We start from the raw sequence: 72089 nt of genomic DNA, 5'->3' as shown, positions 1-72089 counted from the left end.
AGTATTGGGAAATTTCTCCTTGTACAAATTCTTTGATTTTACGTTTATTTATGACATAATTTTGTTGCAATCCTGGTTCTGGTTCTTCAAAAATTTTCAACGGGAGTTATGTGAGAAAAATAAACTTTCGCTCATTATAACCTCTCAAACGTTCTTTCCAAACAGAAATTTTATGTCGTGTAATTACATTATAGAAAAAATATGCGTGATTGTATGTAAATGAATGCAAATAAATGTTGAAAAACTTCGGTCAAGTAAAAGTGTCTAATTCAATGTATTGTTGTCATATTTTCTTTCATTTCGTTTGGCTGTGTTCACCGGGCCCTTTTTCCCACCTCCTTAGCTTACAGTGTATCTATACCAATTTCTATTCATTCTCTAGACAATTCGAGTGACATTCGTATTTCTATTTCCTCATATTGATGTCAATAAATTGGAAAATTCATAACAAAACGTTTTCATGATTGCTTGTTTACAAACACGGGTTTTAAAAAATCTTTGGGCCATGTAAATACATAGATATTCACTTGAATTGTTGCATGATGAATTTGGAAATTCATTTCAATAAGTCATTGGTTGCTTATTTTTCGTGATATCAAAATGTATCTTCCAAATGCAATGAACACATCTTAAGTTTGACAACATGACGAAGCGACACGTATATTGAGTATTTCCAGACCATGTTTACGATTAGCATTATGGATTAAAAAATTCATGTATGTGAGTCTACGCCTGATCATTTCTGGATGTGATCAAATATTTTGTCTGTGTATAACCATGGAGACATACTAAATTACACTATTTGATTTACTTCAACATGCAGCGTATCTGTCACTTTTTACACTATTTGATTTAGTTCAACATGCAGCGTATCTGTCACTTTATTCATTGAATATGCCATAATAAGTTTCAAAAATGTGGTTCGGGTAATTTTAAAGTTTTTTGCCCCATAGCACCAAAGTTTGTATTACTGGTACGCAGCGAATACCTATGAACTTTGATATTCCTGCGAAGCGGTAGGTGTGCCAATCTTTTCACTTTTTGGTTCCAACTGTAATATATGAATGAGATACATGAAACAATTATGCGTTCTGTTCACTTTCAAGTGCGCTGTCTTTTTTCCTTTTAGTTTTGGCATAATAAATTTTATGAATCGGTGGTAATTTTTTCTGTCTGTACCAAAATTTAGATGAATAAATCGCAGCCAATACTTGCAAATTTGGAAAATTCTGTGTATTGACATGCATGCCAGGTATTAGTACTTCTTTTTTTTGATTATGGAATATGGATATCTACAAATAATAAAAATTATACATGAATTATAGGATTTGGAAATGGATTATAAATAATCATCAATAATAAAAAATAATGATGAATGATACAAAAAGTCAGCGATGGCCCGTTTATGAATGGCATAAGAAATTATGTTTTCAAAATGCAATGCTCATATTAAAAAGTAAGCAATTCTGTTGGTCTTGACGCACTTCATACTTTTTCTTTTGTCCGGTTGAACCTTGATGGCTACATGCAAAGCTTGAAAATTTTGTGCATCGATGTGGGTGCGTCAACTTTCTATCTCTGGGAATGATAATACGAATGGAAAAGATTGCTTCAAAAAGTCCTTGGAAGCACGTTTTTTAAATAAATAAAAATAACTAGCATTAGAATTCAATAAACATATGTGAAAATTGCGAATTCTGGTGGACTTGGTGAACATTATATATATATTTTTCTTTCTCCTTCTGTCAAATTTTAAGGAAAATCAATCCAAAAATTCGTTTCATTGAAAAATCGTCATGTTTTCTTTATTCACAATGATTTCATCAAAACAGATGAAAACAAAATTTATAAATGAAGGGGGAATATTCCACAATGATACAAAATATTGAAAAACCTTATGGAAAATGATTTTAATTCCACAAAATTATAGACACGTTCGAAATGGTTGAAAAATTGAGGATATCACTTCAAACATTCGAAGAATATCAAACTGTTATAAATTGTACAAAACTTAAAGAAAATCGTTGGAGAAAGGAGAATTATTTTTAAATATCACAATAGAAACATTGGAGAACTTGAGAAAATCTTATTTAAGAATATTTTTTGTGGTTTAGAACTACCACAGAAAAAAGATTTGATATCAAGCCGTAAAAATCCTCTCTCGGTGAAAAAAAATTTGGACAATTACATTGATGATCGCCCGTTTTCGCATTATACCACAAAAAATGTAAACAAAACTTCTTAAATCACACAACGAAAATGATTTCGAACCGTAAGGAAATATCAAATATATTACAATCCTACAGCATTTGTGTATAATATTCTTCACTAGGATACTGATTGTGCGGTATCAGTCTTTTTTCGACGAATCAGATGTTACAAAGTCAAAATCATATCTCGGCCTGCAACCCGCTTTCCACCATGCTCTTGGGTTCCCAATTGACAAAACATATTAGAGTACAAGGAAAAAAATCGCCAAAGTCCAAGGACAGACCTGTGACGAAATATTTCCAGTACAATTTTGACGAAAAATCGGTCTTTTTTCGTGAAAACCAACGTTATAAGCCGAAAATTATATCTCGGCCTCCAACCCGCTTTCCATCATGCTCTTTGGTTCTCAATTGACAAAACATATTAGAATACAAGGAAAAAAATCGCCAAAGTCCGAGGACAGACTTGTGACGAAATATTTCTAGCACAATTTTGACGAAAAATAGGTCGTTTTTCGTAGAAACCAACGTTATAAGCAGTAAATCGTAAATAATTCATAGCAATTTAAATTAAAATTATATATTCATCAAAACATAAATAAGGAATTTTCGAGAAAAAAGACGTGATATCAAACCATAATCTTCCCCTAGGGAAAAAAGGTTGGGACAAGTACATTGATGGTATCGTGTTTGCTGATAATTCCATCCATAAAAAAAAACTTGGCAACCGATGCCTCATTCTTCTTATTTGATTCGAACAGCTAAATCAATTGAAAAAAATTCCATCTAATTTACGTGCAGCATTAAAATTTATTATATCAATTCGAGGCCAAGTATTTTCTATTGAATTGAAAAAAGTTACCACTTGAGTTACGTGCAGCACTAAAATTTATGATATCAATCAGTGGACAAGTATTTTATTAGTAACTCCAAATTTTGACATTATTAAATTGTTCTAAGAAGCTTTTAAATCCAAAAAAAAATCACATGAAAGCTAGTCATTCGTTACTCTATGGTGGCAAAGACTTATAAGAAAATCGATTTTTCTCAGACTTTCAGGATCCTTTGGTATTATTCACAAAATTCAACGTCGATTGGATCGATACAAATTATGTTTAAATAAGTGTTAAAAGTACTTGTCCGGTCCATCACTTTCCGTTTAAATTGTTTATCCAAATAAAAATCAGGGCTTGTGTAGAACTGATGGTTCACAAGTATTCATGCAGAGGGAATTGAGAGAATTATCTTCAAGTAATTTTTACTTAGTTGCACTAATTTAATAAATAACGGAAACAAATTATTCCGCAATATACATGGGATTTTATTCTGCATCGATAAATGAAACAAATTGTACATAATATATATGTTCAAGCTTCCAAAATAACTCTCCAGTTTATATTCAATGATGTCAATTTTTACTTCGTACTTATTCTTCCAGCGAACGAATTCCATACGGAATAAGAACTAACCTATACTATTATTAAAAGCATTAAACTAATAATGAATCGCATTTCAACAAATTTTTAACCAGATTCTGCCGTACAATTTCGTTTTTTTATGATTGATTATTTATTGAATGAATAGTGATGGACCGGACAAGTACTTTTAACACTTATTTAAACATAATTTGTATCGATCCAATCGACGTTGAATGTTGTGAATAATACCAAAGGATCCTGAAAGTCTGAGAAAAATCGATTTTCTTATAAGTCTTTGCCACCATAGAGTAACGAATGACTAGCTTTCATGTGATTTTTTTTTGGATTTAAAAGCTTCTTAGAACAATTTAATAATGTCAAAATTTGGAGTTACTAATAAAATACTTGTCCACTGATTGATATCATAAATTTTAGTGCTGCACGTAACTCAAGTGGTAACTTTTTTCAATTCAATAGAAAATACTTGGCCTCGAATTGATATAATAAATTTTAATGCTACACGTAAATTAGATGGAATTTTTTTCAATTGATTTAGCTGTTCGAATCAAATAAGAAGATTTGTATTTTCCTCGAGGTTTTAGACCCAGACTCTTTAGAAACCGATAATTTTCGCGTGTTAGCTCCTTGCGAGATGTTCGACGACTGTTCCACTTTGGGCATGTCGTATTAATTTTATAACTTCCTTTCGACTCAAAAACAATACCCATTTTCAAGATTTCACGTGTAGTCTGATCGTCATCGTTTCACCCTGAAAATTCACTAATTTTCCGTCTTGATCAACAATTTTCAATTGTAGATTATCTATTGCCTGTACGGTGATAGGGAGGTAAGTGATGTGCGATGGCACTTCAACGATCTTATATCCTGGCGGAACAACAGGAAAAAATTCGTGAATTGTATGCACTTGTTGACCGTTTATGTAAGCTCCTGCTGTTATGTTACACTCCACTCGTAGTGAATTGATTTTTAGAATGGCAACTGGTAGGTCAGATTTATGAACAATATTGGCTCGAAGGATGCGCGGTGTGAAACCCAACAATCGACCAATAGAATCGCTTGGCTCAAAATTGATATCGCGATTACACTTGAGTTCACTACACAGAGTATTATTATTAGGCTTAAGATTGATGACAATGTTATGATCAGAGAGCGCGATCTGCAAATAATTTTCCAGATCTTCAATTTCGTAGCTACCAGTTGGTATAGTTATAATTTCCTTGTCTACATAAAATTTGTTATTTCCCACATAAATATTAGGAATGGAGTTGAAGGTCAACAATTCTACGAGGCCTAAAGTATAATTTTTGAACGGTAACAATTCAATCGGAGGAAAAAAGTTAGCCTCGAGAATTGATGATGTGCCTGATAGTGTCAGCGTGAAAGAATCGCCCATCGCTTCCGTTGTTCAACTGATATTAGCAATGATATGACAGCTCATTTTATAGTTCTCCGTTCAGAAATTTGAGACACAAATGACCGCATATCACAGTGTCATAGTCCTGATATTTTTCATAGTTGTAATTTATGGTGCTACCAACACCGAGATATTTCATCAAGTCTGGAGGCGGTTGAAGATTACCAAAGCTGTCAAAATAAAAGACTTTATCGTTTTTCTTCTTATATGCAACCCAATGTGTACCAGGACCTTCTTTATCATCAAGGTTCACTATAGATGATTCATACTTTAGAGGTCCACTCTTGGGCAATGCATTTCTCATGAAAACACCACGAAAATTTGGAATTTGCATCTTTTTAGCGAACTTTGACAAATCGTAATCGGTGAGTGCTCGATGTGGTAGCCTTACACGTTTTTTAGCCTCAGACCCATACCACTCTTATAGGGTTTGAGATATAGTCCTTTGCCTAAAGCAATCGTCTCCATTGCATTATTATGTCGTTTACTTTCTTCAAGAGCACGTTTTGCAGCCTTTGCATCATTCACGGCTTTAGCAATACCTGCTGCACCACCAGCGAGAGCTCCAGTGGCACTCAATCCAGCAAAAATAGTTATGAGAAATGGCAAGAATCCACCAATTTTAGCTGGTACTGGGAGAATCCGTGGTGATTGAATATTTCTTTTACCGCCAGCTTTTCTTACAGCTATACGAGCAGCAGCTAGAGCAGATTTTACGGCATTATCGCCCGGTAACATTGAAGCTTTTGCGGCTGGAATAATACGCTTCAATGACACTTTTTTCTTCTTCACGCCCATTCCAAGTTTTGTTTTAGCTTTCATTGTATTTGTAATGGCCCAAGCCGCTGCTTTTTCACCAACGCTTGCGTCTTTTGCCCAAACACGTTCCCAAGCCTTCTCCGCGAGGACTCTGTCTGCTGCGTGTCGAGCAGAGAGATTATCTCGATTCTTTGAGTATGCGATATCGTGCTCTTTGCACGCAGCGTCGAGTGGATTTCTTCCTGGATCACCTCGTGCAAGTCTCTTTGCTAATTTCGTACCTGGACCACAGTATTGGTATCCAGGGACGTGTAATTCTACAGGAAGTTTATTGATGAGATCGTTCACAAATCCTTTACCATACACTTTCATAACAGACATTTGTGACTAAAGTTGTTTAAGATTTCTTTTTATCGCCTATGTTCCCGTATCGTCCAGGATCAACTTTTCCTGAAAATGCTTGACTTCCCGTGATCTTTTCTACTTTCGAATCGGAGAAAGCTGGCTGTCTATCCACCTTTTCAGCAAACTTTTTCAAACTCTCAGCGATGGGATTTGACGAATTTCCCGAATTACTCATACTCGATCCTGTTGGTAGAAAGTATAGAATGATACTGAGCTCAATTTAACATGCATGTCTTTATAAAGGCTCTGTCAATGCGTTCGATGTCAGTCATTCTCAAGATGAGGTTCAACGATCAGTCAACAAAATTACCAATGAAGAATTTTGATGAGCTTGTACAACAGAATGTGCGAGAGAGACGTCATGGAGACTTATTGCCAAACAGTGTACGAGCAGTATTTTGTGGTCCTTCCAATTGTGGAAAGACTAATGCTCTTCTCACTCTCATAACAGACCCCAACGGTTTGAGATTTGAGAATGTATACGTTTACGCAAAATCGTTGAATCAACCGAAATACATATTTCTTAAGCGTCTGCTTAAAACTGTGAAAGGAGTGGGATACTTTCCTTTTACGGAACATGAGCAAGTGATTAAACCTGAGGATGCTAAGCCGAACTCCATCATGATTTTCGACGATGTAGCTTGTGAGAAGCAAGACAACATGAAAGCTTTTTTTTGCATGGGACGACACAGAAATGTTGACTGCTTTTATCTCTGTCAAACGTATGCACGCATTCCGAAACATCTCGTACGTGACAATACTAATCTGCTGGTGCTGTTTCGTCAGGATGAAATGAATTTGAAGCACGTTTATGATGACCATGTCAATACTGATATGACATTCACACAGTTTAAGGAACTGTGCTCAAAGTGCTGGAACGAAAGTAGATATGGATTTGTTGTGATAGACAAGGACAGAGAGTTGAATGAGGGTCGTTATAGAAAGGGGTTTGACTGTTTTATAAATTTGCAATCTCGTAAGACATGAGCGCAGTTGTAATCTAATCTCACCGGTGTCAATATGCAAAGCGCAAATTTCATTAACGAGAAAAAGGTGTTGCGTCAAATAGCAAACGCTAGCAATGCAATTCGACGGAAGTACCGAATGATGAAATTGGGGAAAATCACAGCCGAAAAGGAGCTGAGCGAAGTTTTCAAACCGGTGGTGACCCCATTGCAAAAGCTAATTGATCAGAAGCAGAATAAAATAGATATAAAAAAGCTGAAACGAGAAGAGGAGGGAGAAGTAGAGAATCCGATTCCGAAGGAAGAGGCCGAGGATTTCAATGATACGTTCAGAACTGCACATGAAGATGATGAAGATCAAGAGCCAATAGAATCATTTTCCGATAAGAATTCATCAGATTCATTATCTGAAAAACATTCAGCACGACCTGAGAAGGAGTTACCAATATTGCAAGAAACATCTCCTATGCTTTTGCAGCAGTACCTACAAATGTTCGACACCAGCGAACAAAAAGAGCTTGATGAATCATATGGAGTTCGAAAAATGCGGGGAGGCGTCTTGATGATTGGCGATTCACCAGTAACTTTTGACAATGGTCATTTGTCAGTTAAGAACAAGACTTACGAACTATCCCCCGGTTTGCTTGAATTGATATTCAAAAAATCGCCAAATAGAGAGATCACAACTGCTGCAGATTTGGACAATTATTGTGCAATTGTTACTAGCACGTATGCACATCGGAAGTACTATAAACCGAACCAACCCATTCGCATGAAAGGTATTAAATACAAAGATGTTATAGCGAACATGCTTTTATCGCCAAGAGGAAAAATCGGTAAAGCTTTACCACGCCACATGATTGTGCAAAGACACACAACAAAGGATTATGTATATTGGGATGATCCTAATGAATTAGTGGATCGATTGCGGTTACTTCTTGCCTCCCAATCAGCCGGAAATTCTAGTCATTCCAACGAAATTATATCAATCATTGAAGAGTTGCGTGAAGCTGAAATCATTTATTAGGCAAGTCTGCACTCCGTGGATTCATTTGAATCATGAGTGTTGACGTGTTTGGTCGTCAATTGTCTAGGATCAAGAGTATTACCAGCGGTGGTCGAGGTCCTCCCGGTGAAGGATTCAAAATTACCGCCAATGGTCAATATGACATGGATAATAGAAGACTGTGCAATGTAGCTGCTGCTATCGAGCAACAGGATGCTGTATCTGTTGAAGTGATGAGAAGTGCTATACAGGAACAAGTTAGACTTTTATACACCATTACATCATCCCTGCGTGAAAACATTGATGATCATGAGATAATGTTTCACGGTCTGGAAACACAATTTCAAGAAAATATCAAACGTCAACGTATTGAAAGTGAAACAGTACAAGAACTCGTTACACGCAACTCTCAGCTCATTATTCATTTGGAGGAGAAGCTGAGAACATTCGAAAAAGTCATCGATGATGAACAAATGATTCGGAGCCTTTATTCTCGTGTTGAAGAACGCATAAAAAATCTCGAGACGGCTATCAAAACTCAAGAACAATTGCCAATCCGTAATTCTGAAATAATATCTCAACTGGATGATCGACTCGTAGCGTTAGAGCATGGAGAAAGCAGCAATAGCCGAAGAGCTTCATAGACCTGCTCGAAAAAATTATCCGCGCCGCCATGTAGTCATGCGCGGATTAGACGAGACCTGGCAAGCAGATCTCGTTGATATGTCCGCATACACTCAGTTCAATAAAGGTTACAAGTATCTTCTAACAATCATAGATATCTTTTCAAAGTACGCTTGGGTTGTTCCAACGAAAACAAAAAGTGCCAAAGATGTGACTAATGCTATGAGCTCCGTACTTGCGAACGGTCGCGTACCGAAGAAATTGCACGTTGATCGTGGTAAAGAGTTTTATAATAATGAATTTCGAGCTCTTCTTCAACGCTATGGAATCACTATGTACTCAACATTCAGTAACATGAAGGCATCGATATGTGAACGCTTTAACCGTACACTCAAGGGCAAGATGTGGAAGCAGTTTACTCTGCGAGGATCGTACAAGTGGATCGATATTGTGGATGGATTGGTGTTGACCTATAATAATACTAAACATCGTACGATTGGAATGAAGCCGACTGATGTCACTCTTCAGAATGAAAAATCTCTCCTGCGCGTCTACAGGCAATTGCGTGCTAATCGTACGCGAAAAATAAAATTTAAAATTGGTGATAAAGTGCGAATCAGCAAGTACAAGCATGTTTTTGAGAAAGGCTATACCCCAAACTGGACAACAGAAATATTTACTATAAATCAAATCGTGAATACTGATCCCATGACGTATAAGCTGAAGGATTATCAAAACCAACCGATTGAGGGTGGTTTCTATCAAGAGGAACTCACAAGCGTCAAATATCCAGATATATATCTCGTAGAAAAAATTGTGCAGGATCGTGGAAATAAGTTACTTGTAAAATGGTTGGGTTTCGATAATTCTCACAACAGCTGGATTAATAAATCTGATTTATAATTTTTTTGCTAATAATAAATCTAAAACTACAACGTGTTCTTTATTTTCGATTACTGATGCTGTTGATCATCAACCATCTCTCTTTCTCTGTCTTTCTTTTCTATTCGTAAACAAGCTTCGAGTAGGTCACATATCGGTTGTCAACACAAGTTGAACCTAGGTCAGTGACTGATGAAAGGTCTTTGGAATGAATGAGTCATACTTGAAAATTGTGTATTTATTCACACCTCGGTACATGTTTGATATCCCCATGGGAGTGTGTCCGTTGTATCAGGAAATATGATCCTCTTGGTATCTCGCCAGCTCAACGCTATTTTTTCTGCTCCACCGTGTAAACCTGGTGTTTCTTACTCAGAATTAAGTTTTGACTTTTCACAAGATCTTTATGTTGCAAAGCACAGTTTACATAGTCATTGAAAGTGATGGTTTTTAGAGTAGATCTTTTGACTCCTTTAGCGCGTTTTTTGTCTCGATCATCACCTTGAACTTTGAATGAATACAACTTTGCTCGCATACCTATGAATTCAGTCATAATTTTTCCATTATTTTCATCTTTCATCAAGCCTATAACTTTTTTATTCACTCGTGGCATTCCGTAAACATTCTCAGGTGAATAGTCTGATGTATCAAATCTATCTAGATCTTTCTTCATAGCATCATAAATGTCATCGACGGTAAAGTGGTAAAGAAGGCTGTCTGTATCGGTATACATTAACTTTGCACGTTCTCCAAATCGATCTTTTATGTAATTATAATGAAAATCATAAATATAAGTTTTGGCAAGGTCCAAAATAGAAAATCCTACGTATATGGGCTTGTTAAATTTAATCTTAGTACGACGTAATTCAACTATCACCATGTCTTCATCGAAAATGGTGCAGCTATGAAAGTTTGGTTTCGCAATGAGGGCTTTTGCTCCATATCGTCCTTCCCATTTCGTAATCAATCGAACGTCTCTGTGTTTCCTCACATTTTCCAAAGCTTTTCCAAAAACTGCGTTGTTCATGAGTTTATAAAAGTTTTTATCAAAATCATTGGTCGATTTTTTTCTCAGATCGGTGTTCAAATTTATGTACTTTTGGAGCCATGGTGCTTGATTGAATTTTAATATTCTATGAATTTTTGTCAACTTCATTCCCAAGCTGAGATACTGCTTCAAAACTTTATAATGAATTACGTATTTTTGTTTCGGCAATAAAGTAGTCATCAGTTTAGACATTTTACAACCTGGTGGTGTGTAATGCTCTGGGCATAATGGCAAGTCTTTGTGAGTGGTCTGCAGTTCCTGTGGATATTCCAAATCTACTTCAAGTATATAGCCAATAGGTGAATCATCAGGAACGTTGAGTATATCTATATGTGTTATCCATTCGAAACCAGCATAGGGTAGAAACAGACTCATAGCTGCACCGTACAAGTTATTCACATCAAAATACATAAGATAAGATGTTTCCTGACTGGGATCGTATGATTCTCCCATATACTTATTATTGGCTTTAGCGTATCTGTTTGAACACTGAGCTACACCGCCTCGAATACCTCTTTCCAAGAACAATAACATATCGATGTCAACAAGTAGTTCCAGCGTCATACCAGTACACTTCAGCATGGCATCAAACGCAAGGCCCGGTGCTGTATAGTAGTGTAACGGGTCCAAACCGTACGTATCCAAGTAACTATGTCGAAAATTCTCGAAAATATCTGCTAGAAGAAGCACATCGGTCTGTAAATACAGATCTGAGTATTGACCTAAGGTTTCAATGTTGAACCGTTGCCATATATTACACGCATGTGCATAATCTTCCTCCGAAATGTTCTCATCATTTAATTTTGAATAAAACTCTTCTCTCGAAGGTAGCTTCTTTTCTTCCAGTTTTTCCCAACTATCAACATAGTCATACGGAAATACACCCTTTCTGGTTAATAATGAAAATTCCTCATCACAATTACTATGTTTGCGTGTAATTAATTTTTGATCATTCTTCAGATATGAGGCCAACATTTCTATACTGCTTGACATAAATCTAAACGAATCGATAAATCGAAAATTGATTTTCGTCTCCGACACATTTTTTGTGAATGATATGTATTTCTCCTTATTTATCGGTAAAAGTTTAATCGAACCCTCGAAAGATGTTGCCAAAGTTCTAATCAAAAAATGAGAATCATATCCTGATAAGTTGTGAAATATAACGGGAATGAATTGAGCGTCTTTGTAGTTTAAATTGCAGCCTCGATGTGCTGCACCACGAAATTTCCCTGTGAAGTGACAATGGTCACGGTGCTTTTGATCTTCAGGAGTAAATGGACGCTCACAAATATGACAAATCTCTGCGGAATCAAATGATTCTTTCTGATCGTTGCTCAACAATTCCATCGGTACAACAGACTCTAAATAAGGAGTTAAATCTTTAGCCAATTGGTGCAATTCGTTAGTAAACCATTCGATACAGTCTTTTCCCCGATAACTTCTCAATTTACAAATAGACTCATCAAAGGTACATTTCAAATAATATGCAATACTATGAGGAATGTGTTTCTGATACAACGTGCTCGATTTGGAAGTGTCACTCACAGGCTGCAAAAGACATTCAAGATCAGCGTAGAGGCAAAATGGAACACGTTCTTTACGCTTGAAATTTTGAAAGGATAAAAACTTTTCTTCTTCGTTGGGCATGATCACTTTGCACGTATTTAATTTTGCACAATCAATTCCATGTTTTGTCAAGCTATGCTTCGTTTGGAAATGGTTCAAGCATCTTTCACATATCCAGATACAACCATTATGCAGTGAAATTTGTGAACTTAACAATCTTGACAAACTACGAATCCATGCAAAATGATAGATTGAATTTTCATCAGAGTAAGTTTCTAACATGAGTAGATGAATGGTAGGCTTATCAGATTTATGATTGCTCAAATAAAGGGGAACAATATTGTGACCACGCTTATCATTTTTACAATCAATTCCATAAACGTTGATTGACAAGTTATTCATTTTCTCAAATTTCCAAATTTCATCGAGAGTCATGGGAAAACTTAATCCTTCAAACTTCAAAACGGTACTGAAATGTGGATAAGAACTCGTCTTGAAAGCGTTATTACTTACTGGAAATAACGCTGCTGTTACAGACCAAAGAAAACAGTATGAATCATTGTTTCGAATATTTACGACAGCCTTTTTATCTACGATATATTTTGGTAACTGGATGAAAGTTGAAGAGCCACCTTCGAGTGGTGTATACTGATTCACATTGACAAACAGATTTATGATTTCAATCAACGCCCAACCCGAATCTCTTTCTTGGAAGTCTTCGATCTTCACAGCCAATCGATCTTTCACGTGCTTTGCAAACCACTCACTCAGATTCGTTGCTGGTAGAATTGCTTCATTTCGCGTGTTAAAAAACTTTACCTCCTCAATTGTTTCTCCGTTTTTCAAGCAATTGAATTTACAAGACATTACCACGTTCACTTTCACATTTCCCTCTTTCTGCAAAATATTTTTCAATCGCTTGATGATAAGTTCTTTCGAATCGTTAAGAAAATGTTCCAAATCTTTATGCTTTAAATTCACGATGACTCCTGTTCTTATTCGCCCCTTGAAAGCTGATTCCATTTCTTCCCACACTACTCTATCGCTGCGTCGTTGTCGTCGCACACCTTCTCCCCTCTTTCTAAACTGTTCGAACCGAGCTCTCAATGATTTCAAGATCCCCACAGTCGTTGAAATTCTCATTTTTTCTCCAACGGACGACGCTGTTTTTAATAATTTATTCAAAAGTCTGATATTTCTAGTTCCAAGTCTTTTCCACTTTTCAACATCTGTACTCGAAATTCCTTTTTTGATAATCAGTTTATAAGCACCCTCCATAATGCTGATGAGCATGAAACACTTTTTCGAATCCATACTAGCAGTGATGATACTGGAAGTCTGAATTAAACTGGTGCCCTAATGTTGATTGTGCATCGATTTATAAGCAGAGCTGAGGAAACATTTCCAGAACTTTTTGAAAAGTAGCTAGTTTTGAAAATTACTTCTGAGAACTAAACCGAGATGGAAAATTTATGAACGTTCAATCGAATATTCGTGAAGCAGCAATGACATCTACTCATATTACTCTTCTACGCATAGGCTAGACGATGGGGCGAATTATAAACACTTCAAAGAAGAGAATCTGCGTTCGGTCCAAGGTGTTGATCAAATATAAATAAAAGAACCATATAAAGAGTCAGACCACGCTGTGCAGTCATCATTTCGTTTCTGGAGATTCACATAAGTGTATCAAACCTCTTGTATACGTATTACAAGTACCCAAATTATATGTTTAATCCACAACAATTGAAAAAAATTTGTGAAGTTTTGTGTTGAGTGAATTGTGTGCTTCCGAATTGCGAGGACAAAAGTTATCTACGCTGCTATTGTTCAACGCAATACTCTACATCGCAATACTCCACATCGCAAACTCCACATCGCAAACTCCACATCGCAAACTCCACATCGCAAACTCCACATCGTAAACTTCACATCGCAGTACTTCATTGGGCAATACTCATTTTTCTCAAACGTTGAAGTAAGTAACAAGAAATATTGCTAATTAGTCTATCTTTCTGAAACGATTTCTCTAAACTTTTTTTCTATAGTAAATTTTTTTTTGGAAAATTCTCATCTAGATTAAAACTAAGATCTAAATTTGAGATATTATTATGACAGTTGAGTTTACTTTTTTCTTTTGAGTATTCAACTTAATTTACTGTAACAGGGTGTCGTGAATCTCTAAAGACCTGAGTTAGAACACGTAATTTACAATGAAAAATGTGATAAAATACCTGAACACTTTTTTGATATTTTGAAGGCACGTCATGGAGATTGCAAAAAAAATTTTAACATTTACGAAAAAATGGTTCAAGTCTCCAACGATCCACGATACCCTAATAGGGTTAGTATTTTCGAATTATTCTAATTACATTCGAATTTTTCAGGAAAAATGGAATCAACGAGGACAATATCCGTTGCCCTCTTACCCGAATGGGTGGAGGGTTGTCCCGACCTAGACGCCTTGATGGATGCTGTGACTATCACCATCTACGTGGCTGAGATGACTGGCTCCTGTATAACGAACAACGTCATAATCTTCAACAATGTGGTTGGAAAACTCATGAAAAACGAAGGAGGATATTATTTTGAAAAATTAGATGTGTGACATGTCTCCACATCAAATTCTTTTTCAATTGTTGAAAGCTTTCACTTCACACAAAAATGTAGTTTTATATGAAGAATAAATACATTTATTCTAAAAATTAACGTTCTATTGACATTGCTTCACATATAATTGTGGTTATTATTTCAAAATACATCGAGAAAATTTCAATCGATTATTCATATTTGAATTCAACGTGATTGTATTCCCCTCCGAGATAACGCATCAGAAGTCGGTTCTGATCAGCTGCCGTTTTCATATCCTTCAGAATGTTTTCTTCTTCGGTCAGAAATTTTGCGAACCTTGGCGGCAAAAATACTGTGAAATCATCTTCAACTTCCAGAATTATCCTGAGGCCGTATTTGGTTGTAACTTTACGCAGGTTGGTGATTTTATAACTCTTCTGAATTTCCAAATCCTTGAGTTTTTTCACTGGTAAAAATGCAGCAAGACAACCAACTTTATTGATTTTTGAGAAATCCATAGTTTTCAAGTTTTTCGTATGAAATTATGAAAAAAATTAGTTTCACCAGTCGTTCGAGTCTCAGAACGAAATATTCTTCAACTTTTTTGTAAGATAATTCAAATTCGATTTTGTTTCAATTAAACCTTTAACTTCTTCAATGTTTTTCAATAGTAGCAAAATTCGTAATCGAAGATCACGTTGTTTTAAATCGGTGCGACTCATTTGACAACTAAGTGCAAAATAAAATTTGGCCTGCTTAATTCCAGTCTTATATATCCTGCTACATCTCTTTAGGAATGTTCTAGAAGCTTTGTCATCGAATGTTAACTCAAATACGCATCTGTTGCAACAGGAGAAATCTGCTCGTCGCACGATTCTTGGAAATATTTTTTTCGAGCGCACCCTTCGAATGTTTGAAGGTCATCGAAGTTCACGCTGTTACCGGAGAAGTCTGCATTGAAAATTCCTGTCGTCACACGATTCTTTTTTTTTTAATTCTGTCATCTCAATAATCACCGCATTTTTCAAGCTAATTATTCTCGGAATCCCTACTACCCCCTCGTCGAACCTGTGCGCCTTCATGACACCACATTTTTCAACGTCTGATTTCACCGCACGATTCTTGGAAATATTTTTGTCGAACCGATTCTGTCACCACTACACGCAACCCAGAATCCTTCATCATCACCCCCCTTTTATAGCCAAAAGGCCGATGATCTTCCGAAAATGTCGAGAACATTTTGACCCCCCCCCCCCCCCCCCGGGGGGGAACGAGTGACCCCGCAATATCTCCTTGTAGACCCCCCTCATTGCAAATGGTCGAACCTTCGAGAATGTGACTTCAGAGAACATTCTGACCTGCGGGAACGAGTAACCCGCATTACCCCCTTACTTATTTTATGACGTCATACTTCGAGAACGTTCTATGACGTCATCCTTCGAGAACATTCTGACCCCCGGAGAGCGAGTGACCCTGGATCCCCCTGTCATCCTTCGAGAACGTTCTATGACGTCATGATTACGTCAGAGAACATTCTATGACGTCATCCTTCGAGAACATTCTGACCCCCGGGGAGCGAGTGACCCTCATTACCCCCTGTCATCCTTCGAGAACGTTCTATGACGTCATGATGACGTCAGAGAACATAATACGTCATCCTTCGAGAACATTCTGACCCGCATTACCCCCGGGGAGCGAGTGACCCGCATTACCCCCTGGATCCAGAACTCTCCTTGCTTATCTACTGCTCAGTTTTGGATGCGATCAAATATGATGCCTACCAACATCCCCAGAAACTTACAGAATTGCTGAATGCAATGTGCGCTATATCATTTTAATGTAACACCATGACTTTTGACAACTTTTCATTATAATGCTGTAGATTCGGATCATTAAAATACTGCATTTTGACTCTAACTGTAACATCTATATGAAGTAAAAAATTTATTATAAAAGTCTTCAGCTGCTCATTTATGGATAGATTTGAAATTGCTGTCTTCGAAGCTCATTGCGCAGATACATTGAACCGCAGCAGATACCTGCGAACTCTGAAATTTCTGTGGATAAATATATATGCGACGGATCACCCCTTATCTTTGATTATGGTAATATGTTGTAACAAGTACTGGCGCTCTGGTCTAGTGGTTAGCGTGCTTGCCTCTAAACTAGAGCGCCGGGAAGGTCCTGGGTTCGATTCCCGGTCTCGTAGCCTTTTCGCGGAAATTGAAATATGAGCGTGACGTAGCTCCAGGCGTATGTATGGGTCACACTCAGGTACTTGTACCTGTGCGACACATGCATATGACTGTAGTTCATGTTTACATTCCCGTGAAAAGGCGCGACGTAGCTCCGATACCGTGAGGCGAGCTCAGGGCCGGGCTGTAGTGGCACAGGTTTTCCGCAATTTCCCTGTGCCCATGGAATCGAGTGCCATGGCAAATGCGCTACAGAGGGGGAAGTCGGGTGCGGCCGCATGGGGGACTGGTTACTGATCCGGACCAGACCCCCAGGGGGGACTGGCTACTGACCCGGGCCGACCCTGCAATAGGCGAAAGCCTCTACGCGGGGGGACAATACGAATTAAAAAAAAAAAAAAAAAAAAAATGTAACAAAATTATTTTAATTTCGTTGTTCGTCGTGTACGGGAAGACCAAATTCTCACCACGTTTATTCTGATATTTAAGATAAACGAAAGAGCGAATTCTTTATTTTCGCAAAATGAAAACGCAAATACACGAATCAATTCTTGCAACAACAATTTGGCGAATCAAAATATTTGATTTGATATATAGATAGAGTACATTACACGAGATCCAACTTTTGCCGGTATATTAAGGTTTAATCAGTTACATCACACAAGGAATAGAATGCCGAATTAAATTAGATTTCCATTTCAAAAATACGCATATATAACATCAGAGTAACACGCCTAAATTCGATAGATAAACATTCAAATTTTCACAAATATTTTCCAATCCTCGGTTTCAGCCTTTTTTGATATACATACAAGAAAATAAACAGTCACTTATCGCATTGAGTCGAAGAGTGGTTTTATGAGGTTGCCGATGATTTTGCTGCCTTCGACCGTCGATTCGATAGACGAGAAACCACAGGATTCGTTCTCTCACTCTCGTGCCGATGATTTTGATGCCCAGTGAAGCAAATATTCCCTTTTTCTGTGCTTTCTTTCCGACCTCGTTCCCGAAATGGCAAAACGAAGGCGGCGACGATAATTGTTGAGATGATCACAGGGTTCAAGAGATATACCAGATAATATACATGTACTCATATATATCTATTGGACCAAACGATGAGTTGATTGACGTTGTTTTATACAAGGCGAGGTATTTTTATAAATAGGCAATATAACGTGAGGTACATTGGATGACAGAGATATAGAATTGTCGAGTATCGTATAACAGTATGAACTGGGGTTCAGAGAGTGACTGACTTTCGACACGAGAATCTTCTCCTCCCGAATATTTTTCACGCTTCGCCAAACAGTTCAATGGAGAGGGAATTCGAAGATTCTTATTATAATACTCACACATTGACACTGTATGAAAACGGCCCCTACGGACCTTACAAGGTTCACGCACCCATACACACGTATATTACTACACCTTACATTCATCCCCCTTATTTAGCACAGAATACATCAATCAGACAGATAGGCAAATTATGTGCTAAATAACAAACGAGTACATAATAGATTGATTAAACGGTCGTATCGTACGACGAGAAGGTTGATTGCTGATTTTGATCATATAACTACATACCACATACATCCGTCCATACCCTTAGAGCCAGTATAGGTGCGTTAAATAGGGCTTGTATATTTCTTCAGATTGCAGCGATTATATACATTTTTGACTTTAGTCGAATCCTCAGGATCAGCCAACAAGAAAGCATTTTGGCCGACCATCTTTACGATTCGGTAGGGTCCTTGGAACAGGTGGAAAAATTTTCTCGTAACCCTTTCGTGGGCATTCGATTGATACGGAACGCGTACGAGAACAAGATCTCCTACACCCAACGGGATACTCGAAACTCCTTTCTGGTATTTCTTTCGATATTCAAACTGCAGTCTCATGCGGGATTTTGCTAGTGAGATTTTTTCGGCGTGTGAAAATTCGATTCCAACCGGGAACGAAATAAGCTCATTGATCCTCTCTGTCGGGCACTTGCCGAAATGGAGCTCATAAGGAGTGAATCCGGTACTAGAGTGAGTGGTGAAGTTTATGAACTTTTCGATAACCGATGTGTACTGCGCCCATTTCGTATGAGATTCCGAGCAAAGAGTACGGAAAAAACGACCGAGTTCTTTCATGACGCGTTCGGTCGGATTACTTTGGGGGTGGCGGATGGATGAAAAAATTGTTTTAATCCCTTCCTGTTGTAAACGCGTTTTCCATAGAGGGGAAGTGAACTGAGTTCCGTTATCGCTTAAGATCGTTTTAGGCTTTCCTAGATCGGGGATATAAACGTCTATGATTTTACGGAGAGCCGTCTTAGTATTAGCTTTTTTTATCGGATACACTTTAACATATTTGGATAGTGCATCGAGAACGACCAGAATATATTCGACGCCTCCTATTGATTTAGGAAGGGGTCCATAGAAATCGACGGTGACCAGTTCATTCGGTGCATTCGCGGCAATCATATTAAATTCGCCCTGCATCGAATAGTTTAAAAATTTGACTCGTTGGCACAAATCACAGCTTAGTACATACCGCTTTATTTCTTTAACCATACCGCTCCAATAAAAGTGACCGCGGATATATGAAATCGTCTTGGAGACTCCGGCATGTCCTAATTTTTCATGTGTAAATCGCGTCAGTTCCGGGGTTAATGACGTCGGGGTGACGACTTGCCAATTCCTTTCGGACGGAGACGTTCGGAATAAGATACCGTTATGGATCTGGAGATAGGGAATTATTTCTCCGTTCTCGAGCGCTTCAAACATTGTATTTATCGTCGAATCTTCTCGTTGCAATTGACCAAGATTTTTTATCCCCCATTGAAGATTCTTAGGAATATTATCGAATGACTTGACGAGTTTGTGAGTCACTCCCGCTTGATTCTTTTTCAAGTTGAAAATTAAATTATTTGTCAATTCAGCGATTTTATATTCATTTTTATTGACTGTCTGTTCAAATTTACCGGATGGGTTCCGACTAAAAAAATCAGCGACCACATTGTCTTTCCCCGCACAATGGACGACCTGGAACGTATATTGTTGTAAATACAAACTCCACCGAATTAAATGAGAATTGTGATAATTTGTTGTATTTAAGAATTTAAGCGCTTCATGATCCGTAATGATATCAAAATTATTGCCCATGAGATACATTCGACATTTGCTGATTGCATAGACAATTGCTAATAATTCCTTCTCGGTTGTATTGTAGTTAAATTCCGCGGCGTTTAAACAGCGACTTACTAGAGAGATTATATTAATTTCTCCATTTTGATCATACTGATAAAGAATTCCGCTTATGCCCCTATCCGAGGCGTCTGTTTGAATTTTGAACCGAGTATCCGGAATGACGTGACGGAGCCATTTTTTAAATGTTGGAAAGCGACCGAGTGTTTGGGCGTCCATTGCCATTTATTGTTACTTTTGAGTAGGTCGCGAAACGGATCGATCAGATCAGCGTGTCGCACGCTAAATTGGCGGTAGTAAGTGCAAACTCCTATGATCTGTTGCAGTTCTTTACGATTCATAGGTTCTGCAAAATTGCGTATTATTTCGAGTTTATCGTGAGCGGGGCGCACTCCGTCCGTAGAAAGAATAAAGCCCAGAAATTTGACTTGTTGTTGCAAGAATATGGACTTATCGAGCCTTAACGTGAAGTTACACCTTTGCAGTTTATCAAAAATCATCTCAATGTGTTTAAGATGATCATTGAATGTTTTTGAGTAGATCAGGATATCATCAACATAGAAAGTGACAAAAGAATCAAATTCATTTCCTATGGCTAAATTTAGTGCGCGAATAAACCCGCTTCCAGCCGTTTTGAGCCCGAACGGTATTCGACAGAATTGATACAACTGCGAACCATACAAAAAAGCGGTATATGGTCGCGACTCACGAGCCAACGGAATTTGCCAGTATCCGTAGGCAAGATCAGTGGTAGATAAGAATTTAGAGCCGTGATATTTTTGTATTAATTCATTGATCAAAGGCGGAGATTCGTTATCAGCTTCGATAATCTCATTAATGAATCGCGCATCTAAACAGATTCTAATGCTTCCGTTTTTCTTTTTTACAATTCGCAATGGATTGCAATATTGACTTTCAGATCTCTCGATGATTCCGGCTGTCATCATTTCTTTAATTTCCTTCGATACTGACTCCCTCAGCGCTAACGGGACGGGATATGACCGCTTGACGATTACCTTTGGATTTTTTAAACGAATCTTATGTTCATAGTTTCCCGCGCCGCTGGTTTTATACGAGAATAATTTTTTGTATTTGTTCAGTGACCGTTGAAAAGCCAGCTTCTCAGTTTCGGTGGCCTCCAAAGAGTCCGTAAGCGATTTTACATCGGCAAAGAAATTCTGATCTTCGCCTTCTTTATACAAACTTGACATTGAAAACAGAATTTCGTTTTCGAAATTAGTTATCATTTGATCATACAGAGTCGGAGTTACGACTTTCGCGAGCTGCTTAAAATTGACGTTTGACTCATATATTCTTTGTGTTTTGTTATCGAACAAAACGAGTGTATCAGTCGATAACCCCTTCGGATTTTTACGAGAGTACAAATTTCTGTTATTTGAACTTTTCGGTGAGTAATTATCAGATTCGTTGCACGTAGCTATACCACAACACCCCAAAATATGCTTTTCTTTGGGACTCGTTGATTCCTTTATTTGGAAATTATGACTAGTTGGTTCCAGAATATGATGACGACGTTCATTATGGCTATCATGACGAGATTCTTTACAAGTATCCCCCAATATCGAATTACTGTTTATTGGCGATTCAGTATGTAGTTTTGTTATTTCTTTTACAATGACTTCAACCGTATCGGGTTGACTCTCATCTCCGTTAGCTACACTATCTTCAGAAGATTTGTCCGTGATTCTTTTGGAAAAATCGAGCTGCGCTGTGTCACTGGTTCGCCGTTCTGACTCTAAATCAATAGTGTTGTGATCATTTATTTCTATAGTCGGCGCTGAGCGTATGTTATTTTCGCATATTTGAGATTCATAGGGGTCTTTTTCTTTTTTCGGACCATTTTTTAAAATTTGAATATACGTGATGTCGCTATCTTCCGAAACACTCAACTTCTCGACAGATGTTCGACCAAAAGAAACTAATTCCCGTGGTATTTTGATTCCATTTACCGTAATTAATCGATTTTGGAAATCTACTACTGTTCCTGTCCTCAGCATCCAATCGCTGCCTATAATCATGTGGCTGGTTAAATGGGGAACGACGAGAAAGACTGTATCAATTGTGATTTCACCTATGTTGATTTCAAAACGGACTTGCCTCTTAACCGTAGTCGGTTTTTTCCCGATGGCCGACAAAACGATGATATTCGATACCGATAATTCTAATAACGGATGAATATTTTTTAGATAGGCGTAGAAATTTTCAGAGATACACGTGATTTGACTTCCGGTATCGATAAGCGAACGGACCGGAAATTTATATTGAAAAACCAGAACATGTGGACAAGTCGACGTCGGTATCTCCGATTTTTTATCACCTCCGTTTGCTTCTTGCGTAATTGTGGAAGTGAGATCCTCAAAAAGGTCATATGGACCACGACGTGAATGCGAATCTCTCCTCATCACGTCGTTTTTTGGTTTAAAGGATCTTCTTCGTGTTCCGGCATCGTAATATGTGCGACATCTAAACTATGAGCGTCAAGAGGAGGCGGTGGAACTGAAAAATCGGGCACAGGGGGCCACGGTTGATAATTTGCATCCATCCCCCGAGTTCTATATTGAGCAGATTGTGGGTAATTCGTATGAGAGTGATTTATGGAGGGATTATCCCGCGACTGGCTGCCATTTTTGTTATTATTCAAAGAAATATTTGGACTCGAGTGATTATTGATAGCAGACCTGCGTGTCTCACGACCGCGATTTTCTTCACACGATATATCAGTTGTGCCAAAGCTCTTGCGACTTTATTAATATCGGCGTAATCTATTGTTACCAACGCATCGCGAGCTCTCATCGGTAATTGTTGGACAACACTATAATTAATTTCATATTGATCCATTTTTGGGGTGAAATACTGAGCAGCGCTAGCTTGCTGATGAAAATATGATTGCATTGAACCATCTGCGGGGTTGTAACGACGCGACGACCACTGAGCCTTTAATCGAACCTGCGTCGGAATCGAGTAAAATTCTTCGAGAAACGCGGCTTTAAATAGACTGTACGTCATCAAGCTGGTTTGCTGCGCACGGTACCAGTCTCGAGCACGACCATCCAGTAGAGTTTCGAGTACCAGTACTTGACAATCACCAGGGACTTTTTTGATTTTAAAATATTTTTCTACATTTTCCACGAATTCGTGAGGATTGATTTTCAGATCGCTACCGAAACGCGGAGCTCGAATATTCAAATTCATTGAATGAATACCGCGAACAAGCCCATCTAACATACCTGGTCTGGTTTCACGTCCTTCCTCACTCGCCATCGATGAATTTCTCAATCGTTCGTTCTCCGCACGCAACGCTCTCGCTTGCTCGTTCATTTGGATCATATCGTCCTGCATTGCTTCCAATTCTCGCACCAGTTTAAGCCTCACATTCTCCCATTCTAAACGCTGACGGTTAATCCGTTCTCGATCCAACAACATTTGCTCCACTTGAGGATCATTATTTCCAGTAGCACCTATTGAGGTATTTTCGTTCGGATTATTATTCGGCATACTTATAAACAGAGGATTAACGCTCTCGCTTCGATCCTCGGTGACCCGCTTGTTTGTTCTCGAACGAGTATTCATTTACTCGTCAATACTATGGTTTCACAATTTGATTATTCAAAATAAGAACGAGAATAATTTCGACGTAAGGATTTTCTGCGTTGTATCGCTTGAACGAATTTAAAAGAAAAGAAATCAACAGACTTTTAATTCGTCCCTGTTCGGGCGCCAATTGTAACAAAATTATTTTAATTTCGTTGTTCGTCGTGTACGGGAAGACCAAATTCTCACCACGTTTATTCTGATATTTAAGATAAACGAAAGAGCGAATTCTTTATTTTCGCAAAATGAAAACGCAAATACACGAATCAATTCTTGCAACAACAATTTGGCGAATCAAAATATTTGATTTGATATATAGATAGAGTACATTACACGAGATCCAACTTTTGCCGGTATATTAAGGTTTAATCAGTTACATCACACAAGGAATAGAATGCCGAATTAAATTAGATTTCCATTTCAAAAATACGCATATATAACATCAGAGTAACACGCCTAAATTCGATAGATAAACATTCAAATTTTCACAAATATTTTCCAATCCTCGGTTTCAGCCTTTTTTGATATACATACAAGAAAATAAACAGTCACTTATCGCATTGAGTCGAAGAGTGGTTTTATGAGGTTGCCGATGATTTTGCTGCCTTCGACCGTCGATTCGATAGACGAGAAACCACAGGATTCGTTCTCTCACTCTCGTGCCGATGATTTTGATGCCCAGTGAAGCAAATATTCCCTTTTTCTGTGCTTTCTTTCCGACCTCGTTCCCGAAATGGCAAAACGAAGGCGGCGACGATAATTGTTGAGATGATCACAGGGTTCAAGAGATATACCAGATAATATACATGTACTCATATATATCTATTGGACCAAACGATGAGTTGATTGACGTTGTTTTATACAAGGCGAGGTATTTTTATAAATAGGCAATATAACGTGAGGTACATTGGATGACAGAGATATAGAATTGTCGAGTATCGTATAACAGTATGAACTGGGGTTCAGAGAGTGACTGACTGTCGACACGAGAATCTTCTCCTCCCGAATATTTTTCACGCTTCGCCAAACAGTTCAATGGAGAGGGAATTCGAAGATTCTTATTATAATACTCACACATTGACACTGTATGAAAACGGCCCCTACGGACCTTACAAGGTTCACGCACCCATACACATGTATATTACTACACCTTACAATGTTATGGAACTTGGTTCGGCAAGTTTTTAAGTGTTCCTTTTCAAATAGTATTGAAGTTTGTATGACTAATATACAGCGAATACTTCCAAACTTTGATATTTCTGTGTTGCAGCATGTGTGCCAATCATCAAGAGACTCGGTAGAGTCTCGGGACAAGTACATTGACAGCCCTGTCGTCTGCTGGCCCGAGGCTCTCGCCGAGACTATACTTTCTCTGAATAAAACGATTCGCGGTGGTGGGGGTAAAATTGGCATGTGATTTTCTTTAATTGCGAAGCCTATGAGTTATGTACGACTTTGAAAATTGAACTTTCAGCTAATTAAGAAATTCTCTTTCGATTGCGTCCAAAATCAATACGATCGGTGGTGTAATTGCTGAGAAAAAACTTTGCACGGGCTCAAGATTATGCAAAAGTTACTAACACATCTATGGATTTACTGTGTCTGTACAGAACACCATCAAAGGCCTCTTGATGCCAGCTATAACCCATTTCTATGGAAGCTCGGGTCCCGGGATCCCGGCTACAGAAATAATGAGTTGTGATTGGTCAGGACACTTGCTGTACCGTTCCAGCGGAATACAGTTTATGAATATATATACAAGACCATCAGTCAGCCGTCAGTTATTGATGTTATAACAAACGGATTTTCGACATTACGAAGTGCGGGGTGACAAAAAAATATTTTTCATCTAATAAAGTGTTAAATATGTATTTATTTTATTAAAAATAGTGGTATGTGGTGTCATACAGTATTACGAAAACCAGACATATAGTGACTTTGACGTGATATATAGTACATCGCCATCTGTCAGTTTTTGATGGCATGAGCAAATTAATAGCAACAGCGATCTGAATGATAAAATTTCGGAGAAATAGTGCGAGCTGTATGAATTCGATTCAAAATTCTTATATGACTATAAAAAAAAAATGTTATGTAAGTTTTGTGAAAACCATGTGGGTTAGTTTACGCTCATCGCAATCGGTTCGCGAGTGTTTGTTATATCGAACATATATTAGTATTGGGAAATTTCTCCTTGTACAAATTCTTTGATTTTACGTTTATTTATGACATAATTTTGTTGCAATCCTGGTTCTGGTTCTTCAAAAATTTTCAACGGGAGTTATGTGAGAAAAATAAACTTTCGCTCATTATATAACCTCTCAAACGTTCTTTCCAAACAGAAATTTCATGTTGTGTAATTACATTATAGAAAAAATATGCGTGATTGTATGTAAATGAAAGCAAATAAATGTTGAAAAACTTCGGTCAAGTAAAAGTGTCTAATTCAATGTATTGTTGTCATATTTTCTTTCATTTCGTTTGGCCGTGTTCACCAGGCCCTTTTTCCCACCTCCTTAGCTTACAGTGTATCCATACCAATTTCTATTCATTTTCTAGACAATTCGAGTGACATTCGTATTTCTATTTCCTCATATTGATGTCAATAAATTGGAAAATTCATAACAAAAAGTTTTCATGATTGCTTGTTTACAAACACGAGTTTTAAAAAATCTTTGGGCCATGTAAATACATAGATATTCACTTGAATTGTTGCATGATGAATTTGGAAATTCATTTCAATAAGTCATTGGTTACTTATTTTTCGTGATATCAAAATTTGTATCTTCCAAATGCAATGAACACATCTTAAGTTTGACAACATGATGAAGCGACACGTATATTGAGTATATCCAGACCATGTTTACGATTGACATTATGGATTAAAAAATTCATGTGTGTGAGTCTACGCCTGATCATTTCTGGATGTGATCAAATATTTTGTCTGTGTATAACCATGGAGACATAATAAATTACACTATTTGATTTACTTCAACATGCAGCGTATCTGTCACTTTATTTATTGAATATGCCATAATAAGTTTCAAAAATGTGGTTCGGGTAATTTTAAAGTTTTTTGCCCCATAGCACCAAAGTTTGTATTACTGGTACGCAGCGAATACCTATGAACTTTGATATTCCTGCGAAGCGGTAGGTGTGCCAATCTTTTCACTTTTTGGTTCCAACTGTAATATATGAATGAGATACATGAAACAATTATGCGTTCTGTTCACTTTCAAGTGCGCTGTCTTTTTTCCTTTTAGTTTTGGCATAATAAATTTTATGAATCGGTGGTAATTTTTTCTGTCTGTACCAAAATTTAGATGAATAAATCGCAGCGAATACTTGCAAATTTGGAAAATTCTGTGTATTGACATGCATGCCAGGTATTAGTACTTCCTTTTTTTGATTATGGAATATGGATATCTACAAATAATAAAAATTATACATGAATTATAGGATTTGGAAATGGATTATAAATAATAATCAATAATAAAAAATAATGATGAATGATACAAAAAGTCAGCGATGGCCTGTTTATGAATGGCATAAGAAGTTATGTTTTCAAAATGCAATGCTCATATTAAAAAGTAAGCAATTCTGTTGGTCTTGACGCACTTCATACTTTTTCTTTTGTCCGGTTGAACCTTGGTGGCTACATGCAGAGTTTGAAAATTTTGTGCATCGACGTGGGTGCCTCAACTTTCTATCTCTGGGAATGATAATACGAATGGAAAAGATTGCTTCAAAAAGTCCTTGGAAGCACGTTTTTTAATGAAATAAAAATAACTAGCATTAGAATTCATTAAACATATGTGAAAATTGCGAATTCTGGTGGACTTGGTGAACATTATATATATTTTTTTCTTTCTCCTTCTGTCAAATTTGAAGGAAAATCAATCCAAAAATTCGTTTCATTGAAAAATCTTCATGTTTTCTTTATTCACAATGATTTCATCAAAACAGATGAAAACAAAATTTATAAATGAAGGGGGAAAATTCCACAATGATACAAAATATTGAAAAACCTTACGGAATATGATTTTAATCCCACAAAATTATAGACACGTTCGAAATGGTTGAAAAATTGAGGATATCACTTCAAACATTCGAAGAATATCAAACTGTTATAAATTGTACAAAACTTAAAGAAAATCATTGGAGAAAGGAGAATTATTTTTAAATATCACAATAGAAACATTGGAGAACTTGAGAAAATCTTATTTAAGAATATTTTTTGTGGTTTAGAACTACCACAGAAAAAAGATTTGATATCAAGCCGTAAAAATCCTTTCTCGGAGAAAAAAAAATTTGGACAATTACATTGATGATCGCTCGTTTTCGCATTATACCACAAAAAATGTAAACAAAACTTCTTAAATTACACAACAAAAATGATTTCGAACCGTAAGAAAATATCAAATATATTACAATCCTACAGCATTAGTGTATAATGTTCTTTACTAGTATACTGATTGTGCGGTATCAGTCTTTTTTCAACGAATCAGATGTTACAAGCCAAAATCATATCTCGGCCTCCACCCCGCTTTCCACCGTGCTCTTGGGTTCCTAATTGACAAAACATATTAGAGTACAAGGAAAAAAATCGCTGAAGTCCAACAACAGACCTGTGACGAAATATTTCCAGTACAATTTTGACGAAAAATAGGTCTTTTTTCGTGAAAACCAACGTTATAAGCCGAAAATTATATCTCGGCCTCCAACCCGCTTTCCACCATGCTCTTTGGTTCTTAATTGACAAAACATATTAGAATACAAGGAAAAAAATCGCCAAAGTAGCACAGTTTTGACGAAAAATAGGTCGTTTTTCGTGGAAACCAACGTTATAAGCAGTAAATCGTAAATAATTCATAGCAATTTAAATTAAAATTATATATTCATTAAAACATAAATAAGGAACTTTCGAGAAAAAAGACGTGATATCAAACCATAAACTTCCCCTAGGGAAAAAAAGGTTGGGACAAGTACATTGATGGTATCGTGTTTGCTGATAATTCCATCCATAAAAAAAAACTTGGAAATCGATGCCTCATTCTTCTTATTTGATTCGAACAGCTAAATCAATTGAAAAAAATTCCATCTAATTTACGTGCAGCATTAAAATTTATTATATCAATTCGAGGCCAAGTATTTTCTAATGAATTGAAAAAAGTTACCACTTGAGTTACGTGCAGCACTAAAATTTATGATATCAATCAGTGGACAAGTATTTTATTAGTAACTCCAAATTTTGACATTATTAAATTGTTCTAAGAAGCTTTTAAATCCAAAAAAAATCACATGAAAGCTAGTCATTCGTTACTCTATGGTAGCAAAGACTTATAAGAAAATCGATTTTTCTCAGACTTTCAGGATCCTTGGTATTATTCACAAAATTCAACGTCGATTGGATCGATACAAATTATGTTTAAATAAGTGTTAAAAGTACTTGTCCGGCCCATCACTATTCATTCAATAAAAAATCAATCATAAAAAAACGAAATTGTATGGCAGAATCTGGTTAAAAATTTGTTGAAATGCGATTCATTATTAGTTTAATGCTTTTAATAATAGTATAGGTTAGTTCTTATTCCGTATGGAATTCGTTCGCTGGAAGAATAAGTAGGAAGTAAAAATTGACATCATTGAATATAAACTGGAGAGTTATTTTGGAAGCTTGAACATATATATTATGTACAATTTGTTTCATTTATCGATGCAGAATAAAATCCCTCGTATATTGCGGAATAATTTGTTTCCGTTTTTTATTGAATTAGTGCAACTAAGTAAAAATTACTTGAAGATAATTCTCTCAATTCCCTCTGCATGAATACTTGTGACTTGTGAACCATCAGTTCTAGACAAGCCCTGATTTTTATTTGGATAAACAAATTAAACGGAAAGTGATGGGCCGGACAAGTACTTTTAACACTTATTTAAACATAATTTGTATCGATCCAATCGACGTTGAATTTTGTGAATAATACCAAGGATCCTGAAAGTCTGAGAAAAATCGATTTTCTTATAAGTCTTTGCTACCATAGAGTAACGAATGACTAGCTTTCATGTGATTTTTTTTGGATTTAAAAGCTTCTTAGAACAATTTAATAATGTCAAAATTTGGAGTTACTAATAAAATACTTGTCCACTGATTGATATCATAAATTTTAGTGCTGCACGTAACTCAAGTGGTAACTTTTTTCAATTCATTAGAAAATACTTGGCCTCGAATTGATATAATAAATTTTAATGCTGCACGTAAATTAGATGGAATTTTTTTCAATTGATTTAGCTGTTCGAATCAAATAAGAAGAATGAGGCATCGATTTCCAAGTTTTTTTTTATGGATGGAATTATCAGCAAACACGATACCATCAATGTACTTGTCCCAACCTTTTTTTCCCTAGGGTTCAAATCATTTACTCCAACCGTATCATGTAATCTAGAAAATTCATCACAAAAGTCTTCCGCTTTTCTAAATACTTCAATTTTCCTTTTTCTACTCCATTGTGAGTTTTCGAATTTCTGAATTCATTTCTGAATTGTCCTGAAATGGTTTTCCTCCAAAACCAATGCAGATCCCTTAAACGTCTTTGACTACTGTTGTTTTGTTGAATTAAGTTCGCTTAGTTTTTTTTGCTGCTTTGAGTTCTGGCATAATAAATGTTAGAAGTTTTCGGGTACTTTTTTTCAGCAACTATCAAACTATGGATAATTAGACCACAGCCGCCACTTGCAAACTTTAGAAATATATTTCATTGAGGGCACGTTTTGGATGAAATGAAATCTCTAGATTCAGAATGCAAAAGCGACATTTAAAGTGGGCAAATCTGTTGGATTTTTCGTGTCTTGAATTTGATCTATCTTTCATTTGAATTTTGAAGAAAAGGGATAAATAAAATCTGTTCTATTAAGGAAATCTTTACATCAGTTCTTTCTTGGTATGAAGACTTGGAAAAAATCGCCAAAGGCCAAGGACAGACAGGTGACGAAATATTTCCAGTACAATTTTGACGAAAAATAGATCTTTTGTCGCGGAAACCAACGTTATAAGCCGAAAATCATATTACAGCCCACGAGACGCATTTCTTCACTCTCTTGGGTTCCTATTACACAAAACATATTAGAAGATAAGGGGGAAAATCACCAACGTGGAAGAACAAACCAGTGCCGAAATATTTCCAGTACAATTTTGACGAAAAATAGGTTCTTTTTCGTGGAAACCAACGTTATAAGCCGAAAATCATACCTCGGCCGCCAACCCGCTTTCTACCATTCTCTTGGGTTCCCAATAAGCATAGCATATTAGAGTAGAAGAAAAAAAATAGCCCAACTCCATGGACAGACCTGTGACGGAATATTTTCTGTACAATGTTGACGAGAAATTTGTTGTTTTTCGTGGAAACCAACGTTATAGTCCGAAAATCATATCCATCCATGAAAAAAACTTTAAAAATATTTTCTTTTTAAATTGTCAAAAAAATGATTTTATAAAAAAAAATACAGAACAATTCGAAAAACATTTCACAAATCTTGAAAAAACATTATGTGTAAAAAAAACTAATCTGTATCTATTTTTTAAAGTGTCAAAAGAATCAAATAACAAGTAAAAAATAAAAAACCGAAAAATCGCGCTTGAAATCATTTTGGAATCCGATGCCTCATTCTTCTTATTTGATTCGAAGGGCTAAATCAATTTAAAAAAATTCCATCTAATTTACGTGCAGCATTAAAATTTATTATATCAATTCGAGGCCAAGTATTGTCTAATAAATTGAAAAAAGTTACCATTTGAGTTACGTGCAGCACTAAAATTTATGATATCAATCGAAGGACAAGTAGTTTATGAGTAACTCCAAATTTCAACATTATGGAATTGTTCTAAGAAGCTTTTAAATCCAAAAAAATCACATGCAAGCTAGTCATTTCTTACTCTATGGTGGCAAAGACTTATAAGAAAATCGATTCTTTTCAGACTTTCAGGAGCTTCTGATATTATTCACAATATTCGACGTCGATTGGATCGATACAAATTATGTTTAAATATGAGTTAAAAGTACTTGTCCGGCCCATCACTATTCATTCAAATAAAAATCAATCATAAAAAAACGAAATTGTACGGCAGAATCTGGTTAAAAATTTATTGACATGCGATTTATTATTAGTTTAATGTTCTTAATAATTAAAGAAGTAAAAATTGCCGTCATTCCAATACCAACTGGGGAGTTATTTTTGGAAGCTTGAACATATTTAATGTGCAAAATGTTTTTTATTTATCGATGCACAATAACATCCCTTGTATAGTACAGGACAATTCGTTTCCATTCTTATTCAATTAGTGCAATTAAGGGAATATTACTTGAAGATAACTCTCTAAATTCGCTCTGCATGAATATTTGTGCTCGATCAGTTCTAGAGAAGCCCTGATTTTTATTTGAATAAACAATTTTAATGGAAAGTGATGGGCCGGACAAGTACTTTTAACTCATATTTAAACATAATTTGTATCGATCCAATCGACGTCGAATATTGTGAATAATATCAGAAGCTCCTGAAAGTCTGAAAAGAATCGATTTTCTTATAAGTCTTTGCCACCATAGAGTAAGAAATGACTAGCTTGCATGTGATTTTTTTGGATTTAAAAGCTTCTTAGAACAATTCCATAATGTTGAAATTTGGAGTTACTCATAAATTACTTGTCCTTCGATTGATATCATAAATTTTAGTGCTGCACGTAACTCAAATGGTAACTTTTTTCAATTTATTAGAAAATACTTGGCCTCGAATTGATATAATAAATTTTAATGCTGCACGTAAATTAGATGGAATTTTTTTAAATTGATTTAGCCCTTCGAATCAAATAAGAAGAATGAGGCATCGGATTCCAAAATGATTTCAAGCGCGATTTTTCGGTTTTTTATTTTTTACTTGTTATTTGATTCTTTTGACACTTTAAAAAATAGATACAGATTAGTTTTTTTTACACATAATGTTTTTTCAAGATTTGTGAAAATTTTTTCGAATTGTTCTGTATTTTTTTTTATAAAATCATTTTTTTGACAATTTAAAAAGAAAATATTTTTAAAGTTTTTTTCATGGATGGAATTATCAGCAAACGAGGGACCATCAATGTACTTGTCCCAACCTTTTTTTTCCTAGGGGAAGTTTATGGTTTGATATCACGTCTTTTTTCTCAAAAGTTCCTTATTTATGTTCAGTTGACTATAGGATTTTAGTTTAAATTTCTATGAATTATTTATGATTTTCGTCTTATAACGTTGGTTTTCACGAAAAAAGACCTATTTTTCGTCAAAATTGTACTGGACATATTTCGTCACAGGTCTGTCCTCGGACTTTGGCGATTTTTTCCCTTGTACTCTAATATGTTTTGTCAATTAGGAACCCAAGAGCACGGCCGCAAGCGGGTTGGAGGCCGGGATATGATTTTCGGCTTATAACGTTGGGTTCCACTAAAAAAGACTTATTTTTCGTAAAAATTGTACTGAAAATATTTCGTCACAGGTCTCTCCTTGGACTTTGGCGATTTTTTTTCTTGTACTCTAATATGTTTTGTCAATTAGGAACCAAAGAGCACGGTGAAAAGCAGGTTGTAGGTCGTGATATGATTTCCGGCTTATAACGTTAGTGAAAAGACAGGAAAAGAAAAAAGATAGATCAAATTCAAGACACAACGAATCCAACTGAATTGGCCATTTTTAAATGTCGTTTTTTCATTCTGAATCTAGACATTTTCGTGTCATCCAAAACATGCCCCCGATGAAATATATTTCCAAAGTTTGCAAGTGGCCGCGGAGATCCAATTATCTACAGTTTGATAGTTGCTGAAAAAAGGCACCCGGAAACATTTATTATGTCAGAACTCAAAGAAGCAAAAAAAAACTGAGCGTACTTAATTCAACGGAGCAACGGAATTCAAAGACGTTTAGGTATCTGCATTGGTTTTGGAGAAAAACAATTTCATTTCAGGATAATTTAGAAATAAATTAGGAAATTCAGAAATTTAGCATAGAATTTAGAAAAAGGAAAATTAAGATAATTAGTAAAGCTGAAAACTTTTATGATGAATTTTTGAAATTACATGTTACGGTTGGAGTAAAAAATTTAAATAATTGGCACACATGCTGCGACACAAAAATATCAAAGTTTGAAGGTATTCGCTCCATACCGCAGTAATACAAACTTTAATACTATTTGAAAAGAAATACTTTGGAACTTGCTGAACAAAGTTCCATTACATATTACCATAAAGATAGGGGGTGATACATAGCACATATACTTATCCACAGAAATTTCCAAATTCGCAGGTATTGGCTGCAATTCAATGTATCTGCGCAATGAGTTTGGAAGACAGCAGTTTCAAATCCATCCATAAATGAGCAACTGAAGACTTTTGTAATGAATTTTTCACTTCATATTTATGTTACGGTGGGAGTCAAAAAATAAAATGAATGGCACAGTATATAAATTTATAGTTTGCAGATTTTTGCTGTATTTCAATGATTCAAATCTGTAGTATTATAGTGAAAAGATGTTAAAAGTCATGATGTTACATTAAAATGACATAGCGCACATAACATTCAGAAATTCTGTAGGTTTCCATGATGTTGGCCGGTATTATACTTAATCGCATCGAAAACTGAGCAACTGTAGACTTATCGTAATGAATGTTTTCACCAATAATTCCACATTTGCAGTTTGCAGAATAGGAATACTCAACATACACGTCATTTCATAAGTATTGTTGTCAATATTTGTGTTTGCCTACCGCATTCCGAAGATTCAACTTTTCATATTATCAGCAAAAAAAGCATCCAAAGACTTTTTGGAACAAGTTTCAAAATTTATTACTCGATAGACCAGGTGGAAAAAGAATAACTAGACCTATGTCAAGACCAGAAACTGTTTTGAGAATCTGATGTACAAAATGTGCAATTGATGATCGTAGTTAGAAACCTTTTGGATCACGTTACCACAATCAGCATGAAGAAGTAGTAGAAAATCAGAGGACACATCTCAGGCAACGAATTAATAATATGTATCGATCCGCTGCAAACCAATGGAGTCAAAACAAGGATCGGAAAGAGCAGAGCCAAACTCAATAGGAAGCATGCTATGGGAATATTCAAAAATAATGATGACACAAGAAATCAATTAGAAAACATTCATTCGATTGGAGTTTCTCACATTATATACTAACAGTTCCGTGTGTTCTTGTTTTATTAATTATCAACCATAATATTTCAGATCGCAAAAAGAAATTTTGACACATTATAGATTGACGAACATTTGTCCTTACAACTTTCAGACCTATTTTTGATAAACTGATTTGCCTTATTTATTTTATTATTCACTAACTGTGCGAACGTTTGTTACATTTGTCCCGCACTTCGTAACGTCAAACCCCGGCCGGTTCGTTATGACACAGCTATCAAAGGGAACTCGCATATCTAACCTACATTATTACACATGATATATAATCACGCAACCGACGATATATTTACACTTGACAATATTCCACGCACTCTGGTTTAATTGAAAGATTATCTCAGTTGACACCAGGGTTGCAAATAATGCATTATTTTTTCAAATGCATTAGTGTATTCATTAAACCATTAAATGCAATGATTAATGGAAATAATTTTCATTAAATCATTACATTTAATGCTTTAATGAAAATAATTTCCATTTGATCATAAAATTTAACGATTCAATTGAAATAATCTCCGTTGAATCAATAAATTTAATGTTGCAACGGAAGCAATTGCCATTAACTCATTATGTTCAATGTTTTAATGCATACAATTTGCATTGAAACATTGGATTTAATGGTTCAATGGAAATAATTTCTAATAAATCAATAAATGCACTGTTTTAATGGGAATAATTTCGATTAAGTCTACAGATTCAATATTACAATGGAAAAAGTTTTCATAAAATGATTAAGTTTAATGATAGTGCTTTTGGTCTAGATCTAAATTACCTTTTCTGTCTTTTAATGTTTTTTCGGCTTACCGCTTCAGTGATATCGATTGATTTTCCAGAGTCCGCTATTTTGAATTTCCGAATTTGAACTTTGGATTCAGATTCAACAATTTTAGAATAAAATTGAATTCGGGATTGTATCTTTTCAATTCTGCGGAATTTAACAATTAATTTAAGCCTAATTACACTAATAACAAACACCACGATGATTTTATAAATTAGCAAAACAAAAAGAATACATTTTTCGACGTTTGGTATAAATTTCCTCAAGTGCTGTCGTTCAGCGAGCAGTCCCCGCGGCTCACTCGGGCCTTTGTACAACAATCTAAGATGGCCGCGGCCTGTCAACAACGACGCGCTCAGTCGGTCGTTGTACGCGATCGTATTCTTGTCGAGTCGGGCATCGGGCGTTTCGAGGTTATGTACGGTTCGTGAAGTGTATCGTCGCACTATATTTTATTCGATTGTTCCATCTTCTTTTTTTTCTAATTGATATTTGACATGCCCGTGCCCAGAGCAGCTAAGTGCTACACTACAGTCTAAGTGCGTCTTTTCTATAGGAGTGGAAGCTCTGCTGTGTTATTAATTGCGAGTGGCGGTCATTTTTCGTTGGCCACGTGTGATAGTGCTCTCGGATGAGAAGAATCTAGGCGAGAAGAAGAAGAGGTGTGATAGTGGATGAGGCTATCCAATCCATACCAAACAAAACATGTAAGTATAGAATCGCGATTCTAACATCAATAATTTATCAACAAATGTGAAAACCTACAATTTTCGTTGTATATTTGTTCACGTTTTGAGGTTATCTATGCGTTGTAATTATTCAACCTAACTCTAATTTTCAAGCGTGATTTTTTGGTCATCATTTGACAGTGAGGAAAAAAACATTTTGCCTACGCGGGGAAATGCAACAATGGTGACAAAAAATTTCACCTCGAATTTTCAACAGAAAAAATTTTTGGTACCGGTTGACTGACAATGAGCGGAACAATAACATATAAGAATGAAACCATGTTTCCCATTTTCCTGTTCGGACAGAATTTTTTTCGCTCGAAAAAATTACTCAAAGCTTTATTTTCATTTTGCAAGTTTACAAACGACATTTTGGATAATTCATTTTCGGCAATTTGAGAAATTAACAAATAAAAAAAAATTCGTCTAATATGATTCACATCGATTTAAACACTACTCTTCATCATTTTTTTCAATTCTCATCAACAGAAAAGAAAGTGATTATTTAATATTTTATTAATAATACTTTTACATAGGGCTGACGATAAAATTTCACCAGCAAAAAGAACAAAGACAAATAGTGATCATGAGGAGAGAGAAGACGAGTTCAATAAGGTGGAAAAATCGCTGAGTCAAGTGGCGATTACTGCGGTCATTAGCACCCACAGCGCGGGAGGTTTGTAATATACAATAAGTTATATTCAATCGGTCAAGCAGGATATACTTTTAAATTCGAGTATTATTCAAAACAAAATTAAAATTGATAGGTGCTGGGCCCTCTTTTATGGAAAACTCCATGAATAGCGATGGGGCTAAAGATAGCTATTCCGAGAATAGCTGCGATGATAACTCCGATGAAGACTCTGAGCAGGACGGTGATGACGATATGTCGAGGAAAATAAAAAAAACGCTTTTATTGGATGGGCAATTTTTTGTAGTTGACCGAGAAAAATCCAGTTTAACAGGAGCAGTCTTGGCATATTGCAATTCATGTACTGTTCCGAAATTGCTATCAGGATCGTTTCGATCAACGTCAAACTTCTCTTCACATCTTAAGGTAGGTAAATTAAAATTTGCCTGTGCACTAAATTGGTAAACGGGGCTTTGAAGCAGACAAATCCAGGTTCATATGGTATTTTTGTTTCGTGTATACGATTTTTTTGCACCTGCAATGTCAATTTTCCATTCGCCAGGCTTTCGCGATATTTTTAGTTTGCCAAGTCGAGTGCTGGACGGAATCATTAGATAGGGACAAAATCCTTAAAGAGAAAATCTTAGCTTTCTCTTCCCCTTTCTAAAAATATTATGCGTTCCCATTCTCCATGTTATCTAATTGTTTCTCAAATGAGGTTATGAGGCCTGAGATACATTGTAGGCAGTAAAAAGTTGTATGTTTTTGCTTTTCAAGTCCCTCAACTTTTGGAAAATTTTTTTTAACAATACTACTCGTTACTTCTGAAATTTATCAAAACATATTCTGATAAATTGAGACATTCTTGTATTGAAAATTCGTGAAAATTTCGACTTAGTTTTGAATTTTGAACAATAAACTTATCACCGGATGTTTTATTTTGTAAGAAGTTTCTCGAATTATATTCAAAAAGTTACTTCTGCAAAATACTTTTTTTTGAATTTGTTGTGGAACTTTTTACCTATTCTCCCAAGTTTTATGCGATCTTTTAATACATTCCGAGAATGTATTATAAATTTTGTTTTTGGCAAGAATGTAGGAAAATTGCTTTAAGTCGTGTTAAATCATTCGAAGAAAATCCTTATGGATCATTGCTCTTTAGAAAGTTCGATAATAATTTGGAAAAAATTTCGGTATTACTCGTGAGTTTTTCACTATATATACAGTCTGTCTAGAAACTTATAATCACCGAATAGACATCTCTAATTATGTCGAAGTGTGATTTTTACTTGAGTAGTAGAGCTATGCCGCTTCCGCCGCATGTAGGAATCTACCTTACCGACCGTCGGTAAAGTAGATTCCCTGCTCAAACCCAAACAAACCCAAACGGTCGGTAATAAAGATGGCCGCCCAAACCCAAACAGCCGGTAATAAAGATGGCCGCCCAAACCCAAACAAACCCAAACATCGAACTGAGCTCTAACCCAAACAAACCCAAACGGTCGGTAATAAAAATGGCCGCCCAAACCCAAACGGTCGGTAATGAAGATGGCCGCCCAAACCCAAACGGCCGGTAATAAAGATGGCAGCCCAAACCCAAACATCGAACTGAGCTCTAACCCAAACAAAACCAAACATCGAACTGAGCTCTAACCCAAACAAACCCAAACATGTGATCGAACCCAAACAAACCCAAACATCGAACTGAGCTCTAACCCAAACAAACCCAAACGGTCGGTAATGAAGATGGCCGCCCAAACCCAAACGGTCGGTAATGAAGATGGCCGCCCAAACCCAAACGGCCGGTAATAAAGATGGCAGCCCAAACCCAAACGGTCGGTAATAAAGATGGCCGCCCAAACCCAAACGGCCGGTAATAAAGATGACCTCCCAAACCCAAACAAACCCAAACAAACCCAAACAAACCCAAACAAACCGAAACATGTGATCGAACTGAGCTCAAACCCAAACAAACCCAAACAGTCGTTAAGGCAGTTTCCCAAACCCAAACAGTCATTAAGGCAGTTTTCCCAAACAGTCATTAAGGTTCCCAAACAGTCATTAAGGCAGTTTTCCCAAGCAGTGGTTAAGGTAGTTGCCCAAACCCAAACAGTCATTAAGGCAGTTTTCCCAAACAGTCGTTAAGGCAGTTTCCCAAACCCAAACAGTCATTAAGGCAGTTTTCCCAAACAGTCATTAAGGTTCCCAAACAGTCGTTAAGGCAGTTTCCCAAACCCAAACAGTCATTAAGGCTCCCAAACAGTCATTAAGGTTCCCAAACACACTTGCGAGACCGCTTCGAAGTTTGCCTGGGGATAGCCGCTGGCCCAAACAAACCCAAACAGACCCAAACATGTGATCGAACTGAGCTCAAACCCAAACAAACGCAACCAGACCCAAACAGACCCAAACAAACCCAAACATGTGATCGTACTGAGCTCAAACCCAAACAAACCCAAACATTGAGCTCAAACATTCAAAGTCCGCGCCCCGTATAGTTCGCGTAAATGACGATAGATGGCGATTTGGCTAGTGGAGATCTCTCGTGTGCGAAGCCTCGGCTGGACGAGCATATAAGGCAATAAAGATGGCCGCCCAAACAGTCGGTAATAAAGATGGCCGTGTTATGCCCGAACGTGAAAACGAGAGGGCTGAGAGGGAAATAACGAATATTATAGTTACTAATCTCTCAGATAAACAAATAAATAATAGAGGAAAAGGGAGAAAAATAAAAGAGTAGATGTTCGGAATAGCTATTAAAGCGCTAGGCGCACCTATGACAGTTGCTAATATTCAGTATGGAATTTTAGGGAGATTGATATAGGTCAAGACACAAACAGAAAGTAAAAGTAACACGTTAGCTTGTTTATTGAAGAATCCGAATTGGGGATTTAGATTACAGACGAATAAGATCGCAGTCAACTTCCTCTTGTTTACAATCATAAGAATTATGTGAAATAAAAGGTGATACAGATTGGACTTACGGGTCGATGTTCTTCGCGTAATCTGAGACGTGCTGACGCAGGGCGTTGCGGGTCTCCTCGAAGACAGTGTAGTCGGCACACTCACGTACACAAATCGCGTAGTACAATCGATAAATTTGAGTATATGATATATTGAAATTATATTGCTGGAATTTTACTATTAGTACTTTGAAGGTTTGGATATATAAATGATCGATTAATGAGTTCTTATTTGCCTTCAAGAAGTAAAGAAACGCTGCACCTCAGTGCCTCACTAACCCTCGGGCAGTGATGCTTGATCGCGAAGATTCGAAGACGCGTAACTATTAACTATCTTGCAAAAACCTGGAACAAGACTCGGACTCAAGGTAGAGATACCTGAGGAGCTCCGCTTAGACCGAAGATTAGCGAAAGACTGATTAATTTTGGTTGCCGATTCTCTATCGATGCTTCCGATATTAGGAAATTGCAGAGTAAGAATTTAAATTGTTGAGCAATTGCGTATGCAAAAATATAAAAGTAGGTCTAAGTGAGCGGGTGTCTTTCCGGATTCTCGCAATGAATTGCGCATTTCGTTTACGTTACTTAAAGGTTAGGGAACTTGAAGTTTGTAGATTCCGTGAAATGAGTTTCGCAATTGACTAAAAGAGGTTAATTTCGTATACTAGAAAGAATTCGGTTTCACAAGAGGAAGCGATTCGTACTGAAGGTTTCGGAAATATATACGATTTAATCATAAAATACACTTATAATTTAAACTATCTAAAGAATAATTTATAAATAAATGGCTCGGCCATAACAGCCGCCCAAACGGTTGGTAATAAAGATGGCCGCCCAAACCCAAACGGTCGGTAATAAAGATGGCCACCCAAACCCAAACGATCGGTAAAAATGATGACCTCTCTAACCCAAACAAACCCAAACAGTCGGTAATAAAGATAGCCACTCTAACCCAAACGGTCGGTAATAAAGATGGCCGCCCAAACCCAAACGGTCGGTAATAAAGATGTCCTCTCTAACCCAAACAAACCCAAACGGTCGGTAATAAAGATGGCCGCCCAAACCCAAACGGTCGGTAATAAAGACAGCCGCCCAAACGGTCGGTAATAAAGATGGCCTCCCAAACCCAAACAATCGGTAATAAAGATGGCCGCCCAAACCCAAACGGTCGGTAATAAAGATGACCTCCCAAACCCAAACAAACCCAAACGGCCGGTAATAGAGATGACCTCCCAAACCCAAACAAACCTAAACAAGTAATCGAACGGAGCTCAAACAATCCAAACATGCGATCGAACTGAGCTCAAACAAACCCAAACAAACCCAGACAGTCGTTAAGGCAGTTTCCCAAACCCAAACAGTCATTAAGGTTCCTAAACAGTCATTAAGGTTCCTAAACAGTCATTAAGACAGTTTTCCCAAACACACTCGCGAGACCGCTTCGAAGTGTGCCTGGGGATAGCCGCTGGAAGCTATCAGGATGGCCAACTGTCGGGAGTTCCTACTTGCCGTGAGACCTCTTCGACGGGCGTCAGGATAGCCGCTGGCAACTATCAGGATAGCCAACTGTCGGGAGTTGCAGCCGCTATGGCGATTCAAACCGAGTGCTCAAACCTAAACAGTCGGTAATGCAGATTTTCAAAGAGCTGCAGATTCTCGAACGGTCGGCGGCTCTGCATTACCGGCAACCCGATGGAATTCGGTAAACTATTGAAATACTTCGAGTCGACTATCGGAATCGTTAACTAGCGAAAAAGTTAGGATAGTTAAAAAATCGGAATAGTCAACGCGGTTGACTGGTTCATTGTTTACAACCCAAACGTGGGTAAAAAAGGACGTCTACTCAAACCCAAACATCGAACTGAGCTCAAACATTCAAAGTCCCGCGCGCCGATAGATGGCGATCTGGCTAGTGGAGATCTCGTGTGCGAAGTCACGGCTGACCGAGCATATAAGGCAGCGAGTAGCGCTTGGATTTCGTGGAGCGACTATGGTAAGTATATCCCATAATAATGCTCTCATGTACCTTTTTGTTCTTTTACAGGTGTGGTGGCCACGAGTGAGCCCCTCGCTTGGCCGCGGTCAGTAATAAAGATGGCCGCTCTACGAATCGGTGGTCCGGTCGACTGGATGGTCTGCTCCACCCGTCGGTAAAACAGATTCCTCGGTGGGAGATTCGAACGCTGTATTTTTGGCTGGACATTTGAACTTTGTAGTTTTGGCGGGAGATTCGAACGCTGTATTTTTGGCTGGACATTTGAACTCTGTTATTTTGGTGGGGAGATTCGAACGCTACGTTTTTGGCGGGGCATTTGACCTCTATAGTTTTGGCGAGAGATTTGAACTGTGTAGTTTTGGCGGGAAATTTGAACGTTTTGGCGGGGGAGATCCGAACGCTGTATTTTTGGCGGGACTTTTGAACTCTGTTATTTTGGTGGGGGAGATTCGTTCGATATGTTTTTGGCAGGGCATTTGACCTCTATAGTTTTGGCGGGAGATTCGAACGCTATAGTTTTGGCGGGAGATTCGAACGCTATAGTTTTGGCGGGAAATTTGAACGTTTTGGCGGGAGATTCGAACGTTTTGGCGGGAGATTCGAACGTTTTGGCGGGAGATTCAAATGTTTTGACGGGAACTCGAACTGTCAGTCACTAAAATTTTTTACTCCGTTGTTTCGGCGGGAGATTCAAATGTTCTGACGGGGGTCCGAACTATCAGTAACTAAAACCCCAGACTGTTGGAGGATGAGCGGATAAGTCGAGACTAAAAGTGCTCGAACGATCTTAGCGGACTTAACTATCGGAATATGCAGACCCGTGCGCGTCTCCAGCCAGCGTCCTGCATTACCGACTGCCTCTAGGGGAAACCCCGAATCCGTACGGGGTATCCCGGAGACGCTAGGGGCGGACGCTGGGGCACTGTTCTGAACTAGCCTCTCTCTCTATCCGAGATCCTAATTACGCGCCTCAGGATAGACAACTATCAGGATAGTTGAGGTTAGTCAGCTGTCACTGAGGATAGTCAGCTGTCACTGAGGTTAGGATAGTTGAGGTTAGTCATCGGTCATAATAGTTGAGGTTAGGATAGTTGAGCTTAGGATAGTCACGATAGTTGAGGTTAGCCAACTGTCAGGTTAGAATAGGCACGAGCGGGAAATTCAAAGTGCAGGCTATTTGTCGTCAATGGCCCACCAAAGGGCAGAATCCCATTGGCGGAGACACGAACAGAATCCCATTGGTGGAGACACGAACCCGCCGTCGGAATGGTCTAACGTGTGGTGGGGATTCGGCTATCGGGAATGCAGATTCCACACCCCCCTCCCGATAGAGCTGTGGCGAACACTGCAGCGGGAGATTCGAAGTATTGGCGATCAGGTCAAAATAACCAGTTGGGTGAGGATAGTCAACCATTTGGATAGTCAGCGATCAGAATAGACAGCTATCAAGATGGCCGACTAACGATCAGGCCAACCCACTGTCGCCTACCGAACGAATCCCATTGGTGGACGGCGAATCCCATTGGTGGACCGTCGGAATAGCTGCAGTCACGTGGTGGGGACAGTCGGAATACTCAGGTGGACTTCCCCCACCCGATAGAGCCAACTGTGGAGACGCTCCTGCGGCGCGATCAGCCAATTATGACAGTAGCTGGAATACTCAATCGGCAACCATCTGGATAGTCAGCGATGTCTAAACACAGATGTTCGAACGGTGGGAATATCAGGGATGAGGATAGCCAACTGTCGCCTACCGAACGAAACCCATTGGTGGACAGCGTCTCCAGAGCAGAATGGACAGCCAACCATCGCGACAATCAAGGTTAGGATCGGAGTCGCGGGCAGTTCCACTAATCTGCTGCGCAAGCATACGAGAGATAGCTGGGAGAAGAAATTCGAGCATAGCCCCATGCTGTCCGGATAGTTGATTCGAGATCACCCGCTGCGTGGTGACTCTTTTCCGGTGCTGCCAGGATAGCCGAGTGTCAGGACAGCCAACTATCGAGATGGTCTACTATCAGCCTAGTCAGCGATCAGGGCAGCCGAGTGTTGGCTGACCCTAACCGGAAGTTAAATCCCGTTGAAGGAAATCCCTGTGGTGAAAAACCCAGCGACCTAACGTTAAAGTGAACTCTCGGAATAGTTGAAGTTGACTATCAGAATAGTTGGAGTTAACTATTGGAATAGTTGAACGCATTAAGTTTCAGCGGATTGTACAACCGACAAAATTTATTGAAAAATCGAGATACATGTTAGGCTCGTAGAACATACTGGGCCGCTTTGTGTTTGGTAATTCATATTGTTGCTATGTGACCGGACTCGCGCAACTCCTCGATGATCGAGGCGATCTCGTCGACGTCGGCCGATCCCTTGGCTAGCAGCAGACGCAGTCGATCGACCAACTCGTTCGGATCGTCCCAGTACACGTAATCCATTCGCGTGTCCCTTTGCGCGACCTTGTATCGTGGCAAGGCACCACCAGTCTTCTGCTCTACGAAGGGTGCCACGTAGTCCTTGTACTTGCTGCTGTTTTGCTTGCGTATATCCTCGTCCGGACTGTAGTGTTTCTTGTAGGCGCTCGTGCTTTGCAGGATCGTTCCGTAGGTGTTCCGATCCTCCGCGCTAACGAGACGAGAGTCAGGCTCCTTTCGGAAGAGCAGTTCGAACAAGCCGATGCTCGATTGATACTTCTTGTCACCCACGATGACGCTGCCCTTCTCGAAACGAATCGATGAGTCTCCGATCATTGATCCACCGTCCGGCAGTTTTCGAACTCCGTAAGTCGTGTCGAGATACTTCTTCCTGTTCGTGTTGAGCATGTGAAGATATTTGCTGACCGCCGGTACTTCTTCCTCCGGCACGTCGTCTCCTGAATCAGCTGCTGCAGAACTCTGCCCGCATGGATCAGCGGAACTGTGTGGGCTGAGTTTAGGCGAATGTTGGCTGCGAGCCTCGTGTCGTTGACGCCATTCACCGACTGCGGGACTCTGTTTGGTTGCGGGGCTCTCGCCGACTGCGGGGCTGCGAACCTCGCGTCGTTGAAGCCATTCACCGACTGCGGGACTCTGTTTGGTTGCGGGCCATTCAGCCGGCTCCGACCACTCTTCCGCATCGTAGTAGGCAGTTTTGAAGGAATTTTCCATCTCATTAGGCTTCTTATGTGCATTAACGAGACGTTCGAGCGGCTGGACGATTGGTTTGAAAGTTTCGTCGAGCGCCCTCTCCATCGATTGCTTGTCAGCCTTCAGAAGCGCGTACTTGCGTTTAACGGCATCCCTCATCTTCTCCAGCTGGCTGAGCGTTCGTTTCTCGGCCCTCGCACTTCGGCCGTCCATGATGTACTGCGCGGAGTCACGCGGTGCGCGATATATTTATGGCGAAACGGTCGAAGCCCTTTCTGTACCTGCCGGATCCGCTACCGCGCTCCTTATCGATTACGAGGAATCCGTGATCGGTGTCGTTCCAGCAGGCGGAGCACAAGTCTCTGAACCGCGCGTACGGCATGTCCGTGTTGACGTGATCGTCGTAGACGTGACGCAGGTTCATCTCGTCCTGGCGAAAGATCACCAGGAGATTGACGTTATCGCGCACCAGGTGCTTGGGAATCTGAGCGTACGACTGACACAGGTAGAAGCAATCGACGTTCTTGTGACGGCCCATGCAGTAGAAGGCTCTGACGTTGTCCTGCTTCTCGCATGCTATGTCGTCGAACACGATGATGGAATTGGGTCGCGCATCCTCCGGCGACACGACTTGATCGTGCTCGCTGAAGGCAAAGTACTCGATACCCCGGAGCGGTGCGAGGAGTTTCTCCAGCAGTCCGTACTTCGGTTGATTCAGCGACTTGGAGTATACGTAGACGTTCTCGAATCGCAGTCCATTGGGATGCGTGATGAGCGCGAGCAGCGCGTTGGTCTTGCCGCAGTTGGACGGTCCGCAGAAGACTGCGCGTATACTGGCGGGCAGTAACTCTCCGTGACGCGTGCGCGGTGCTCGTTGCTCAACGAGTGCGTCGAAATTCATCACCGGTAACTTGCGCGTGTGCTCGCGGAAATCCATGACTGAGTCGTCGGGGGTATAAATAGAGCGCTTATATACCCTCAGCCACCATTCATCGGCGTGATGCGCACTGGACGAGGTCTCCTGAACAAGTTCATCAACCGACTGCCCATCGAACTGCACGTGCCGGGCTATCAGTACTGCGGACCTGGCACGAAATTGGCCGAGAGACTGGCTCGAGGTGATCCGGGAATCAATCCGTTGGACGCAGCGTGCAAGGAGCACGATATCGCGTACTCGCAGAACCGCGAGAACGTCGAAGCGCGCAACACTGCGGACCGACTGTTGGCCGACAGGGCGTGGCAGCGCGTGTTAGCGCGGGACTCCGGTGCGAAGGAGAGGCTCACCGCTTACGTCGTAGCGAACGCCATGAACGCAAAATCGAAACTCGGCATGGGCCTGAAGCGGAAGACCGCGACCCTCGCCCAAATTGTGAAAGCTGCCTCGCGATCGAGCGGCAATAATTCTCGCGAGATCATTCGATCGGCACTGAAGCAGGCTCGCGCTGCCGTGAAGAAGGCCGGCGGTAGGAGAAAAGTGCTAGTACCGCGCGTACTGCCAGTGCCGGAGAAAGTGGGCGGATTTTTACCCTTCCTGATTCCCCTCTTTGCCGGTTTGAGTGCGACGGGGGCACTGGTAGGTGGCGCTGCGGGCGTTGCCAAAGCTGTGAACAGCGCCAAAGCTGCCGAGCGTCAGTTGCGCGAGAATCGCAGACACAACGAGACGATGGAGGCTATCGCAATAGGCAAAGGGCTCTACCTCAAACCCCACAAAAAGGGTTTCGGCCTGGAGATGCAAAAAAAAAAGTCCGTCTGCCGAAACGCCCTCTAACGGACGCTGATCTGCTGAAGTACGCGCGAGAAATTCCCCACTTTCGCGGCGTATTCATGCGAAACGCCATGCCGAGGGGCGGACCGCGATTTCGCGAATGCGGCATCGTTAATCTCGACGACAAGGAGGGCCCCGGGACGCACTGGGTAGCGTATCGAAAGATCGGCAAGGACGTCCGCTACTTCGACAGCTTCGGCGATCTGCAGCCGCCTCGCGATCTCATGGATTACCTCGGCGTCCGCGAGGTCAAGTACAATCACTCGCGATATCAGAATTTCGGTACGTACGAGTGCGGCCATCTCTGCCTCAAGTTCTTATATAACCAGCTGTGAGCCGCCGCATCGACTCAGTCGCACGCGAAGCGACATGGGTGATTCATTGACCCTCAGTCTGACGGGAACGTCGTCGTTGCTGGAGGCGGAGTACTTTCCACCGATCGAGCTTTCGCCCGGCAAGAACTACGTTCTCGGCCTGGTGGAGTTTCTCACCTTCAACTCCATACCCAACATCGATATCGGCAAGAACAAGTTCTACGCGGGTGACCAAGTGATCGTGTTGCCGACGGGCAGTTACGAGATCGATGACATCGCAACGTACTTGCAGGAAGCGCTTGCACCGCTAGGCATCTCCCTCAATCTCAAGCCCAACAACAACACGCTGCGCAGCCTGCTCAAGTGTGACCACAACGTGGACTTTCGTCCTGCCGACTCCATCGCGCCCCTGCTGGGCTTCGCCCCACGCGTACTGTCGGCCGATACGACTCACAGCTCCGACTTGCCTGTGGCTATTCTCAAGGTCAACGCATTGCGCGTCGAGTGCAACATCACGTCCGGCGCGTACATCAACGAGCACAAGGTTCACACGATTCACGAGTTCTTCCCGGCCGTGCCACCGGGATATAAGATCATCGAAGTCCCCTCGCAAGTCATTTATCTTCCGATCGCCGTCCGAGTCATTGATCATCTGCAACTGCGCATCGTCGATCAGGACGGAGCACTGGTGAATTTTCGCGGCGAAATCATTACCATCCGGCTGCATATCAGAGAAGTCAAATAGACCATGGGCATCGTCTTCAACAGCAGAACCACTCCGGGCTATAAAAGAGCGACACCACATCGTCCAAGCATCAGTCGGCGAGGAGTGTCGAAAACGCTAACACGTCGCAACATTCAGTTCCTGCGGAGTCTCGGCCTTCGAGTCATCGGCGGTGGTGGAAGAAATTAACTTGCGTGATATTTTGCTGCTGGAATGGAAGAGGCTTTGGACGTTCATTCGCCCGTCGTATTCGACGAGTCCGTCACGCATTACGAGATTCACGCGCATCAACCCTACACTTCGTCGGGCTTCGCCAACAGCGACGAGATTCGCATATCCATCCAACATCAGGACCTCTGCGTCCTACCAGCCCGAAGCTCGCTGCACATCTGCGGTAGACTCAGCAAAGCCGATGGAAATGCCGTAACGGCCACACAATTGGTGAACAACGCCATCTTGCATCTGTTCGAGGAAATTCGTTACGAGATCAATGCCATCGAGATCGATCGAAGCAAAAACGTGGGTTTGTCGAGTCTCATGAAGGGATACGCCTCCTTCAGTCCCAGTCAGACGGCCATGCTTGAAAACTCCGGCTGGCTCGACGTTGCGGAGGCTCAACAGCTGAACAACGCCGGAGGATACTTCGACGTATGCATCCCACTCGCCATGATCCTAGGTTTCGCCGAGGATTATCGCAAGATCGTCATCAACGCGAAGCACGAGCTCATTCTCACGCGATCGAGGCACGACATGAATGCGATTCTTCAAACGGCCATCGAGAACGGCACCTTCGAGAATTACAAGATCGAAATCACGAGAATCGAGTGGTTGATGCCTTACGTGATGCTGGCGGACAAGCGCAAAATTCAGCTGCTCAGTCGCATTGACAAGGACATAGTCATGAGTTTTCGCATCTGGGAATTGTTCGAATATCCCGCGCTCCCGAGCACGACCAAACACGTTTGGACGGTGAAGACGTCGAATCAGCTGGAGAAACCGCGTTTCGTCATTCTCGCCTTCCAGACGAATCGAAAAGCCACTCGAACGGCAAACGCTAGCCGCTTCGATCACTGCGGCATTACCAACGTCAAACTGTTCCTCAACTCGCAGTGCTACCCTTACGGCAATCTCAATCTCGACGTGCAACGCAACCAGTACGCGCAATTGTACGAGATGTACTCCAACTTCCAGAGCGCGTACTACAACGAGAAGGATGCCGAACCCCTGCTGACGAAGGGTGACTTCATCGCGCATGCGCCAATCATCGTGATCGACTGTTCGAAACAGAACGATACCCTCAAGCTGGCGCCGGTCGACGTCCGTATCGAACTCGAGGCCGATTCGAATTTTCCCGCGGGAACCACTGCCTATTGCCTCATCTTGCACGATCGCATCGTAGACTACAATCCCATAAGTGGCGACGTTAGGAAACGTCTGTAGTGGGGATGACTGAGGAGTGGGGATCCTCCTATAAAATGCGGGCGGCCGAGCGGAGTGCTCGGCATTCGTCATGGAGTACCTCGTGGACGTGCAGGGCTTCCAGTACCACAACTTCATAGTCAAAGAATTGGCCGTCGCTCCACTCAACTCGCCCGACTACCCGCTGGTCTTCCTGTTCCAACCACCGACGCCGTGGAGCGAGATTCCCGCCAGGTACAAGGGTGTAAATCTCTGGCTCGAACGCAACTATCATCGTCTGCGCTGGAGCGCCGGTGACGTACCCTACGACGAGGTCGAGAACGTGCTTCGCTCGGTTCTACGCGACGCGAGCACCGTCTACGTGAAGGGTGAGCAGAAACAACGGTGGCTCGAACAATTCGGGTTCAACGCGCGTGACGTGGTGGACTGCCCGTCGCTCAGGACCTCGTGCAAACTCGCTGCAGCATGCCCCCACCACGATTCACCCCATTGCGCACTGCGAAACGTTCTACTGTTGCGGATCTACCTTCACGAGTCGCGACCCTCTCTGGGGAGGTCATTGAAGCTGTGTCATCGGGGCGAACCTCTCTCAACCGCCGACATCGCCCAGCTGCCCAAGGAATTCATCGTGACCTTCGCCGCGTACAGCGTCGATGCTGCCTGGGAAAAATTGCCCGAGTCCCTCAAAATGGATCCTGAAGTTGCCGAGTGTCGACGATGCCGAGAGCATACAATGGAAAAATTGTTCGCGCCACTCAAAAGAGAATGTAAACTTTGTAAACTCGATTAAGTGAATAAAAAAATCTTTTTTATAATTGTGTGTCCGTGATCTTACTCAATAACTATCCCAATATTTAACTATCCCGATATTTAACTATTCCGATAGTTAACTTTAACTATTTCGCTAGTTAACAATTCTGCTCGGGGTTGCCGACTTGTATCCGCACACGAGATCTCCACTATCCAAATCGCCATCGGCGCGCGGACTTTGAATCCGTTCGAGGTTTGTTTGGGCTCAGTTCGATGTTTGGGTTAGAGAGGTCATCCTTTTTACCGACCGTTTGGGAGGCCATCTTTATTACCGACCGTTTGGGGCGCCATCTTTATTACCGGCCGTTTGGGTCCATCTATCGGCATTTACGCGAACTATACGGCGCGCGGACTTTGAATCAGTGCGATGTTTGGGTTAGAGCTCAGTTCGATGTTTGGGTTAGAGCTCAGTTCGATGTTTGGGTTTGTTTGGGTTAGAGCTCAGTTTGATCACATGTTTGGGTTTGTTTGGGTTAGAGCTCAGTCCGATGTTTGGGTTTGTTTGGGTTAGAGCTCAGTTCGATCACATGTTTGGGTTTGTTTGGGTTAGAGCTCAGTTCGATCACATGTTTGGGTTTGTTTGGGTTTGTTTGGGTTAGAGCTCAGTTCGATGTTTGGGTTTGTTTGGGTTAGAGCTCAGTTCGATCACATGTTTGGGTTTGTTTGGGTCTGTTTGGGTTTGTTTGGGTTAGAGCTCAGTTCAATGTTTGGGTTTGTTTGGGTTTGTTTGGGTTTGGGCGGCCATCTTTATTACCGACCGTTTGGGTTTGGGCGGCCATCTTTATTACCGACCGTTTGGGTTTGTTTGGGTTTGAGCAGGGAATCTACTTTACCGACGGTCGGTAAGGTAGATTCCTACATGCGGCGGAAGCGGCATAGCTCTACTACTTACTTGTGACTTTAAAATATAGTTCAATGAAATCTTGAAACGGATTTTAAATATTTTACTTGGTCTTTTAGAGAAAGCATCAAGAGGAGCACGCGCGATATAAAGAATATGTACGTCTCAAACGTCAAGGTCGGGTAACTTCGATCATCGATAGGAGACGTTGGTCGTGTCTTTTCGATCAAAACAAGTTCGAGGAAAACGTCACCGATTTCATCTTGAAATTCATGTTACCATTTAGAGTTGTGGAGGATCCAGGTTTTAGAAAAATTTTTGATGGTAAATAATGAATTTAATATTTCAGGGAAGACCCATTTTGTAAACACCCCGGATAAAAAATATGAAAACACCCGTCGAAATTTTAAGTCACACGAAACGATAGATTGCTTTGTGAAGTAAATAAATATCCAAATTCCGCAAAAGGCGTTCTGAAGAGAAAATATTCCGGTTCAGTTTTTTTTCACACATGTTTTACGATTTGTGTTTGACTTGGTACGCACTTTTGAATGTTGTCGTTTTTTTCCGGATGTTAAAAATCAGGTTAACAATTATACTTGTGGAAAATTTTTCAAATTCTTTTTCACAGGACAAGTGAAAGGGGCAGCACAAATTTCAATTTAGTTTTTCTCAAAGAACTCTTTTCAATTAAACGGGTATGAAAATTCAAATTTCAAATTTCGTGGTCAAAGTTCAACAGCATGTTTATGAATATTTATGTTTGGAGTTTTTTTTTAATTTTACACTGACAAGTTCCCTTGAGTTTCGTGCAATTTTTTGCTCAATTATTTGAATTTTTCTAAAAAAAATACCAAGTTCCCTTGAGTTTCGTGCAATTTTTTGCTCAATTATTTGAATTTTTCTAAAAAAAATACCATGTTTAGAAAGTGCGGCGTAAGCAAATTATGAGGTTCCGGATAAATTGTTCGAAGGATAAAAAATTTTCAAATTTCCGACTGTTATATATTTTTTTCCCTGCAATATTTTTTGGTAATCTTCTTCGTGACCACCTCATGTAGATTTCGGTTTTGAAAAATAATTTTATTTCCTCTGATATTTCATTTGGAAAAAATGGATTTTAAGCTAGGAAAATAGTGCTGAGTTGATAAATTCAAATGGTTCATAGATTTCAAGATCCAAAAAGGTGATTCCCAAATAAAACACCTGACGCGCTACACTCTAGGAAAGAGAGTCGAGGAAAATTTATCTATAACGATGAATGAAATCCGAGATCAACTGAGACTCTTGATTAATGAAGGTGGCTTGGTTTGTACCACAGCTGACGTGTGGACAGGAGGAGCGCGCCGGTTTTTGGGAGTCACAGTCAGCTGGGTGAGTACATTTTTGGTCTGACATGTTAATATTTTATATTGCACTTTCCTACATCATTTCATCCAAGTGGTTTTCAGCATAATTTCTTCAAAAATCGTTAGAAATTTGTATTTAAAATAATTCTGATTTATTTTAAATTCAACCTTTTTTTAAATATTTTTCAGAATAATGTGTAGATCGTTAAAGCATTCATATTGTTTTTCTATATCAGTCCCCATAAATAATGTATCGTAAGACCAAACAATCAAGTTATAGTAATATGTATATTACTTAATTAAATTACATTCAATTCAAATATAATATTAATATTGAATACTCAATATTTTAATTTTTAATATTTTATTATGTTACATATACATATATACCGACGATGAACATTTGGTATTTTTATAGATTGAACCTAAAACATTGACAAGAAAGTCGGCAGCTATTGCCTGCAGAAGATTCCCCGGCACTCATTCTTTCGACGCTATAGCAAATCTCCTCTCCAGTATCTACACATCGTTTGGATTGACCTCAGAATCCATAAGAGCAACGGTTACAGATAATGCCAGTAATTTCGAAAAGGCCTTCAGAAAACTGGGCATCGAAGAGTTGGATAAAGTTCTACCGGGTAAGTGCGGCGAAAAATCAGCGTTCTTTAATTTATTCTTCCTTAGCACTACACTACAACCTACACTGCAGTGAAAAGTCAAAAGAAAAGGAGATACGAAAATGGGTGTTCCTAAAACGGTGTTTTGAATGTGTTTAATTTCATTTATAGAAGATGAAGTTCAAGGTGAAGTTCAAAGTATCGATACTGACGATATCAACGCTATCGAAGAGTACTCGAATCCAGAAGACGAAATTGATATCGAAGAGGAATTCAGCGAGGAGTGCCAAAAAATACTACCTAGGCATTGCAAATGTGCTAGCCATACCATGAACTTGATTGCGTCTACTGATGTTCCAAAAGCAATAGCTCGAAATGATCCATTGAAACGAAAGCACAACTGTGTTTTGAAAAAGTGTTCATTACTCTGGAAGTTGCTACGTTCTCCAAAAAAACGAGAAACTTTGAAAACTGAACTCGGAATTGCAATTCAACGGCCAGTCGTAACTCGCTGGAATTCGAGCTACGACTGCTTCAAGCAATTACTCGGCATCAAGGCGAAGCTTATTGATAAAAATATGGAAGGCCTAACACAACCTTTCACGGCTGGAGATTTCAACTACTTAGAAGAGTATGTGCGATGCTCAACTCCGCTTGCAAACGCTATCGATCTTTTGCAAGGAGACACGTGTTATTATGGAATCTTATTACCAACACTAGTATCTATGAGATATCAACTTAACGAGCTATCGAATAGCGATGATGTGACTTTCTGCAAACCGCTGATCAAAGTCATGATTGATGGTATTAACAGGCGATTTGAAAAATTGTTCGACTTCACAGAGCTCAATGTTGATGCGGCAATTGCTGCTATCTCCCATCCGCGATTCAAAGGTCGTTGGCTAGCTCAATTTAATGAAGATCAACAGAGACTGATCCATCGCCGGTTCGTAGAAGCTGTTTCTTTAGAAACGCTTACCGAGGCACGCATTCCGCTCGATGAAAATCAAGATGACGAGTTTCAATTCGGGCCCTCTGCAGAAACTATCGCCGAATTTGAACCATCTTTGTCTCAAGGAGAAGTGAAGGCAGAAGTGACCCGGTACTTAAAAAGCAAGGAGACCCAACTTGTTATGTTAGAAAAGTTCCCGAATATTCGGAAAACTTTTCTAAAATATAACACCCCATTGCCGTCTTCTGCTCCGGTGGAGAGACTATTCAGTTACGCGACGATGATGAATATGCCGAAATTCAACAGGATTAGCGAAGAACATTTTGAGCAAAGAATCTTAGCTAAAGCTAATCATAAAAAAAAATATATTTAAATGGATTCGTTTGTTACGAGAATATTCCTGGCTACCTATGTATTAATATAGTAATGTGTAGAAAATAAATATGAAGATTCAATGGGAATAATTTGCATTAAATCAATAAATTCAATAGAATTCATTCCGGTTGAATCGTTAGATCTAATGTTGTATTGGAACTTATTTCCATTGAGCAAATCAATTCAATTTTTCAATGAAAATCATTTTCATTGAACCATTGATTTTAATGATTCAGTGGAAATAAATTCCATTAAAACATTAGATTTAATGATTCAATGGAAATATTTTCGATCGACAAATTAAATTCAATTATTGAATGGAAATTACTTTCATTGAAGCATTGAATTCAATGATAAAATGAAAATTATTTTCATTATGAATTGGAAAAGTAATGATTAAATGCATTGATTTTTCATTAAAAAATTTGCAACCCTGGTTGACACTTATTTCCAATCGAACGAAATAATGAAATATTGAAAAGTTTCGTTGACATAAAAGCATCGCGCATTTTTTTATATTTTTCATTTTCACACACAGATGAAAAAGGTGTAAAAGCGGCCGCTACATTTATGCGGCCACTTTTATAACGGTTTATTATACCACAAGTTTTAACAAAATAAATATTAGTATACACTTTGTTAGATGACGCGAAAATTATTTTTATTTTCCCGCACGCACTTCCTAACATCATAACCCCAAACGTGAAAACGACGTGAAACTTCGGCTGGCGACTTTCGAGTGATTTCGAGCTCTCGAGCTCCTCAGCTTTCCGCCAAACTTCCTTGCTCTTTTTATTGAAAGTCATTGGCCCAAAAATTCTCTCACCTTTCATTGGTTGCAGCAAAATTTCTCTCGCCCGGGATTGGTGATCATGGGGGCCAAGGGGCCTATGTTTGTAGCGGTTGGAGTACGCGTATACAAATACATCAAATCCTGAATGTGTTAGTAACTTTTGCATAATCTTAAGCCCGTGCAAAGTTTTTTCTCAGAAATTACGACATTGATCATGCTGATTTTGGGCTCATTTGACAGAGAACTTCTTAATTAGCTAAAAGTTCAATTTTCAAAGCCGTACATAACTCATGAGTTTCGTAATTTAAGAAAATCACAAGCGAATTTTACCCCCACCACCGCGAATCGTTTTATTCAGAGAAAGTATAGTCTCGGCGAGAGCCTCAGGCCAGCAGACGATAAGGCTGTCTATGTACTTGTCCCGAGACTCTACCGAGTCTCTTGATCTTGGCCCGCAACACACTTTTCTCCATGCTCTTGGATTCCAAATAGACGAAACATATTAGAGTACAAGGAAAAAAATCGCCAAAGTCCAAAGACACACCTGTGACGAAATATTTCCAGTACAATTTTGACGACAAATAGATCTTATTTTGTGGAAACCAACGTTATAAGCCGAAAATCATATTATGGCCCACAACACACATTTCTCCATGCTCTTGGATTCCCAATAGACAAAACATATTAGAAGACAAGGAGAAAAATCACCAAAGTCCAAGACCAAACCAGTACCGAAATATTTTCAGTACAATTTTGAAGAAAAATTGGTCTTTTATGGTGGACACCAACTTTATAAGCCGAACATCATACCCAGGGAAAATGAGATTGGCAAAAGTACATTGATGGTCCCTTATTTGCTGATAATTTCATGAAAAAGATTATCCCATAAAAAATGTTCGTATGAGAATGGAATCTATAAAAATGTACTAAGCAAATAATTCATAGAAATTTATACTAAAATCCTATAACCGTCATAACATAAATGAGGAACTTTTGAGAAAAAAGGCGTGATATCAAACCATAAACTTCCCCTAGGGAAAAAAAGGTTGGGACAAGTACATTGATGGTCTCTTGTTTCTGGATGACATAGAAAAAAGATTCAGATCCAGGAAAAAAATTCTATAGAAATAACAAACGAAAATTGAAAAGTTCAAAAAAATTCAACAAAAATAAAAAACAATCGAAAAAATTCTGTAAAGAAAAATAAAAAAATTTCAAAAAAATTCATGAATATTGAAGACCTTGAAAAATGTACTATCCAAGTTACATGCAGTATAAAAATGTATGATATCAATTGGAGGCCAAGTTTTTATTGATAATTTGGAATATTTATCGAACAAATTGGAAACTTTAATGAAATTCATGATAATTATTTTCAAGAAAAAAGTTATTGAAAAAAAAGTCATAACGGAAGTTACGTGCAGTACTAAAATGTATTATATCAATTCGAGGTCAAGTAATTATAAGTTATTCGAAATATTATAAGCTCCGGCGACAAATGAGCGTTGAGAATGCTTGTCGGGCTCACAACGTTTTACCAAAAATACTAAAAAATTAATGGAAATAAAATCATTCAAAATTCATATGAAAGTCATTCGTTACTTCAACAAGGTACACACTTTAAAGAATCGATTCCCCTCCGACTTTCAGGATCCCCTGGTATTATTCACAACATTCAACTTCGATTGGGTCGGTACAAATTATGTTCAAATACGTCTTAAACGTACTTGTCCGGCCCATCACTTTTTATTCAAATTGCTCATTCGAAAACAAATCAGGGCTGTTCTATGATGACAAATATAATAAAATGGATAGAAATAAAAATAATATCTCCAAGTAATTTGAACTTGATTGTTCGCAGGTTCGTATAGCAATATCCACTTCTCATTTTCTTCAGTGAACACATACCATTCGGTAAGAACCAATGAAAATGAGAAATAATCAGGCGCATTACTAAAAATTTTCGAACCTACTCAGCCATGCAATGTTTTATTTTCTATAGTCACGTACACATTTTGATAAATATCACTAGCCGAGTACGACACGTGGATTCCTGGAATTTGGAGAAAAATGATTTTGTTGTGAATTATGACTCCATATAACATAAATAGATTAATCAACTTCATCTTTCATTTTCGTTTCATTTTGACAAGAGCGATTCCAAGGAAAATTATTTTCTCGGGAATTACTGTTCCTTAATATTAACACATGCATTAACTTCGTTTTTGATTTGTTTTCGAATGAGCAATTTGAATAAAAAGTGATGGGCCGGACAAGTACGTTTAAGACGTATTTGAACATAATTTGTACCGATCCAATTGAAGTTGAATGTTGTGAATAATACCAGGGGATCCTGAAAGTCGGAGGGGAATCGATTCTTTAAAGTGTGTACCTTGTTGAAGTAACGAATGACTTTCATGTGAATTTTGAATGATTTTATTTCAATTAATTTTTTAGTATTTTTGGTAAAACGTTGTGAGCCCGACAAGCATTCTCAACGCTCATTTGTCGCCGGAGCTTATAATATTTCGAATAACTTATAATTACTTGACCTCGAATTGATATAATACATTTTAGTACTGCACGTAACTTCCGTTATGACTTTTTTTTCAATAACTTTTTTCTTGAAAATAATTATCATGAATTTCATTAAAGTTTCCAATTTGTTCGATAAATATTCCAAATTATCAATAAAAACTTGGCCTCCAATTGATATCATATCAAGAGACGCGGTAGCGGCACGACGCCAAGTATTAAAAGGAAAATCAGCAGCGCGTAAAGAAAAAGCCAGCGCGAGCCCTGCCGCACTCTTATATACGCGAATATGCCGATTTTTGACGTCACAGAGTTTTCAAACGGCGCTTGCGGACAAACCATATTATTAAAAAATCTAAAAATTAGTGAGAATTTTTTTTCGATTTTTCCCTTTCCATTGGTCTTTGTTGGAAGTAAATCCATTCAGCCATTCCCGAGATATGTCTCTTTAAAGAATTGAGACCGAACGCTTTACGATAAATTTCATTTCTTAGAGACAGAGAGGCGTAAGTTGAGCATGTTTACGTTCGGACTTACGGCCTTTGCAGGCCTGGTATACATTTCTCGGCTCTCCTGTCACACAGTACGCTGAACGCGGCTACCCCCTCTCTTGCGCGTCGCCGAGCGAGAGAGACAGAGAATGTGCGGACAGCGGGGGCAATACCAGCTCCTGGCTTACGCATAACTCGTATTATTATATAATATATATTTTATTTATTAATAAATAATAAAATAAATTATAATAAATATTTTATTATAATTAATGTATAATACAATATATATATTATATTATACAATATATATTATAATATAATAATAATATAATAAAATGAAAAAATATAATATTAAAAATAAAATTAAATAATAAATAATAAAAATAAAAAAATATAAAATCCTGGTCGACGCCGCAGGATTTTTCGAGTATGTCTAGGTCGACGACCCTATAATATTTTATGTCCGGATATATTCCACCATGGCTTTCGTCGTCTAGGTATGTTTTTTCATGGTTTTCGAGGTCTGGGTCGACGGCTCCTTAGTTTTCGATGTCCAGGTATGTTTCTCCATGGTTTTCGTGGTCTCGGATAATTCCTCCATGGATTTCGATGTCTAGGTATATTCCTCCATGGTTTCTGATGTGAGAGTGTATTTCTCCATAGTTTTTAATGTCCAAGTGTATTTCTCTATTATTCTTGATGTCTAGGTATATTCCTCCATGGCTTTCGCGTTCGAGGTCGACGGCTCCACAGTTTTCGATATCCAGGTATGTTTCTCCATGGTTTTCGTGGTCTAAGTATGTTTCTTCATGGTTTTCGCGGTTGAGGTCGACGGCTCCACAGTTTTCGATGTCTAAGGTATGTTTCTCCATGGTTTTCGTGGTCTAGGATAATTTCTCCATGGGTTTCGATGTCTAGGTATATTCCTCCATGGTTTCTGATGTCCAGGTGTATTTCTTCATAGTTTCGGATATCCAGGTATATTTCTCCATAGTCCACTAACGCCTAGGTATATTCCTGCATGGTTTTGAATGTCCACGTGAATTTCTCCATATTTCTTGATATCTAGATATATTCCTCCATGGTTTTCGTGGACTAGGCATGTTTCTTCATGGTTTTCGCGGTCGAGGGCGACGGCTCCACAGTTTTCGATGTCCGAGTATGTTTCTCCATGGTTTTCATGGTCTAGGATAATTCCTCCATGGGTTTTGCTGTCTAGGTATATTCCACCATGGTTTTCAATGGCTAGTCATGTTTCTTCATGGTTTTCGTGGTCCAGGTATATTCCTCCGTGGTTTTCGATGTATGGATATGTTTTTCCATGGTTTTCGTTCTAAGTAGATTCCTTCATGGTTTTCGCAGTCGAGGTCGACGGCTCTACAGTTTTCGATGTCCAGGTAGTTTCTCTCGGGTTTTCGTGGTCTAAGATAATTCCTCCATGGGTTTCGATGTCCAGGTATGTTCCTCCATGGTTTTCAATATCTAGACACGTTCCTCCATGGTTTTCAATATCTAGACACGTTCCTTCATGGTTTTCGATGTACGGATATGTTTCTCCATGGTTTTCGTGGTCTAGATAGATTCCTCCAAGGTTTTCGTGGTCTAGGTATGTTTCTTCATAGTTTTCGCAGTCGAGGTCATCGGCTCCACAGTTTTTGATGTCCAGGTATGTTTCTCTCGGGTTTTCGTGGTCTAGGATAATTCCTCCATGGATTTCGATGTCTAGGTATGTTCCTCCATGGTTTTCTATGTCTAGACATGTTTCTCCATGGTTTTCGTGGTCCAGGTATATTCCTCCGTGGTTTTCGATGTATGGATATGTTTTTCCATGGTTTTCGTTCTAAGTAGATTCCTTCATGGTTTTCGCAGTCGAGGTCGACGGCTCTACAGTTTTCGATGTCCAGGTATGTTTCTCTCGGGTTTTCGTGGTCTAGGATAATTCCTCCATGGATTTCGATGTCTAGGTATGTTCCTCCATGGTTTTCTATGTCTAGACATGTTTCTCCATGGTTTTCGTGGTCCAGGTATATTCCTCCATGATTTTCGATGTAAAGATATATTTCTCCATGGTTTTCGTGGTCTAAGTAGATTCCTTCATGGTTTTCGCAGTCGAGGTCGACGGCTCTACAGTTTTCGATGTCCAGGTATGTTTCTCTCGGGTTTTCGTGGTCTAGGATAATTCCTCCATGGATTTCGATGTCTAGGTATGTTCCTCCATGGTTTTCAATGTCTAGACATGTTTCTTCATGGTTTTCGTGGTCCAGGTATAGTCCTCCGTGGTTTTCGATGTATGGATATGTTTCTCCATGGTTTTCGTGGTCTAGGTGGATTCCTCCATGGTTTTCGTGGTCGAGTTAGATTCCTCTATGGTTTCGTGGTCTAGGTATGTTTCTTCATCGTTTTCGCAGTAGAGGTCGACGGCTCTACAGTTTTCCATGTCCAGGTATGTTTCTTTCGGGTTTTCGTGGTCTAGGATAATTCCTCCATGGGTTTCGATGTCTAGGTATGTTCCTCCATGGTTTTCGTGGTCCAGGTATATTCCTCCATGGTTTTCGTGATCTAGGTAGATTCCTTCATGGTTTTCGTGGTCTAGGTATGTTTCTTCATGGTTTTCGCAGTCGAGGACGACGACTCCACAGTTTTTGATGTCCAGGTATGTTTCTCTCGGGTTTTCGTGGTCTAGGATAATTCCTCTATAGGTTTCCATTTCTAGGTATATTCCTCCATGGTTTTCAATATCTAGGCATGTTCCATCATGGTTTCCGTGGTTCAGGTATATTTCTCCATGGTTTTCGATGTTTCGATATGTTTCTCCATGGTTTTCGTGGTTTAGGTAGATTCCTCCATGGTTTTCGATGTCTACGTGGACAGCTCCATACTGTTCGTTTGCGGGGTATGCTTCTCCTTGGCTTTCGTCGGCTAAGTATGTTTCTACATAGTTTTCGATGTCCAGGTGTATTATTCCATCATTTTTTTTATGTCTAGCTATGTCCCTCCATGGTTTTCGTTTTTTTTTCATGGTTTTAGTGCGCGAGGTCGCCGGCTTCATAGTTATCGATGTCTAGGTATGTTTCTCGATATTTTTCGTGGTCTAGGTTGACCGCTCAACAGTTTTCGATGGCTAGGTCTGTATTTACATAGTTTTTGTTCTCTAGGTATATTTTTCCATCATTTCCGTGATCTAGGTCGATGGCTCTATAACTTTCGATGTCTAGGTATGTGTTTACATAGTTTTCAATGTCTAGGTATATTCCTCCATGGTTTCGGATGTCCAGGTATATTTCTCCATAGTTTTCAATGTCTAGGTATGTTCCTTCATGATTTTCGTGGGCCAGGTATATTCCGCCATGGTTTTTGATGCTAAGTCAACAATTCCATCCTTTTTGATGTCTGGATATGGTTCTCCATGGTTTTCATGGTCTAGGTCGTCGGCTCCATTGTTTTCGATGGCTACGTCGACAGCTTTATGGTTTTCGATGGATAGGTATATTTTTTCATGGTTTTCGCCGTCTCGGTATGTTTTTCCATGCTTTTCGAGGTCTAGATCAACGGCTCGGCAGTTTTCAATGTCCAGGTATGTTTTCCCATTGTTTTCGTGGACTAGATCGACGACTTCATAGTTTTCACTATCCCGGTCGATAACTTCATAGTTTCCGATGTTGAGGTGAATTTGTCTATGGTTTCAGGTATGAAGGTCAACGGCTCCATAGTTTCCGATGGTGCAGTCAGTTTTTCTAAGGATGACTACGTTGACGACCGCATGGTTTTCGATGTCTAGATTGACGACTGCATGGTTTTCGATATCTTGGTCGATGGCTCTATTGTTTTCGATGTCTAGGTTGGCGACTATAGGCACCAATAAAGGCATATAAAGGGATTGATTGATTTCATTTCTTTATCCGTTCGTTTAATTGTTCAATTTTATCCACAAATTTCACCCATCTGTATTGTTTATCAAATCATTATATAACAGGGCCTCTCATATTTTATTGGGGGATCGGTTTTTTTCACAATCGTTCATACAATACTAATTAATTATTGTTTTCATAGTAAATTTGAACAATTGTCTCTTCCCGAGCTTCCGATTGAAAACCATGCACGCCAAGCTTGTGTGTAATGTTGAAAATGAATTTGTGCAGTACATCGTATAGATACAATGCATGCACTTGTACGCGTAAACTGTTTTAAGTTTATAACCCGAGCTAGCATAAAAACAGATGATAATCTCTTAATAATTGCAGAATCATTCGAGAAACCTTTGTTGCTTTGTGACGTTTGCTGGAAAATTTTTCTGAATAAATGAGGGATTAGGGCTAATTTTTATACTGCATGTAACTTGGATAGTACATTTTTCAAGGTCTTCAATATTCATGAATTTTTTTGAAATTTTTTTATTTTTCTTTACAGAATTTTTTCGATTGTTTTTTATTTTTGTTGAATTTTTTTGAACTTTTCAAAATTCGTTTATTATTTCTATAGAATTTTTTTCCTGGTATGACTTTCGGCTTATAACGTTAGAAAGTTAGAAAAAAGAAAGGAAAAGAGGAAAGATTGATCAAATTCAAGACACAACAAATCCAACAGAATTGTCCATTTTTAAATGTCGCTTTTGCATTCTGAATCTAGATATTTTCGTGTCATCCAAAACGTGCCCCCGATGAAATATATCTCCAAAGTATGCCAGTGGCCGCAAAAAGGCACCCGGAAACATTTATTATGTCAGAACTCAAAGAAGCAAAAAAAATTGAGCGTACTTAATTCAACAGAGCAACAGAATTCAAAAACGTTTAAGGTACCTTCATTGGTTTTGGAGAAAAACAATTTCAGGAGAATTTAGAAATGAATTCAGAAATGTAAAAATTCAGAATAGAATAGAAAAATGAAAATTAAGAAATTCAGAAAAATTGAAGACCTTTGTGATGAATTTTCCAGATTACATGCTACGATTGGAGTAAATAATTTGAATGTTTGGCACAAATGCTGCGACACAAAAATATGAAAGTTTGAAGGTATTCGCTCCATACCGCAGTAATACAAACTTCAATACTATTTGAAAAGAAACACTTTAAAACTTGCTCAACCAAGTTCCAGTACATATTACCATAATCAAAGATAGGGAGTGATACTTAGCACATATTTATCCACAGAAATTTCAAAGTTCGCAGGTATCTGCTGCGATTCAATGTATCTGCGCAATTAGTTTGGAAGACAGCAATTTCAAATCCATCCATAAATGAGCAATTGAAGACTTTTCTAATGAATTTTTCACTTCATATTTATGTTACGGTGAGCGTCAAAAAGTAAAATGAATGGCACAGTATATAAATTTTATAGTTTGCAGATTTTTGCTGTATTTCAATGATCCAAATCTATAGTATTATAGTGAAAAGTTGTTAAAAGTCATGATGTTACATTAAAATGACATAGCGCACATAACATTCAGAAATTCTGTAGGTTTCCATGATGTTGGCAGGTATTATACTTAATCGCATCCAAAACTGAGCAACTGTAGACTTATCGTAATGAATTTTTTCACTAATAATTCCACATTTGCAGTTTGTAGAATAGGAATACTTAACATACACGTCATTTCATAAGTATTGTTGTCAAAATTTGTGTTTGCCTACCGCATTCCGAAGATACGACTTTTCATACTATCAGCAAAAAAAACATCCAAAGACTTTTTGGAACAAGTTTCAAAATTTATTACTCGACAGACCAGGTGGAAAAAGTATAACTACACTTATATCAAGACCAGAAACTGTTTTGAGAATCTGATGTACAAAATGTGCGTTTGATGATCATAGCTGGAAACCTCTTGAATCACGTTATCACAATCAGCATGAAGAAATAGTAGAAAATCATAGGACACATATTAGACAACCAATTAATATTATGTATCGATCTGCTGCAAACCGATGGAGTCAAAACAAGGATCGGAAAGAGCAGAGCCAAACTGAATAGGAAGCAAAATATGGGAATATTCAAAAATAATGATGACAGAAGAAATAAATTAGAAAACATTTATTCAATTGAAGTTTCTAACATCATACTAACAGTTCCGTGTGTTTTTGTTTTATTAATTATTTATCAACCATGTCATTTCAGATCAAAAAGAAAATTTGAGATTATCGGTTGACGCACGTTTTTCCTCACAACTTTGAACTTTTAGAACTCTTTTCGATTAACTGATTTGACTTATCAAGTTTATATTATTTACCAACTATGCGAACGTTCGTTACATTTGTCGCGCCTTCGTAACGTCAAACGCCGGCTGATTCGTTACCACACATCTATCAAAACAAACTCGTATACATAATCTAATTACACACATGACATATAACCACGTTATAACTGACGATATATTTACACTGGACAATATCCTTCTCACACTGGTTCAATTGAAGGAATTAATACTTATTTCCAATCGAACGAAATAATAAAATCTGCATCACCCAAAAACACACGGATCACAGACTACATTTGCGCGGCCGCTTTTATACCGGTTTAATTCACTAAAAGACCGGTTTTCTTAATATTATGACACCACATCACTATTTTTACTAAAATAATAAATGATATGCATTCTACTAAACAACAAACATTTTTTAAAATTAAATTTAGACCGCACTTTGTTATGTCGAAACTACGTTTGTTCATGATGCTATCAAAAACTGACAGATGGTTGTACATATATACGTTGACGAAGTCTGAGCGTGGTTACGTTCATGGAGTGTGACCGTGGATACGTTTAGGAGTTCAAACGTGGTCTGTCAGATGGAGTGAGCCAATCAGAATGCGTTGAGATACAACTCTACTACCACTGACTCACGTCAAAACGCGTATACGTATACGTCGAACTCGTAATGTGTCAGTAACTTTTGCATAATCTCGAGCCCGTGCAAAGTTTTTTCTCAACAATTACGTCACCGATCATGCTCATTTTGGGCGGAATCGAAAGAGAAATTATTAATTAATCTCCAGTTCAATTTTCGAAGCCTCAGATGACTTATGAGTTTCTTATTTGAACAATATGACATGCCAATTTTACCCCCACCACGGCGAATCGTTTTATTCAGAGAAAGTATACTCGGCGAGAGCCTCAGGCCAGCAGACGACAGAGCTGTCAATGTACTTGTCCCGAGACTCTACCGAGTCTCTTGATCGGCGAGAGCCTCAGGCCAGCAGACGACAGAGCTGTCAATGTACTTGTCCCGAGACTCTACCGAGTCTCTTGATCATGAATTTCATTAAAGTTTCCAATTTGTTCGATAAATATTCCAAATTATCAATAAAAACTTGGCCTCAAATTGATATCATACATTTTTATACTACATGTAACTTGGATAGTACATTTTTCAATGACTTCAATATTTATGAATTTTGATGAAATTTCATTATTTTTCTTTACAGAATTTTTTCGATTGTTTTTTATTTTTGTTGAATATTTTTGAACTTTTCAATTTTTCGTTTATTATTTTTATAGAATTTTTTTTCTGGTTCTAAATCTTTTTTCTATGTCATCCAGAAACAAGAGACCATCAATGTACTTGTCCCAACCTTTTTTCCCCTAGGGGAGGTTTATGGTTTATATACATAGATAGCAAATTTGCGAGATTTCGCGTCATGTTGACGTTTGAGGTTATGACCGCCGGAGTGCTGTTGCGTGCAGAGTGTAGAAAAATAAAAGCGGTTATTGAAAAGTGGAAGGAATCGATATTATTAATGACGTGACTAATTAGTGTTGAATAATAATAATAATAACAATGAGAAAAAAAACGTTCGTTCATTATAACCTCTAAAACGTTCTTTCCAAACAGAAATTCTATGTTGTGTAATTACATTAAAGAAAGAGGTGGATGGTTGTGTGTAAACGAATTCAAATAAATTTTAAAAAACTTTGGTCAAGTAATTCAATGTATTGTCGTCATAATTTCTTTCATTTAGTTTGGCTGTGTTCACCGGTCCCTTTTTTCCACCTCATTAGCTTACAGTGTGTTGTCATACCAATTTCTATTCGTTCTCCAGACAATACGAGAGATATTCGTATTTCTATTTCTTTATATTGATTTCAACAAGATAATTTGAAATTTATAACAAAAAGCCTTCATGATTGCTTGTTCATACACCCAAGTTTTAAAAAAAATCTTTGGGCCATGTAAATGCATAGATATATTCACTTGAGTTGTTACATGATAAATTTGGAAATGTATTTCAATAAGTCATTGGGTGCTTAATTTTCATGATATAAAAATTTGTATCTTCGAAATGCAATGAACACCTCTAAAGTTCGACAAAGTGATGAAGCGACATGTATATTGAATATTTCCAGACCATGTTTGCGATTGGGATTGTGGGTTGAAAAATTCATGTCTGTAAGTCTACACCTGATCATTATTGGATGTGATCAAATATTTTGTTTGCGGATAACCATGGAGACATACAAAATTACAGCATTTTGCTTGCTTCAACATGCATCGTATCTGTCACTTTTTTCTTGAATATGTCATAATAAGTTTCAAAAATGTGGTTCAGGTAATTTTGAAGTCTTTTTCCCTATAGCACCAAAGTCTGTATAACTGGTACGGTATAATGAACTTTGATATTTCTGTGAAATAGCAGGTATGCCAATCTTTTAGCTTTTTGGTTCCGACTGGAATATATTAACGACGATATTCATTACTAAAGTCTTCACCTACTTATTTCTGAATAGATCTGAAATTACTGTCTTCAGAAACTAATGCACAGATACATGAAACAATTTTGATTTCTGTTCTCTTTCAATTGCGCTGTCTTTTTTCTTTTTAACTATGGCTCTGCTCTTTCCGATCCTTGTTTTGACTCCATCGGTTTGCCGCCGATCGATGCATATTATTAATTGGTTGCCTAATATGTGTCCTATGATTTTCTACTATTTCTTCATGCTGATTGTGGTAACGTGATTCAAGAGGTTTCCAATTATGATCATCAATCGCACATTTTGTACAACAGATTCTCAAAACAGTTTCTGGTCTTGATATAAGTGTAGTTATTCTTTTTCCACCTGGTCTGTCGAGTAATAAATTTTGAAACTTGTTCCAAAAAGTCTTTGGATGCTTTTTTTGCTGATAATATGAAAAGTAGAATCTTCGGAATGCGGTAGGCAAACACAAATATTGACAACAATACTTATGAAATGACGTGTATGTTGAGTATTCCTATTCTGCAAACTGCAAATGTGGAATTATTGGTGAAAACATTCATTACGATAAGTGTACAGTTGCTCAGTTTTCGATGCGATTAAGTATAAAACCATAAACTTCCCCTAGGGAAAAAAAAAGGTTGGGACAAGTACATTGATGGTGTCGTGTTTGCTCATAATTCCACCCATAAAAAAAAATTCAAACAAAATTTTTTTTTAATTATAAAAAAAATTATTTCATAAAAAAAATAGAGAACAACTCGAAAAAAATTTCACAAATCTTGAAAAAACGTTATATTAAAACAAAAAACTAATCTGTATCTATTTTTTAAAGTGTCAAAAGAATCAAATAACAAGTAAAAAAAAAAAAAAAACCGTAAAATCGCGCTTGAAATCATTTTGGAAACCGATGCCTCATTCTTCTTATTTGATTCGAACAGCTAAATCAATTGAAAAAAATTCCATCTAATTTACGTGCAACATTAAAATTTATTATATCAATTCGAGACCAAGTATTTTCTAATGAATTGAAAAAAGTTACCATTTGAATTACGTGCAGCTCTAAAATTTATGATATCAATCGGTGGACAAGTATTTTATTAGTAACTCCAAATTTTGACATTATTGAATTGTTCTAAGAAGCTTTCAAATCCAAAAGAATCACATGCAAGCTAGCCATTTCTTACTCTATGGTGGCAGAGACTTATAAGAAAATCGATTCTTCTAAGACTTTCAGAATCCTCTGGTATTATTCACAAAATTTGATGTCGATTGGATCGATACAAATTATGTTTAAATATGTGTTAAAAGTACTTGTCCGGCCCATCACTTTCCGTTTAAATTGTTTATCCAAATAAAAGTCAGGGCTTGTCTAGAACTGGTGGATCACAAGTATTCATGCAGAGGGAATTGAGAGAATTATCTTCAAGTAATTTTTACTTAATTGCACTAATTTAATAAAAAACGGAAACAAATTATTCCGCAATATAGAAGGGATATTATTGTGCATCGATAAATGAAAAAAATTGTACATAATGTATATGTTCAAGCTTCCAAAATAACTCTGCAGTTTATATTCGATGACGGCAATTTTTATTTCCCACTTATTCTTCCAGCGAACGAGTTCCATTCGTAATAAGAACTAACCTATACTATTATTAAAAACATTAAATTAATAATGAATCGCATTTCAACAAACTTTTAACGAGATTCTGCCGTACCATTTCGTTTTTTTATGATTGATTCTTTATTGAATGAATAGTGATGGGCCGGACAAGTACTTTTAACACATATTTAAACATAATTTGTATCGATCCAATCGACGTCAAATTTTGTGAATAATAACCAGAGGATTCTGAAAGTCTGAGAAGAATCGATTTTCTTATAAGTCTCTGCCACCATAGAGTAAGAAATGGCTAGCTTGCATGTGATTCTTTTGGATTCTTAGAACAATTCAATAATGTCAAAATTTGGAGTTACTAATAAAATACTTGTCCACCGATTGATATCATAAATTTTAGTGCTGCACGTAATTCAAATGGTAACTTTTTTCAATTTATTAGAAAATACTTGGTCTCGAATTCATATAATAAATTTTAATGTTGCACGTAAATTAGATGGAATTTTTTTCCATTGATTTAGCTGTTCGAATCAAATAAGAAGAATGAGGCATCGGTTTCCAAAATGATTTCAAGCGCGATTTTTCGGTTTTTTTTTTTTTTTTTACTTGTTATTTGATTCTTTTGACACTTTAAAAAATAGATACAGATTAGTTTTTTGTTTTAATATAACGTTTTTTCAAGATTTGTGAAATTTTTTTCGAGTTGTTCTCTATTTTTTTATGAAATAATTTTTTTTATAATTAAAAAAAAATTTTGTTTGAATTTTTTTTTATGGGTGGAATTATGAGCAAACACGACACCATCAATGTACTTGTCCCAACCTTTTTTTTCCCTAGGGGAAGTTTATGGTTTGATATCACGTCTTTTTTCTCAAAAGATCCTTATTTATGTTCAGATGACTATAAGATTTTAGTTTAAATTTCTATGAATTGTTTATAATTTTCGGTGTATAACATTGGTTTTAACGAAAAAAGACCTATTTTTCGTCGAAATTGTACTGAAAATATTTCGATAGAGGTTTGTTCTTGGACTTTGGTGATTTTTCCCCTTGTCTTCTAATGTGTTTTGTCCATTGGGAACTCAAGAGCATGGAGCAATGCGTGTTGCGGGCCGAGATATGATTTTCGGCTGATAACGTTAGAAAAAAGAAAGGAAAAGAGGAAAGATAGATCAAATTCAAGACACAACAAATCCAACAGAATTGGCCCTTTTTAAATGTTGCTTTTGCATTCTGAATCTAGACATTTTCGAGTCATTCAAAACGTGTCCCCGATGAAATATATTTCCAAAGTTTGCAAGTGGCCGCTGAGATCCAATTATCTACAGTTTGATAGTTGCTGAAAAAAGGCACCCGGAAACATTTATTATGTCAGAACTCAAAGAAGCAAAAAAAACTGAGCGTACTTAATTCGACAGAGCAACGGAATTCAAAGACGTTTAAGGTATCTGCATTGGTTTTGGAGAAAAACAATTTCAGGAGAAGCCAGGAATGATTTTAAAAGTTTAAAAACTCAGAATAAAATAGAAAACGGAAAATTTAGGAATTTAGAAAAGCTGAAGACGTTTGTGATGAATTTTTGAGATCACATGTTACGGTTGGAGTAAAAAATTTAAATGAATGGCAAAGTATATAAATTTTATAGTTTGCAGATTTTTGCTGTATTTCAATGATCCAAATTTATAGTATTATAGTGAAAAGTTGTTGAAAGTCATGATGTTACATTAAAATAACATAGTGCACATAACATTCAGAAATTCTGTAGGTTTCTATGATGTTAGTATACATTATACTTAATCGCATCCAAAACTGAGCAACTGTAGACTTATCGTAATGAATCTTTTCACTAATAATTCCACATTTGCAATTTGCAGAATAGGAATACTCAACATACACGTCATTTCATAAGTATTGTTGTCAAAATTTGTGTTTGCCTACCGCATTCCGAAAATTCAAATTTTCATATTATCAGCAAAAAAAGCATCCAAAGACTTTTTGGAACAAGTTTCAAAATTTATTACTCGACAGACCAGGTGGAAAAAGAATAACTACACTTATATCAAGACCAGAAACTGTTTTGAGAATCTGTTGTACAAAATGTGCGATTGATGATCATAATTGGAAACCTCTTGAATCACGTTACCATAATCAGCATGAAGAAATAGTAGAAAATCATAGGACACATATTAGGCAACGAATTAATAATATGTATCGATCCGCTGCAAACTGATGGGGTGAAAACAAGGATCGGAGAGGGCAGAGCCAAACTCAATAGGAAGCAAAATATGGGAATATTCAAAAATAATGATGATATACGAAATAAATTAGAAAACATTTATTCAATTGGAGTTTCTAACATTATACTAACAGTTTCGTGTGTTCTTGTTTTATTAATTATCAACCATAATATTTCAGATCGCAAAAAGAAAATTTGTTCTTATAGGTTGACGAACGTCTTTCCTCACAACTTCCAGCCCTATTTTTGATAAACTGATTTATGTATTTATTCACCTTGTGTAAATTATGTGTAAATTATGTATATCGAAAAATGTAAAAAGGTGTAAAAATGGAATGTTAAGGAAGTCGAGCTGTAACCCGAAAGGGAAAAATAAAGGCTATATATAATATTTATTCACCTTATTTATATTATTCACTAACTATGTGAACGTTTGTTACATTTGTCCCGCACTTCGTAACGTCAAAAACCCCGGCCGGTTCGTTACCACAGAGCTATAAAAGGGAACTCGTATATATAAACTACATTATTACACATGATATATAATCATGCAACTGACTATATATTTACACTGGACAATATTCCGCGCACTCTGTTTTAATTGAAAGATTATCTCAGTTGACACTTATTATTTCCAATCGAACGAAATAATGAAATCTTGAAAAGTTTCGTTGACATATATGCATCGTGCATTTTTTATATTCTTTTTCACACTCAGATCACAGACTACATTTACGCGGCCGCTTTGATTCCGGTTTAGTATATTTTGGAAATAAAAAAAAATGAGATCATTTTCTAACGTAGCCAAGTACAGTGAATGAATTAAGGTTCTTGTGGAATTCATTCGTGTACACTTTTAGCCTTAATCCCTCACTTATTCAGAAAAATTGTCCAGCAAACGTCACAGAGCAACAAAGGTTTCTCGAATGATTCTGCAATTATTAAAAGATTATCATCTGTTTTTATGCTAGCTCGGGTTATAAACTTAAAACAGTTTACGCGTACAAGTGCATGCATTGTATCTATACGATGAACTGCACAAATTCATTTTCAACATTACACACAAGCTTGGCGTGCATGGTTTTCAATCGGAAGCTCGGCGAAGGAATGCCTCATCCGTCCATATATTTGAAGAAAACTTGATGATCCTCTCATGTAATTGTGTTTAATTTGCCATCCCTTTTCCATCCAACTATTTTATTGAGTAGTTCGACGTGAGATCCCGCGC

The 72089-nt window shown here is 38.2% G+C and overlaps 2 protein-coding genes across 2 annotated transcripts; both read left to right on the top strand.

The window, feature by feature from the left end:
* The first annotated feature begins 48353 nt into the window (after positions 1-48353).
* Positions 48354-49580, top strand: LOC122416257 (uncharacterized). Its single transcript, XM_043429018.1, has one exon. The coding sequence runs from the start codon at positions 48354-48356 to the stop codon at positions 49578-49580; it is 1227 nt and encodes a 408-aa protein (XP_043284953.1).
* A 70-nt stretch (positions 49581-49650) lies between these two features.
* LOC122416256 (uncharacterized) lies at positions 49651-54625 on the top strand. The gene is made up of 4 exons (XM_043429017.1): positions 49651-50326; positions 52379-52584; positions 52978-53197; positions 53348-54625. The coding sequence occupies exons 1-4, from the start codon at positions 49651-49653 to the stop codon at positions 54499-54501; spliced, it is 2256 nt and encodes a 751-aa protein (XP_043284952.1). The 3' UTR covers positions 54502-54625.
* The last annotated feature ends 17464 nt before the right edge of the window (positions 54626-72089 follow it).

Source organism: Venturia canescens, chromosome 9 (assembly GCF_019457755.1).
Source record: "Venturia canescens isolate UGA chromosome 9, ASM1945775v1, whole genome shotgun sequence".
Taxonomy (NCBI): Eukaryota; Metazoa; Arthropoda; class Insecta; order Hymenoptera; family Ichneumonidae; genus Venturia; species Venturia canescens.
Note: the sequence above shows the minus strand (reverse complement) of the source record. Positions and strands in the feature narration are given on the sequence as shown.

Excerpts from the sequence above, each read along its gene's own strand:
- LOC122416256 (XM_043429017.1), top strand. The coding sequence starts at position 49,651 with ATGGAGTACCTCGTGGACGTGCAGGGCTTCCAGTACCACAACTTCATA. Across the intron at positions 50,327-52,378 it reads CGCGCCACTCAAAAGAGAAT|ATTTCAAGATCCAAAAAGGT; the intron begins GTAAACTTTGTA and ends AATGGTTCATAG. Across the intron at positions 52,585-52,977 it reads TGGGAGTCACAGTCAGCTGG|ATTGAACCTAAAACATTGAC; the intron begins GTGAGTACATTT and ends GTATTTTTATAG.
- LOC122416257 (XM_043429018.1), top strand. The coding sequence starts at position 48,354 with ATGGAAGAGGCTTTGGACGTTCATTCGCCCGTCGTATTCGACGAGTCC.